At 55.1% G+C, this 71,311-nt stretch overlaps 1 protein-coding gene across 1 annotated transcript; it reads right to left on the bottom strand.

Moving 5' to 3' along the window:
• Positions 1 to 14,989: 14,989 nt before the first annotated feature.
• Positions 14,990 to 68,845, bottom strand: bgnb (biglycan b). The gene is made up of 8 exons (XM_068024190.1): positions 67,592 to 68,845; positions 27,994 to 28,305; positions 24,278 to 24,390; positions 23,041 to 23,254; positions 21,965 to 22,075; positions 20,822 to 20,915; positions 20,282 to 20,420; positions 14,990 to 16,729 (listed from the first exon to the last, which is right to left on the bottom strand). Exons 2-8 carry the CDS (start codon positions 28,250 to 28,252, stop codon positions 16,532 to 16,534), a joined length of 1,128 nt encoding a protein of 375 aa, XP_067880291.1. The 5' UTR covers positions 28,253 to 28,305; positions 67,592 to 68,845; the 3' UTR covers positions 14,990 to 16,531.
• Between the last annotated feature and the right edge of the window lie 2,466 nt (positions 68,846 to 71,311).

The raw sequence follows: 71,311 nt of genomic DNA, 5'->3' as shown, positions 1-71,311 counted from the left end.
TTTCGGGACTCTGCGCGCTTTTGGTCTCGGGCCGCATTTTGTGGCCCGGGTCCGACTTTTATACGCCGCCGCAGAGTGTCTAGTCAAAGTTAACGGGTCCTTGACGGCGCCCCTTCGCTTTGGGAGAGGAGTGCGTCAGGGATGCCCCATGTCCGGCTAATTGTATACCATCTGCGTGGAGCCCTTCCTGTGCCTGCTTCGCAGGAGGTTGACGGGATTGGCTCTGCGCGAGCCGGCCATGCGGGTCGTCCTCTCGGCTTACGCCGACGACGTGCTCCTCGCAATCACAGATCCCGTTGACTTGCGGAGGATGCGCGACTGCCAGCAGACCTTTTCTGCCGCATCCTCCGCGAGGATCAATTGGGAGAAATGTTCCGGACTCCTGGTTGGTCAGTGGCGGGTGGACTCCCTGCCGGAGAAGATGACACCTTTTCCATGGAGCACCACGCACCTCCTCTATCTGGGAGTCTACCTTAGTCCCGCTGAGGAAGCCTGGCCGGCAAACTGGCAGGAGTTGGAGGCGAAAGTCACCGCTCGGCTGGGGCGCTGGACAGGACTGCTCCGAGTGCTTTCCTACAGGGACCGAGCGTTGGTCATAAACCAACTGGTGGCCTCCATGCTGTGGTACCGGTTGGTCACTTTGGCCCCGCCCCCTGTATTTGCCACCAAGATCCAGAAGAAACTCGTCGATTTCTTCTGGGGCAAGAGGAAACACTGGGTCTCTGCCGCGGTCCTGAGTCTCCCGATCGAGGAGGGCGGTCAGTCGCTGGTGTGCGTCCGCACCCAGGCTGCGACTCTCCGCCTTCGGACCCTGCAGAGATACCTGTACATCGAGCGTCCTCCCAGATGGTGTGCGCTGGCGACGTATTTTTTCCGCCAGTGTCACTGCCTTCAAGACGACACGCAGCTCCCGGTGGAGTCCGTTAGCCGCGCCTCTCTGAGGGAGTTGCCTGTCTTTTACCGGGATCTATTCCGAGTCTGGAACATGGTCGCCTCCAGTCAGGGCGCTCCCCCGCTGTCGGAGGAGAGCGCCTCGGCTGTCCGGGCGGCCGACTCCGGGGACGGTCCGGCGGGCGGAGGAGTAGCCGTAACCCCCGGGACGCCCCTCACTGCGCGTGGCGAGGGGGCCCGGGAGTGCGGAGCGATCCCGGTGGAGCTGACCTCCGCTCGGCCGGAACTGCTCATCGGACCCAGGCCCCGAAACCCTCCTCGGGAGCCGGTCCCGCACAACCCGAGCCGCCTCTCGGATATGCCCTCCGTGCCATTCCAATCGGCGCGGAGGGGTTTCCTGTACGGGCTGCTCCTGCACACTCTCCACTTCCTCGCCCTCGTCTGCCGGCCGGACACGCCCTGGCGGTCCGCGTTGCCATCTGGCGGCGAGGGGAAACCCCGATGGAGGTCTCTCTACGCGGGAGTCTTCCCCCTTTCCATCGGGGACCTGGGGTGGAGGGTGCTGCACAGAGCAGTCCCGTGCAATTGGCTTTTAAGTAGGTTCTCGGACTCCCAGGCCACCTGTACTTTCTGCGGCCTGTACGAGTCCGTGTTCCACATTTATACGGAGTGTGCGAGGTTGCAGCTCCTCTTTGAGTATCTGAAGGGGCTGCTCCTCAAATTCTGGCTGCACTTCAGTCCCACGCTCCTGATGTTTGGCCACCCGGTGCGGAGGGGCTCGGGCCGGGAGGAGGATCTCCTCGTCGGTCTGCTCCTGGGCCTGGCCAAGGTGGCAATTCACAGGTCCAGGTTGCGGGCCGTCGGGGGGTCCGTCCTCCCTGATTGCCTGCCCCTCTTCCGCGGTTACGTTCGCGCCCGGGTGTCCCTGGAAAAGGAGCATGCGGTGTCCGCCGGTACGCTTGAGGCCTTCCGCGACCGGTGGGCACCGCAGGGACTGGAGTGCATCGTCGACGCCGAGAATGGCATTTTAATTTGAGTTTTTTGTTTATTTATCTGGTTTTAATCAAGTTATTTTAAAACTGTAAGTATGTAAATAAAGGGGGCCTGAGGAAAAAAGGCCCCCTCCACGTGAAAATATAAAAGGAGCCTGGGGTATAAAGGCCACCTTAAAAAAAAAACGGGGTTTAGATGCAGAGTAAAGCTCCCTCTACACTGTCCCCATCAAACACTCACAGGACAGGTACAGTACGGGGGTTAGATACAGAGTAAAGCTCCCTCTACACTGTCCCCATCAAACACTCACAGGACAGGTACAGTACGGGGGTTAGATACAGAGTAAAGCTCCCTCTACACTGTCCCCATCAAACACTCCCAGGACAGAGACAGCACGGGGGTTAGATACAGAGTAAAGCTCCCTCTACACTGTCCCCATCAAACACTCACAGGACAGGTACAGTACGGGGGTTAGATACAGAGTAAAGCTCCCTCTACACTGTCCCCATCAAACACTCCCCAGGACAGGTACAGTACGGGGGTTAGATACAGAGTAAAGCTCCCTCTACACTGTCCCCATCAAACACTCCCCAGGACAGCTACAGTACGGGGGTTAGATCCAGAGTAAAGCTCCCTCTACACTGTCCCCATCAAACACTCCCCAGGACAGCTACAGTACGGGGGTTAGATACAGAGTAAAGCTCCCTCTACACTGTCCCCATCAAACACTCCCCAGGACAGGTACAGTACGGGGGTTAGATACAGAGTAAAGCTCCCTCTGCACTGTCCCCATCAAACACTCCCCAGGACAGGTACAGTACGGGGGTTAGATACAGAGTAAAGCTCCCTCTACACTGTCCCCATCAAACACTCCCCAGGACAGCTACAGCACGGGGGTTAGATACAGAGTAAAGCTCCCTCTACACTGTCCCCATCAAACACTCCCAGGACAGAGACAGCACGGGGGTTAGATACAGAGTAAAGCTCCCTCTACACTGTCCCCATCAAACACTCACAGGACAGGTACAGTACGGGGGTTAGATACAGAGTAAAGCTCCCTCTACACTGTCCCCATCAAACACTCCCCAGGACAGGTACAGTACGGGGGTTAGATACAGAGTAAAGCTCCCTCTGCACTGTCCCCCATCAAACACTCCCAGGACAGGTACAGTACGGGGGTTAGATACAGAGTAAAGCTCCCTCTACACTGTCTCCATCAAACACTCCCCAGGACAGGTACAGTACGGGGGTTAGATACAGAGTAAAGCTCCCTCTGCACTGTCCCCATCAAACACTCCCCAGGTCAGGTACAGCACGGGGGTTAGATACAGAGTAAAGCTCCCTCTACACTGTCCCCATCAAACACTCCCCAGGTCAGGTACAGCACGGGGGTTAGATACAGAGTAAAGCTCCCTCTGCACTGTCCCCATCAAACACTCCCCAGGTCAGCTACAGTACGGGGGTTAGATACAGAGTAAAGCTCCCTCTGCACTGTCCCATCAAACACTCCTTTCTGGGTTGTGGCCAAGGTATCTGGAGATTGGGAGATAAGCAATGATGGGAGGAACATCTATTGTGTGAGAGATTGAGAGGATGCAATACTGCTGGGAGTGCTGGGATATTGGTGCTTCCATAAGTGTGGCCTTGTCAGTAATTCTGGGAAAGGTTGCTTGAGATTGCAGTTCTCCGGCGGAATCTTGTAATCACACAGGCGAGACTACCAGTGAACGTTTAGGTTTTACGTTGAGCTGCATCGAAGCTTTCACCTGGATTATTTGCATGCCAAAGGTCTGGAACTTACTCGAGAGAAGAGCAACTCTGTCTCCCCTGGCAACCAAGCATTAAATCAAGTCCATTAAACATTCTTTGGCATCAATTTGTCTCTCTCTGTCTGTCTCCGTTAACCTTGCTGGCAGGATTCCTCACAGAATTCATTTTCCACAGAATATTACAGCCCAAAGTCAGGCCACTCGGCTCATCTGCTCCGTGCTGGTGTTCCTGCTCCACACGAGCCTCCTCCCCCGCCACCACCCCCAACCCCCCCATCACCATATCCTTCTATTCCTTTCTGCCCGGTGATGTAATTATATTGCTGGTCCCAGCTTAGCAACGCGTCAGTTATAAAACCTTCCTTCTTTATTCAAAATCCCCCAAGGTCTCACCCTTCCCCTCCCCTATCTCTGTAACCTCCTCCAGCCCCTACATCCTCCCTATCTCTGTAACCTCCTCCAGCCCCTACACCCTCCCTATCTCTGTAACCTCCTCCAGCCCCTACAACCCTCCCTATCTCTGTAACCTCTTACAGCCCCCACACCCTCCCCTATCTCTGTAACCTCCTCCAGCCCCTACACCCTCCCTATCTCTGTAACCTCCTTCAGCCCCTACATCCTCCCTATCTCTGTAACCTCCTCCAGCCCCTACACCCTCCCTATCTCTGTAACCTCCTTCAGCCCCTACACCCTCCCTATCTCTGTAACCTCCTCCAGCCCTTACAACCTTCCCTATCTCTGTAACCTCCTCCAGCCCCTACAACCCTCCCTATCTCTGTAACCTCCTCCAGCCCCTACAACACTCGCTATCTATGTAACCTCCTCCAGCTCCGACAACCCTCCCTATCTCTGTAACCTCCTCCAGCCCCTACAATCCTCCCTATCTCTGTAACCTCCCCCAGCCCCGACAACCCTCCCTATCACTGTAACCTCCTCCAGTCCCTGCACCCCTCCCTATCTCTGTAACCTCCCCCAGCCACTACAACCCTCCCTATCTCTGTAACCTCCTCCAGCCCCGACAACCCTCCCTATCACTGTAACCTCCTCCAGTCCCTGCACCCCTCCCTATCTCTGTAACCTCCCCCAGCCACTACAACCCTCCCTATCTCTGTAACCTCCTCCAGCCCCGACAACCCTCCCTATCTCTGTAACCTCCTCCAGCCCCTACAACCCTCCCTATCTCTGTAACCTCCTCCAGCCCCTACACCCTCCCTATCTCTGTAACCTCCTCCAGCCCCTACACCCTCCCTATCTCTGTAACCTCCTTCAGCCCCTACATCCTCCCTATCTCTGTAACCTCCTCCAGCCCCTACACCCTCCCTATCTCTGTAACCTCCTCCAGCCCCTACACCCTCCCTATCTCTGTAACCTCCTCCAGTCCCTGCACCCCTCCCTATCTCTGTAACCTCCCCCAGCCACTACAACCCTCCCTATCTCTGTAACCTCCTCCAGCCCCGACAACCCTCCCTATCTCTGTAACCTCCTCCAGTCCCTGCACCCCTCCCTATCTCTGTAGCCTCCCCAGCCACTACAACCCTCCCTATCTCTGTAACCTCCTTCAGCCCCTACATCCTCCCTATCTCTGTAACCTCCTCCAGTCCCTACAACCCTCCCTATCTCTGTAACTCCTCCAGCCCCTACACCCTCCCATGGGCCCCTTGAGAAGGTGATGGTGAGCTGATATCGCGAATACAACTGAGTGTCCTGCTGTGCCATTTCAGACGGCGTTTAAACGTCAACCATATTGCTCTGGCTCTCAAGTCACCCAGGTGGTAGTCCTCAGAATGGCCGAGATATCACTGCATCAGTCTGAGTGTGTGTATGTGGTGATAGACCAGTGGAATCTGCACCTCCCACCACTGGTTGTTCCACTCTGGAATGTTGTGGCATTGAGATCCTCCTCCTGGGCTCTTCTCTTCTGTCCAGCAGCTCTGCTCTTAACTTTTCTCACGAGAAGGTGACAAAGGAAGAGTGTCGACCATGCTTTCAGTACTGACCCTCCGACAGTGCGGCGCTCCCTCGGCACTGACCCTCCGACAGTGCGGCACTCCCTCAGTACTGACCCTCCGAACGTGCGGCACTCCCTCACTACTGACCCTCCGAACGTGCGGCGCTCCCTCAGTACTGACCCTCCGACAGTGCAGCTCTCCCTCAGTACCGACCCTCCGAACGTACGGCGCTCTCTCACTACTGACCCTCCGACAGTGAGGCACTCCCTCAGTACTGACCCTCCGACAGTGCGGCGCTCCCTCAGTACTGACCCTCCGACAGTGCGGTGCTCCCTCAGTACTGACCCTCCGAGAGTGCGGCACTCCTTCAGTACTGACCCTCCGACAGTGCGGTGCTCCCTCTGTACTGACCCTCCGACAGTGCGGAGCTCCCTCAGTACTGACCCTCCGACAGTGCGGCACTCCCTCAGTACTGACCCTCCGACAGTGCAGCTCTCCCTCAGTACTGACCCTCCGAACGTACGGCGCTCTCTCACTACTGACCCTCCGACAGTGAGGCACTCCCTCAGTACTGACCCTCCGACAGTGCGGCGCTCCCTCAGTACTGACCCTCCGACAGTGCGGCACTCCCTCAGTACTGACCCTCCGACAGTGCGGCACTCCCTCAGTACTGACCCTCCGACAGTGCGGCGCTCCCTCAGTACTGATCCTCCAACAGCGCAGCGCTCCCTCAGTACTGACCCTCCGACAGCGCAGCGCTCCCTCAGTACTGACCCTCCGACAATGCGGCGCTCCCTCAGTACTGACCCTCCGACAGTGCGGCGCTCCCTCAGTACTGACCCTCCGACAGTGCGTCGCTCCCTCAGTACTGACCCCCCGACAGTGCGGCGCTCCCTCAGTACTGACCCTCCGACAGTGCGGTGCTCCCTCAGTACTGACCCTCTGACAGCGCGGCGCTCCCTCAGTACTGACCCTCTGACAGCGCGGCGCTCCCTCAGTACTGACCCTCCGACAGATGCAGCGCTCCCTCAGTACTGACCCTCCGACAGCGCGGCGCTCCCTCAGTACTGACCCTCTGACAGTGCGGCACTCCCTCAGTACTGACCCTCCGACAGTGCGGCGCTCCCTCAGTACTGACCCTCCGACAGTGCGGTGCACCCTCAGTACTGACCCTCCGACAGCGAGGCGCTCCCTCAGTACTGACCCTCCGACAGTGTGTCGCTCCCTCAGTACTGACCCTCCGAAAGTGCGGCGCTCCCTCAGTACTGACCCTACGACAGTGCGTCGCTCCCTCAGTACTGACCCTCCGACAGTGCGGCACTCCCTCAGTACTGACCCTCCGACAGTGAGGCGCTCCCTCAGTACTGACCCTCCGACAGTGAGGCGCTCCCTCAGTACTGACCCTCTGACAGTGCGGCGCTCCCTCAGTACTGACCTTCCGACAGTGCGGCGCTCCCTCAGTACTGACCTTCCGACAGTGCGGCGCTCCCTCAGTACTGACCCTCTGACAGTGTGGCACTCACTCAGTACTGGCCTCAGGGGAATGTTGGGCCTTGATTACGGGGCTCAAACCCATGACGTTCTGACTTCAAGGTGGGCGCAAAAGCCAATTGAACCTTGATGATAAAAACTGTCACCACTGTTCGAGATAACTGGCACTGCCTTTTAATTACACTTATTACACTGATCGAGAAACATAGATATACCACAGTTTGTTGCTAGTTTAGTCAGCACAGCCCAGCAATAATGCACAGAAAAATGTGTCAGAAATTACTCTTGTGCACACTGATCAGCATTTATTACATTGGCTGTGTAAGACAGGAGAATTATTATATCTATAAAGTAACATAAAAGCTTTTTCATTGAATTTAAAAAAAAAACACAAAGCACATGAATTAGACATAGAAAAACCAAACAATATTTTACTTTGAAAAGCAATTCAAACAGAATTAACCCTTTAGACCACACTTTGCTTTTGCCATATTTACTGAATTTTGAGGCTGTGTGTGTGTGAATCTGTTGTGAATGTCCAAATTCCATCATGTTAGCAGGCAGGTTGTCCAGCATTCCTCCCCCCTGTTACCTCCTCTTCGATTTCCCCACCTTCCCGCCCTCCTCAACCCCCCCCAACTCACCCCACTGTCCCGAAAGAGAGGTGTTTCAGACATTTAATAGAAGACAGGGAAACTTGTATCTCTCTCCAGCTCCATTCAACGCCTCAGCACATCCCTAAGTGCCTCACGGACAACGCAGGAGTTTTTAAAAAAAAAAGTGTGGTCACTATTGTAATGCAGGAAACGCAGCAGCCAATTTGTGCACAGCAAGATCCCACAAACAGCAATGTGATAAACGACCCAGATCATCTGTTTTTAGTGATGTTGGTTGAGGGATAAGTACAGGGCCCAGGACACTGGGGAGAACTCCTCCCCCGCCCTCACCCTGCTCTTCTTCCAATAGTGGCTGTGGGATCTTTTACATCCACCTTCAAGGGCAGACAGGGGCCTCAGGTTTAACGTCTCATCCTGAAAGACGGCCCCTCTGACAGTGCGGCGCTCCCTCAGTACTGACCCTCCGACAGTGTGGCGCTCCCTCAGTACTGACCCTCTGACAGTGCGGCGCTCCCTCAGTACTGACCCTCTGACAGTGCAGCGCTCCCTCAGTACTGACCCTCCGACAGTGCGGCGCTCCCTCAGTACTGACCCTCCGACAGTACGGCACTCCCTCAGTACTGACCCTCCGACAGTGCGGCGCTCCCTCAGTACTGACCCTCCGACAGTGCGGCGCTCCCTCAGTACTGACCCTCTGACAGCGCGGCGCTCCCTCAGTACTGACCCTCCGACAGTGCGGCGCTCCCTCAGTATCGATCCTCCGACAGTGCGGCGCTCCCTCAGTACCAACCCTCCGCCAGTGCGGCGCTCCCTCAGTACTGACCCTCCGACAGTGCGGCGCTCCCTCAGTACTGACCCTCCGACAGTGCGGCGTTCACTCAGTACTGACCCTACAACAGTGCGGCGCTCCCTCAGTACCGACCCTCCAACAGTGCAGCGCTCCCTCAGTACTGACACTGGAAGAGTGTTGGGCCTGGATTATGGGGCTTGAGTCTCTGGAATGGGATCTAATTTTTCAGGACGTTCTGCTTCTGAGGCAAGAGTGAGACCACCTGAGACATAGGTGAGACTGAGAGCAGGTAGCAGGAACTTGAATGTACCTATTAGTGTCTAGATTAAGGCAGGTTGCATTAGACAGGATTACATAGGTCAGTTAGAGTAACTGCAGGGGCTCAGTTGAGACACTACAGACTCAAATGGTGTGGGGGGTGAGGGGGAGAGTGAGATTAGACTGGATGGGATATTAAAGGGTGCGGGGCGTGACGGGGAGAGTGTGATTAGACTGGGTGGGATATTAAAGGGTGCGGGGAGTGAGGGGGAGAGTGGGATTAGACTGGGTGGGATATTAAAGGGTGCGGGGTGTGAGGGGGAGAGTGGGATTAGACAGGGTGGGATATTAAAGGGTGCGGGGTGTGAGGGGGAGAGTGGGATTAGACTGGGTGGGATATTAAAGGGTTTGGGGAGTGAGGGGGAGAGTGGGATTAGACTGGGTGGGATATTAAAGGGTGCGGGGAGTGACGGGGAGAGTGGGATTAGACTGGGTGGGATATTAAAGGGTGCGGGGAGTGAGGGGGAGAGTGGGATTAGACTGGGTGGGATATTAAAGGGTGTGGGGAGTGAGGGGGAGAGTGGGATTAGACTGGGTGTGATATTAAAGGGTGCGGGGAGTGAGGGGGAGAGTGGGATTAGACTGGGTGGGATATTAAAGGGTGTGGGGAGTGAGGGGGAGAGTGGGATTAGACTGGGTGGGATATTAAAGGGTGCGGGGTGTGAGGAGGAGAGTGGGATTAGACAGGGTGGGATATTAAAGGGTGCGGGGTGTGAGGGGGAGAGTGGGATTAGACTGGGTGGGATATTAAAGGGTGCGGGGAGTGACGGGGAGAGTGGGATTAGACTGGGTGGGATATTAAAGGGTGCGGGGAGTGAGGGGGAGAGTGGGATTAGACTGGGTGGGATATTAAAGGGTGTGGGGAGTGAGGGGGAGAGTGGGATTAGACTGGGTGGGATATTAAAGGGTGCGGGGAGTGACGGGGAGAGTGGGATTAGACTGGGTGGGATATTAAAGGGTGCGGGGAGTGAGGGGGAGAGTGGGATTAGACTGGGTGGGATATTAAAGGGTGTGGGGAGTGAGGGGGAGAGTGGGATTAGACTGGGTGTGATATTAAAGGGTGCGGGGAGTGAGGGGGAGAGTGGGATTAGACTGGGTGGGATATTAAAGGGTGCGGGGTGTGAGGAGGAGAGTGGGATTAGACAGGGTAGGATATTAAAGGGTGCGGGGAGTGAGGGGGAGAGTGGGATTAGACAGGGTAGGATATTAAAGGGTGCGGGGAGTGAGGGGGGAGAGTGGGATTAGACTGGGTGGGATATTAAAGGGTGCGGGGAGTGAGGGGGAGAGTGGGATTAGACAGGGTGGGATATTAAAGGGTGCGGGGAGTGAGGGGGAGAGTGGGATTAGACTGGGTGGGATATTAAAGGGTGCGGGGAGTGACGGGGAGAGTGGGATTAGACTGGGTGGGATATTAAAGGGTGTGGGGAGTGAGGGGAGAGTGGGATTAGACTGGGTGGGATATTAAAGGGTGCGGGGAGTGACGGGGAGAGTGGGATTAGACTGGGTGGGATTTTAAAGAGTGAGGGGGAGAGTGGGATTAGACTGGGTGGGATATTAAAGCGTACGGGGAGTGACGGGGAGAGTGGGATTAGACTGGGTGGGATATTAAAGGGTGCGGGGAGTGAGGGGGAGAGTGGGATTAGACTGGGTGGGATATTAAAGGGTATGGGGAGTGAGGGGGGAGAGTGGGATTAGACAGGGTGGGATATTAAAGGGTATGGGGAGTGAGGGGGGAGAGTGGGATTAGACTGGGTGGGATATTAAAGGGTGTGGGGAGTGAGGGGGAGAGTGGGATTAGACTGGGTGGGATATTAAAGGGTATGGGGAGTGAGGGGGGAGAGTGGGATTAGACTGGGTGGGATATTAAAGGGTGCGGGGAGTGAGGGGGGAGAGTGGGATTAGACTGGGTGGGATATTAAAGCGTACGGGGAGTGACGGGGAGAGTGGGATTAGACAGGGTGGGATATTAAAGCGTACGGGGAGTGACGGGGAGAGTAGGATTAGACAGGGTGGGATATTAAAAGGCGTGGGGAGTGAGGGGGAGAGTGGGATTAGACTGGGTGGGATATTAAAGGGTGTGGGGAGTGAGGGGGAGAGTGGGATTAGACAGGGTAGGATATTAAAGCGTGCGGGGAGTGACGGGGAGAGTGGGATTAGACTGGGTGGGATATTAAAGGGTGTGGGGAGTGAGGGGGAGAGTGGGATTAGACTGGGTGGGATATTAAAGCGTACGGGGAGTGACGGGGAGAGTGGGATTAGACAGGGTGGGATATTAAAAGGCGTGGGGAGTGAGGGGGAGAGTGGGATTAGACTGGGTGGGATATTAAAGGGTGTGGAGAGTGAGGAGGAGAGTGGGATTAGACAGGGTAGGATATTAAAGGGTGCGGGGAGTGAGGGGGAGAGTGGGATTAGACTGGGTGGGATATTAAAGGGTGTGGGGAGTGAGGGGGAGAGTGGGATTAGACTGGGTGGGATATTAAAGCGTACGGGGAGTGACGGGGAGAGTGGGATTAGACAGGGTGGGATATTAAAAGGCGTGGGGAGTGAGGGGGAGAGTGGGATTAGACTGGGTGGGATATTAAAGGGTGTGGAGAGTGAGGAGGAGAGTGGGATTAGACTGGGTGGGATATTAAAGGGTGCGGGGAGTGAGGGGGAGAGTGGGATTAGACTGGGTGGGATATTAAAGGGTGTGGGGAGTGAGGGGGAGAGTGGGATTAGACTGGGTGGGATATTAAAGGGTGTGGGGAGTGAGGGGGAGAGTGGGATTAGACTGGGTGGGATATTAAAGGGTATGGGGAGTGAGGGGGGAGAGTGGGATTAGACTGGGTGGGATATTAAAGGGTGCGGGGAGTGAGGGGGGAGAGTGGGATTAGACTGGGTGGGATATTAAAGGGTGCGGGGTGTGAGGGGGAGAGTGGGATTAGACAGGGTAGGATATTAAAGGGTGCGGGGAGTGAGGGGGAGAGTGGGATTAGACAGGGTAGGATATTAAAGGGTGCGGGGAGTGAGGGGGAGAGTGGGATTAGACAGGGTAGGATATTAAAGGGTGCGGGGAGTGAGGGGGGAGAGTGGGATTAGACTGGGTGGGATATTAAAGGGTGCGGGGAGTGAGGGGGAGAGTGGGATTAGACTGGGTGGGATATTAAAGGGTGCGGGGAGTGAGGGGGAGAGTGGGATTAGACAGGGTGGGATATTAAAGGGTGCGGGGAGTGAGGGGGAGAGTGGGATTAGACAGGGTAGGATATTAAAGGGTGCGGGGAGTGAGGGGGAGAGTGGGATTAGACAGGGTAGGATATTAAAGGGTGCGGGGAGTGAGGGGGAGAGTGGGATTAGACAGGGTAGGATATTAAAGGGTGCGGGGAGTGAGGGGGGAGAGTGGGATTAGACTGGGTGGGATATTAAAGGGTGCGGGGAGTGAGGGGGAGAGTGGGATTAGACTGGGTGGGATATTAAAGGGTGCGGGGAGTGAGGGGGAGAGTGGGATTAGACAGGGTGGGATATTAAAGGGTGCGGGGAGTGAGGGGGAGAGTGGGATTAGACTGGGTGGGATATTAAAGGGTGCGGGGAGTGACGGGGAGAGTGGGATTAGACTGGGTGGGATATTAAAGGGTGCGGGGAGTGAGGGGGAGAGTGGGATTAGACTGGGTGGGATATTAAAGGGTGCGGGGAGTGAGGGGGAGAGTGGGATTAGACTGGGTGGGATATTAAAGGGTATGGGGAGTGAGGGGGGAGAGTGGGATTAGACTGGGTGGGATATTAAAGGGTGCGGGGAGTGAGGGGGGAGAGTGGGATTAGACTGGGTGGGATATTAAAGCGTACGGGGAGTGACGGGGAGAGTGGGATTAGACAGGGTGGGATATTAAAAGGCGTGGGGAGTGAGGGGGAGAGTGGGATTAGACTGGGTGGGATATTAAAGGGTATGGGGAGTGAGGGGGAGAGTGGGATTAGACTGGGTGGGATATTAAAGGGTGTGGGGAGTGAGGGGGAGAGTGGGATTAGACAGGGTAGGATATTAAAGCGTGCGGGGAGTGACGGGGAGAGTGGGATTAGACTGGGTGGGATATTAAAGGGTGTGGGGAGTGAGGGGGAGAGTGGGATTAGACAGGGTAGGATATTAAAGGGTGCGGGGAGTGAGGGGGAGAGTGGGATTAGACTGGGTGGGATATTAAAGGGTGTGGAGAGTGAGGGGGAGAGTGGGATTAGACTGGGTGGGATATTAAAGGGTATGGGGAGTGAGGGGGAGAGTGGGATTAGACTGGGTGGGATATTAAAGGGTATGGGGAGTGAGGGGGAGAGTGGGATTAGACTGGGTGGGATATTAAAGGGTGCGGGGAGTGAGGGGGAGAGTGGGATTAGACTGGGTGGGATATTAAAGGGTATGGGGAGTGAGGGGGGAGAGTGGGATTAGACAGGGTAGGATATTAAAGCGTGCGGGGAGTGACGGGGAGAGTGGGATTAGACAGGGTGGGATATTAAAAGGCGTGGGGAGTGAGGGGGAGAGTGGGATTAGACTGGGTGGGATATTAAAGGGTATGGGGAGTGAGGGGGAGAGTGGGATTAGACTGGGTGGGATATTAAAGGGTGTGGGGAGTGAGGGGGAGAGTGGGATTAGACAGGGTGGGATATTAAAAGGCGTGGGGAGTGAGGGGGAGAGTGGGATTAGACTGGGTGGGATATTAAAGGGTATGGGGAGTGAGGGGGAGAGTGGGATTAGACTGGGTGGGATATTAAAGGGTGTGGGGAGTGAGGGGGAGAGTGGGATTAGACAGGGTAGGATATTAAAGCGTGCGGGGAGTGACGGGGAGAGTGGGATTAGACTGGGTGGGATATTAAAGGGTGTGGGGAGTGAGGGGGAGAGTGGGATTAGACAGGGTAGGATATTAAAGGGTGCGGGGAGTGAGGGGGAGAGTGGGATTAGACAGGGTGGGATATTAAAAGGCGTGGGGAGTGAGGGGGAGAGTGGGATTAGACTGGGTGGGATATTAAAGGGTGTGGGGAGTGAGGGGGAGAGTGGGATTAGACAGGGTAGGATATTAAAGGGTGCGGGGAGTGACGGGGAGAGTGGGATTAGACTGGGTGGGATATTAAAGGGTGTGGGGAGTGAGGGGGAGAGTGGGATTAGACAGGGTAGGATATTAAAGGGTGCGGGGAGTGACGGGGAGAGTGGGATTAGACTGGGTGGGATATTAAAGGGTGCGGGGAGTGACGGGGAGAGTGGGATTAGACTGAGTGGGATATTAAAAGGCGTGGGGAGTGAGGGGGAGAGTGGGATTAGACTGGGTGGGATATTAAAGGGTGTGGGGAGTGAGGGGGAGAGTGGGATTAGACTGGGTGGGATATTAAAGGGTGTGGGGAGTGAGGGGGAGAGTGGGATTAGACAGGGTAGGATATTAAAGGGTGCGGGGAGTGACGGGGAGAGTGGGATTAGACAGGGTAGGATATTAAAGGGTGCGGGGAGTGAGGGGGAGAGTGGGATTAGACTGAGTGGGATATTAAAGGGTGTGGGGAGTGAGGGGGAGAGTGGGATTAGACTGGGTGGGATATTAAAGGGTGTGGGGAGTGAGGGGGAGAGTGGGATTAGACAGGGTAGGATATTAAAGGGTGCGGGGAGTGAGGGGGAGAGTGGGATTAGACTGAGTGGGATATTAAAGGGTGCGGGGAGTGAGGGGGAGAGTGGGATTAGACTGGGTGGGATATTAAAGGGTGTGGGGAGTGAGGGGGAGAGTGGGATTAGACTGGGTGGGATATTAAAGGGTGCGGGGAGTGAGGGGGAGAGTGGGATTAGACTGGGTGGGATATTAAAGGGTGTGGGGAGTGAGGGGGAGAGTGGGATTAGACAGGGTAGGATATTAAAGGGTGCGGGGAGTGAGGGGGAGAGTGGGATTAGACTGAGTGGGATATTAAAGGGTGCGGGGAGTGAGGGGGAGAGTGGGATTAGACTGGGTGGGATATTAAAGGGTGTGGGGAGTGAGGGGGAGAGTGGGATTAGACTGGGTGGGATATTAAAAGGAGCGGGGAGTGAGGGGGAGAGTGGGATTAGACTGGGTGGGATATTAAAGGGTGCGGGGAGTGAGGGGGAGAGTGGGATTAGACAGGGTAGGATATTAAAGGGTGTGGGGAGTGAGGGGGAGAGTGGGATTAGACTGGGTGGGATGTTAAAGGGTGTGGGGAGTGAGGGGGAGAGTGGGATTAGACTGGGTGGGATATTAAAGGGTGCGGGGAGTGAGGGGGGAGAGTGGGATTAGACTGGGTGGGATATTAAAGGGTGCGGGGAGTGAGGGGGGAGAGTGGGATTAGACTGGGTGGGATATTAAAGGGTGCGGGGAGTGAGGGGGAGAGTGGGATTAGACTGGGTGGGATATTAAAGGGTGCGGGGAGTGAGGGGGGAGAGTGGGATTAGACTGGGTGGGATATTAAAGGGTGCGGGGAGTGAGGGGGAGAGTGGGATTAGACTGGGTGGGATATTAAAGGGTGCCGGGAGTGAGGGGGGAGAGTGGGATTAGACTGGGTGGGATATTAAAAGGAGCGGGGAGTGAGGGGGAGAGTGGGATTAGACTGGGTGGGATATTAAAAGGTGTGGGGAGTGAGGGGGAGAGTGGGATTAGACTGAGCTCCTGTGGAGAATAATACCAGCACATAATTGATAGGTGGAACAGCCTGTTGGTGTGCTGTGAAATATTCTCTGATCAAACCTGACCGTTCGCAGCCGGGAAGTTTTATGTAAAGGATAAGAGGAGGGAAATGAATGATGTTTGGGAAGAGTCTTTTTGCACTGTCGGAAAGGATCAGAAATCTAAATTTGGAAGGGAGAGTCAAATTAGATTGAAGGGAGACCCTAAACCTAGTTCGAACAGCACTTGATGTGGGCGTCACTGACCAGGCCAGCATTTATTGCCCATCCCTAATTGTCCCTTGAGAAGGTGGTGGTGAGCTGCCTTCTTGAACCGCAGCAGTCCGTGTGGGGGTAGGTACACCCACAGTGCTGTTAGGAAGGGAGTTCCAGGATTTTGACCCAGTGACAGTGAAGGAACGGTGATATAGTTCCAAGTCAGGATGGTGTGTGACTTGGAGGGGAACTTGCAGGTGGTGATGTTCCCATGTATCTGCTGCCCTTGTCCTTCTAGTTGGTAGAGGTCGCGGGTTTGGAAGGTGCTGTCTAAGGAGCCTTGGTGAGTTGCTGCAGTGCATCTTGTAGATGGTACACACTGCTGTCACTGTGTGTCGGTGGTGGAGGGAGTGAATGTTTGTAGATGGGGTGCCGATCAAGCGGGCTACTTTGTCCTGGATTCTGGTTTAAAGGCTTGAGAAGTGCATCATATTGAGACAGGAGGAGTAGAGAGGAAAGGACAGAGAGAGAGAAAGTGAGTCTTTCAAAAAAAAAAATCAAGGTTCTGTTTTTAACTGATCTGGACCTCAGATATGACTGTATTCCCATTCCCTCCACTCCCCTTGTGTCTTTGATCCTTCCTTGTGACCGTGAGGGAGGGGTGGGTTTAGGGGTAAAGAGAGAAAAAGTGTGGGGGATGGAGGGAAAAGGAGGGAGAGAGTGGATGGGGAAAAGGGGAGAGAGGGAGGATGGAGGGAAAGGGGTGCGAGGGAGGGAGAAGGAGAGGAGGTGTGCGCGAAATGTTAAAAAAAAAAAATCTCTTTTTTACAACTTTTGCTTTACAAATCGACTTTCTTTTTTAGGGACGGAAGGAATTCCCGCCCGGTCTACTTCCGATAGTTGCCGAACTGAATGGCCATGCGGTCAGTGACACAGCGGAATGCAGCGGGTTGCACATCCCAGTAGTTGACGGGATTGTTGAAGAGGCTGATGCCATGGTAGAAAGCCTTCTTGAAGCCGAACCCAGGTGGGCAAAAGTCATTGACGGCTACCTGCGAGATGTTGTTGGAATGAAGGTAGACGACCTGGAAGCAGAAAGGAGCAGAATGGTTAAGGGGCGTGCGATGTTTCTTCAAAAGAATCGTCGGACGAGGCCATTTGGCCCCTCTGGAGCCTGTTCCACCACTTCAGTTAGATCGCAACTGATGTGTCTCTCAACCCCATTTCCCCACCTTGCTTCCATTCCCCCAAACACGCAACAGAAATCTATCCCCCTCAGTCTTCAAAACTTCTATTGACCACCCCCCCCCCCCACCTCGACAGCTTTCTGGGGGGAGAGAGTTCCAGATTTCCCCTCCCCTTTGTGTGAAGAGGTGCTTCCTCACATCACCCCCTGAACGGCCTGGCTCGGATTTTAAGGTTCTGCCCCCCTTGTTCTGGACTCTCCCCCCACCAGAGAAAATAGTTTCTCTCTATCGACCCGATCGAATCCTTTAATCATCTTAAACCCCTCGATTTAGATCACCCCCTTAATCTTCGACACTCGAGGGAATACAAACCCAGTCTGTGTAACCTGTCCTCGTAGGTTAACCCTTTTAGCCCCGGGATATTTCTGCTGGATTAGCACTGAACCCCCTCTGAGGGTGATTTACCCTCCCTGAGGGGCGGGGCCCAGAACCGACCACAGCAACCCATGATGGGAGTCTGAACCAGGTTCCTCTCCTCCAATCCCGTCTCTCCCGGGTCCCTCTCCTCCCGGGTCCCCTCTTTCCCGGGTCCCTCTCATCCCGGGTCCCTCTCCTTCTGGTCCTCCTCCAATCCCCTCTCCTCCAATACCCTCTCCTCCAATCCCCTCTCCTCCGGGTCCCTCTCATCCCGGGTCCCTCTCCTGCTAGTCGCTCTCCTCCAATCACCTCTCCTCCGGCTCCCTCTCCTCCCGTGTCCCTCTCCTCCCGGGACCCTCTCCTCCCGGGACCCTCTCCTCCCGGGACCATCTCCTCCCGTGTCCCTCTCCTCCCGGGACCCTCTCCTCCCGGGACCCTCTCCTCCCGGGACCCTCTCTTCCCGGGTTCCTCTCCTCCAATCCCTCTCCCAGGGTCTGTCTCCCCAGGCCCCTCTCCGCCAGGCCCCTCTCCCCCGGGTCCCTCTCCTCCCGGGACCCTCACCTCCCGGGTCCCTCCTCTCCCGGGTCCCTCTCGTTCCGGGACCCTCTCCTCCAATCCCCTCTCCTCCCGGGTCCCTCTCCTCCAATCCCCTCTCCTCCCGTGTCCCGCTCCTCCAATCCCCTCTCCTCCCGGGTCCCTCTCCTCCGGGGCCCTCTCCTCCAATCCCCTCTCATCCCGGGTCCCTCTCATCCCGGGTCCCTCTCCTTCTGGTCTTTCTCCAATCCCCTCTCCTCCAATCCTCTCATCCCGGGTCCCTCTCATCCCGGGTCCCTCTCCTCCAATCCCCTCTCCCCCTGGTCCCTCTCCTCCAATCCCCTCTCCTCCCGGGTCCCTCTCCTCCCGGGTCCCTCTCCTCCAATCCCCTCTCCCCCTGGTCCCTCTCCTCCAATCCCCTCTCCTCCCAGGTCCCTCTCCTCCCGGGTCCCTCTCCTCCCGGATCCCTCTCTTCCCCGGCGCCCTCTCTTCCCCGGCGCCCTCTCCTCCCGGGTCCCAGTCCTCCCGGGTCCCTCTCCTCCGGTTCCTCTCCTCCGGGTCCCTCTCCTCCAATCCCGTCTCCCCCGGGTCCCTCTCCTCCAATCCCCTCTTTCCCAGGTCCCTCTCATCCCGGGTCCCTCTCATCGCGGATCCCTCTCCTTCTGGTCCTTCTCCAATTCCCTCTCCTCCAATCCTCTCATCCCGGTTCCCTCTCATCCCGGGTCCCTCTCATCCCGGGTCCTTCTCATCCCGGGTCCCTCTCCTCCCCGGGTCCCTCTCCTCCCCGGGTCCCTCTCCTCCCGGGTCCCTCTCCTCCAATCCCCTCTCCTCCCTGGGTCCCTCTCCTCCCGGGTCCCTCTCCTCCAATCCCCTCACCTCCCAGGTCCCTCTCCCCGGGTCCTTCTCCAGTCGGGTCCCTCTCCTCTCGGGTCCCTCTCCTCCTAGTCCCTCTCCTCCCGGTCCCTGTCCTCCGGGTCAATCTCCTCCAGGTCATTCTCCTCCAATCCCCTCTTTTCCACGTCTCTCTCCCCCTCTCCTCCTGGTCCCTCTGCCCCGGGCCCCTCTCCTCCAGGTCTGACATTGCGGCACTCCCTCGGTAGTGACCCTCCGACAGCACGGCGCTCCCTCAGTACTGACCCTCCGACAGTGCGACACTCCCTCAGTACTGACCCTCCGACAGTGCGGCGCTCCTCAGTACTGACCCTCCGACAGTGCGACACTCCCTCAGTACTGACCCTCCCACAGTGCAGCATTCCCTCAGTACTGACCCTCCGACAGTGCGGTGCTCCCACAGTACTGACCCTCCGACAGTGCGGTGCTCTCTCAATACTGACCCTCCGACAGTGCGGCGCTCCCTCGGTACTGACGCTCCGACAGCGCGGTGCTCCCTCAGTACTGACGCTCCGACAGTGCGGCGCTCCCTCAGTCCTGACCCCCCGACAGTGCGGCGCTCCCTCAGTACTGACCCTCCGACAGTGCAGCACTCCCTCAGTACTGACCCTCCAACAGTGCGGTGCTCCCTCGGTACTGACCCTCCGAAGCCTGGCGCTCCCTCAGTACTGACCCTCTGACAGCACGGCACTCCCTCAGTACTGACCCTCCGACATTGCGGCGCTCCCTCAGTACTGACCCTCCGACAGCGCGGCACTCCCTCAATACTGACCCACCGACAGTGCGGCGTTCCCTCAGTACTGACCCTCCGACAGTGCGGCGCTCCCTCAGTACTGACCCTCCGACAGTGCAGCACTCCCTCAGTACTGACCCTCCGACAGTGCGGTGCTCCCTCAGTACTGACCCTCCGACAGTGCGGCGCTCCCTCAGTCCTGACCCTCCGACAGCGCGGCGCTCCCTCAGTCCTGACCCTCCGACAGTGCAGCGCTCCCTCAGTACTGACCCTCCGACAGTGCGGCGCTCCCTCAGTACTGACCCTCCAACAGTGCGGCGCTCCCTCAGCACTGACCCTCCGACAGTGTGGTGCTCCCTCGGCACTGACCCTCCGACAGTGCGGCGCTCCCTCCGTACTGACCCTCCGACAGTGCGGCGCTCCCTCAGTACTGACGCTCCGACAGTGCGGCGCTCCCTCAGTACTGACCCTCCAACAGTGCGGCGCTCCCTCAGTACTGACCCTCCGACAGCGCGGCGCTCCCTCAATACTGACCCTCCGACAGTGCGGCGCTCCCTCAGTACTGACCCTCCGACAGTGCGGCTCTCCCTCAGTACTGACCCTCCGACAGTGCGGCGCTCCCTCAGTACTGACCCTCCGACAGTAATGACCCTCCCTCAGTAGTGACGTCAGGGGAGTGTCAGGCCTGGATTATGAGTCCTGCGTCTCTGGAATGAGGGTCTCGGACCCCTGACCTTCTGACTGAGACACCACTGACAGCTGGGTTGTTAGTCCAGGCCCTGCCCGCTGCACAGCCACACTGCACGGCTGTAGCTGTACTGGATGGAGGATCTAACACATCAACAACAAAATGGCGGTTTGGAATGTTCCCTCACCTGAAGATATTTCATGTCGGTGAGGCCAGTGGGGACATGGGTCAGGTTGTTGTGGTCGAGATGAAGCTCTCTCAGGTTCGGGAGGAATGCCAAGCTCCCATTTTCGATGTCCCGGATCTGGTTGAATCCGAGTCCCAATCTGCAACGACAAGCACAGTCAAAGTGTAGGTCGACAAGCCAACCAGGGAAGGGTGACCTCCAAGAGCCTCCCTCCGTCATTCCAGGACTTGTTAATCCAAAGAATTGTCGCCTTTTTCCCAGCCATGAACTTTGACCATGATTTTCCTGTTCAAAATACTTTAGTTCCTCCGGTCCCATTTTCCTGTTAAAAATTCCCATTGTAATTTCCAATGTCAACTGTCACACTGTAGTTGCAGGCAGTGACCACTAGGTGGGGCAATTTATAAACTTCTTCTCTGAACTGTGTTTCCGTGGGCTGAGCAAAGGGCGACCGCGGGGGCTACTCATTATTTGTTAACAAAACACCACCACCCACCCCCCCACTCCCCCCGCCCCCGCAAAAACGTGCGACAATCGCACCTGTAGACGTTGTTGTAACGAATCAAGTCTTCAAGTTCGATGGCTTGAATCTTGTTGTGATCCAGGTGAAGCTCATGAAGCGTCTTGGGCAAATCTAAACAGAAATGAATTCAAATAAGCAAAGTGACTTTGGGGAGAATGGGCAGCTCCAGAATGGGCTGGGTGACTGAGGTTCACCACCTCCTATCCTGTCAGACAGAGGGGATGACAATTACGGCGTTCCTGATCCGTCACGGCGATCGATCACTGTCAATTGGTTGACGACAGACCCAGACTTGTGCTGACAAAACCACTCCCCCGCCCCCCCCCTGCGAGTGCGGCAAAGCTTTCAGAAGAGAGATCCAAAACAGCTGTAAGGGTAATACTCCCTCTATACTGTCCCCATCAAACACTCCCAGGACAGGTACAGTACGGGGGTTCGATACAGAGTAAAGCTCCCTCTACACTGTCCCCATCAAACACTCCCCAGGACAGTTACAGTACGGGGGTTAGATACAGAGTAAAGCTCCCTCTACACTGTCCCCATCAAACACTCCCCAGGACAGGTACAGTACGGGGGTTAGATACAGAGTAAAGCTCCCTCTACACTGTCCCCATCAAACACTCCCAGGACAGGTACAGCACGGGGGTTAGATACAGAGTAAAGCTCCCTCTACACTGTCCCCATCAAACACTCCCAGGACAGGTACAGTACGGGGGTTAGATACAGAGTAAAGCTCCCTCTACACTGTCCACATCATACACTCCCAGGACAGGTACAGTACGGGGTTAGATACAGAGTAAAGCTCCCTCTACACTGTCCACATCAAACACTCCCAGGACAGGTACAGTACGGGGGTTAGATACAGAGTAAAGCTCCCTCTACACTGTCCCCATCAAACACTCCGCAGGACAGGTACAGTACGGGGGTTAGATACAGAGTAAAGCTCCCTCAGGACTGACCCCCTGACAGCGCGGCGCTCCCTCAGTACTGTTGATGGGGGAGTGTCGAGTCAGGTTTGTGGGGGCTTGAACCCTCGACCTCTGACCCACTGAGGTGGGCGAAGCCGGTGCTGTGTTTGGCCTCTGTCCCTGGGAATGGATAGTGAATTCATGTGCTGAGTCAAAGGACCTGGAGGACCGTGTGAGGTCACAACCTCTCACCTTTGGGAACGCCTGACAGCTTCGCCTCCGAGATGCGAATGTAGTTGAGTTTAAGTCCGTCAAACGCGCCCGGCTCAAAGCCCCCGTTTTCCAGCGGATTACCGCCCATTTCTGAAATAAAATTCGTACAGTCCAGATCAGAGATCTCAGCAGTTAGAACAGAGATGGGGGCAGGCCGAAGGTGCAAAGACACAGCCTGGTTTATAATGCCATTAACAGTGAGAGTGTCGAACACGGGGGGGGGGGGTCACAGTCTCATGATAAGGGATCGGCCATTTCGGACTGAGATCAATGGTACAGTCAAGGTGAGATGGAAGATCAGCCGTGATCTTTTTGAATGACGGAGCAGACTCGAGGGGCTGAATGGCCTCCTCTTGCTCCTGTATCATACATCCAGCACTCCCAGTGTAAACCATAGACACCAGTGTGGTTTCAATGCTGTGGATATTGAGCATCTGGGAAGCAGCAGAGAGAAGGGAGGGGAGGAGGCCAAGGGGCTAATGACCCCAGCAAGAAGAGAAAGGATTTTGATAGGATGGTGATGTAGAGAGTTTCATGCGAGAGTCTGTGGGGAAGTGATAAGACTAGAAGCTGTTGGAAAATTGCACAAAACAATCCAAAAGGCTAACGGGACGTTGTCCTTTATCTCGAGGAGTGGGGGGGGGGGGGGGGGGGGGGGGCGGGGGGGAGTGATATTACTGCTGTACAGAGCTCTGCTCAGACCCCATCGGGGGTAAGTGAGTTCACTTCTGGTCCCCGCGCCTCAGGAAGGATATCTCGGCCTGGGAGGAGATTCGGCGCAGATACACCAGAACGATCCTGGGGCTAAAAGGGTTAAACGATGAGGATACGTTACACAGACTGGGCGGCACTCCCTCAATACCGATCCCGGGGTGAGTGTTAGCCTGGATGATGGGGCTCGAGTCTCTGGAGTGGGGGCTCGAACCCCACGACCCTGTGACTCAGAGGCGAGAGCGGGACCCAGTTAGCCATGGCTGGAATTCTATTATGGCAACATTCAGGAGATAAGGGGCCATGTGGGTTGGGAGAGGGGATTGAGTCAAAGTCCCACTCACCGATGCAGTTCATGTGCTTCATTCCTCGGAATGCCTCCTTGGGCACCTTTTTGATGCGGTTTTCATGGATCCTGAGCTCAACGAGAGATCGCGGCAGGTTCTTGGGAATCTCCACCAGAGCATTCTTGGACAGGTACAGCTTCTGGAGGGTAACCATGGGCTGGAAGGCTTTTGGATGAACCTTGCTGATCTTGTTATTAACCAAGTAGAGGGCCTGAAAGCAAGGAACACGGGTGTCAGGGCTGAGGGGAAGTGGGGACGGCAGCAAGGGTGAGGGTCTTGTGTATCTATGTGAGTGTGTGTCTGTGCGTCCTTTGGCCTCCTTGTCTCGAGAGACGATGGGTAAGCGCCCGGAGGTGGTCAGTGGTTTGTGAAGCAGCGCCTGGAGTGGCTATAAAGGCCAATTCTGGAGTGACAGGCTCTTCCACGGGCGCTGCAGATAAAACTGGTTGTCGGGGCTGTTACACAGTTGGCTCTCCCCTTGCGCTTCTGTCCTTTTTCCTGCCTACTGCTAAGTCTCTTCGACTCGCCACTCTTTAACCCCGCCTTTGTGGCTGTCTGCCAGTCTGTGCGTATTCCTGCAGCATGAAACACATTCCCTGTAGTTTCTCCCCATTCCACCAGGTGGTGGCCAAGCTCCACGTTGGAGAGGAGGAGCTGGCTGAGCCCAGTCTGCGGTTTTCCCCTCCAGGCGTTCGCTCCGGAGCCTCTGCCGCGGAATGAAATGGAACTCGTGGATCCCCAAAGGCTCCCCATTGATCCATTTCTCTGTCTAACGCATCCTGATGTGTTTCGTTTACCGGACGTCGCACGGAGATAATCAAAACAGCAGCGCGTGGTGGGGGGTGGGGGGGGGGGTGGTGCGACTAATTGGATCGCTCCTTCTCAGGGAGCTGGCAGGGGCACGAGGGGCCGAATGGCCTCCCTCTGCTGCAACCGTTCTATGACCCTGTGAGGGTGTCCCAAAAGCGCTGCGCCGCCAATGAAGGACCCTTTGAAATGTGGTCACTGCTGTGATGTAGGAATCGCGGCAGCCGAGTTGGGCACAGCAAGATCCCACAACCACCACTGCGGTAAATGGCAAATGGGCAGATAAATTTTTTTTTTTTTTTTTACTGATATTGGTTCGGGGATAATGCCTGGCCCCAGGGCAGCGGGGAGAACTCCAACCCGCCCCTCTCCATCCCCACGATACCTCATTGCCAAGCTGCAGTTAAAGAAGAACACGGATTCTCACATAGAGCTTGTTCAGTCCTTTAAAATCTTTCTCTTTAATCTCCGTGATCTTGTTGTTTTGGAGATCCAGCAGAGTCGTGTCACTCGGGATATTTCCTGGCACTTCCTTCAGTCCTAGACAGGGAGCAAAGGAAAGGTCAAAGGGCCCTGGAAGCAAAGGTCCCGTTCAGAATTTGTTCCTCACCACCCTCCTCCTTTGTTCAGCCCGGCGGGTATCCGACTGGGAACTCTGAGATTGTTATCTCAATCAGACGACTCGCCAACGCTGTGATTCCCTCACACCGTAGTCAAATAGCCCAGACACACTGTCTTGGCCACTGGTGGAGGAAGTGGATGGGCCGTCCCCACCAAACACTCCCAGGACAGGTACAGTACGGGGGTTAGATACAGAGTAAAGCTCCCTCTACACTGTCCCCCATCATACACTCCCAGGACAGGTACAGTACGGGGGTTAGATACAGAGTAAAGCTCCCTCTACACTGTCCCCCATCATACACTCCCAGGACAGGTACAGTACGGGGGTTAGATACAGAGTAAAGCTCCCTCTGCACTGTCCCCATCAAACACTCCCAGGACAGGTACAGTACAGGGGGTTAGATACAGAGTAAAGCTCCCTCTACACTGTCCCCATCAAACACTCCCAGGACAGGTACAGTACGGGGGTTAGATACAGAGTAAAGCTCCCTCTACACTGTCCCCATCAAACACTCCCAGGACAGGTACAGTACGGGGGTTAGATACAGAGTAAAGCTCCCTCTACACTGTCCCATCAAACACTCCCAGGACCGGTACAGCACGGGGTTAGATACAGAGTAAAGCTCCCTCTACACTGTCCCATCAAACACTCCCAGGACAGGTACAGTACGGGGGTTAGATACAGAGTAAAGCTCCCTCTACACTGTCCCATCAAACACTCCCAGGACCGGTACAGCACGGGGTTAGATACAGAGTAAAGCTCCCTCTACACTGTCCCCATCAAACACTCCCAGGACAGGTACAGTACGGGGGTTAGATACAGAGTAAAGCTCCCTCTACACTGTCCCATCAAACACTCCTAGGACAGGTACAGTACGGGGGTTAGATACAGAGTAAAGCTCCCTCTACACTGTCCCCCATCAAACACTCCCAGGACAGGTACAGTACGGGGGGGTTAGATACAGAGTAAAGCTCCTTCTAAAAAAAAAGAAAAGGAAAGAGTAAAAAAAAGGGAAAAAAACGGGGTTAGAGAAAAAAAAAAGAAATAAGAAAGAAAAAGATAGGTTCGATATGAATCAAGCATTCCCAGCTGGAGGGACTGAGACACTGGATGATGGAAATAGGCGGATAGAGACACTATACCGTGTGGAAAGAGGGATCTCCTCCGCACCCTTTCCAATGTCTTCACATCCTTCCTAAAGTGCGGTGCCCAGAATTGGACACAATCCTCCAGTTGAGACTGAACTTGTGTTTTATGAAGATTCACCATCACCTCCCTGCTTTTGTACTCTATCCATTATTTATAAAGCCCAGGACCTATGTGTTATATTTGCAGCCCTTACAACGTGCACCTTCAAAGATTGGTGTACAAACACCCCCAGGTCCCTCTGCTCCTGCATTTCCCCCCTCCCCCACTTTAAAATTGCTCCTTTTAGTTTATTTTGCCTCTCCTCATTCTTCCTACCAAAATGTATCATTTCACATTTCTCTGTGTTAAACTGCGTCTGCCCCTTGTCTGCCCATTTCACCAGTCTGTCTACATCCTCCTGAAGTCTGTCACTGTCCTCCCCACTCTTAACTACATTTCTAAGTTTTGTATCATCTGCAAATATTGAACTTATGCCCTGTGTACTAACGTCCAGGGTCATTAATATATATCAAATAGAGGAGGGGTCTTAATACTGACCCCTGGAAGAAACCCCACTGTAAACTCCCCTCCAGTCTGATAAACAACTGTTCACTGCTACTCTCCAGTTCCTGTTGGAACCACGGTCCCTTTAATGCAATGGCTTCAACTTTACTAACAAGTTCATTGTGTGATACTTTGTCAAACATCTTTTGGAAGTTGATAAACACAGCACTAAACGCACTGGGCAACAGGGGCCTCGGGTTTAATGCCTCACCTGCATTAACTCTGACAGTGTGGCACTCCCTCAGTACTGACCCTCCGACAGTGCGGCACTCCCTCAGTACTGACCCTCCGACAGTGCGGCACTCCCTCAGTACTGACCCTCCGACAGCGCTGCGCTCCCTCGGTACTGACCCTCTGACAGTGCGGCGCTCCCTCAGTACTGACCCTCCGACAGTGCGGCACTCCCTCAGTACTGACCCTCCGACAGTGCGGCGCTCCCTCTGTACTGACCCTCCGACAGCGCTGCGCTCCCTCAGTACTGACCCTCCGACAGTGCGGCACTCCCTCAGTACTGACCCTCCGACAGTGCGGCGCTCCCTCAGTACTGACCCTCCGACAGTGCGGCACTCCCTCAGTACTGACCCTCCGACAGTGCTGCGCTCCCTCGGTACTGACCCTCCGACAGCGCGGCGCTCCCTCAGTACTGACCCTCCAACAGTGTGGCACTCCCTCAGTACTGACCCTCCGACAGTGCGGCGCTCCCTCAGTACTGACCCTCCGACAGTGCGGCGCTCCCTCTGTACTGACCCTCCGACAGTGCGGAGCTCCCTCAGTACTGACCCTCCGACAGTGCGGAGCTCCCTCAGTACTGACCCTCTGACAGTGCAGCACTCCCTCAGTACTGACCCTCCGACAGTGCGGTGCTCCCTCTGTACTGACCCTCCGACAGTGTGGCACTCCCTCAGTACTGACCCTCCGACAGTGCAGCACTCCCTCAGTACTGACCCTCCGACAGTGCGGTGCTCCCTCAGTACTGACCCTCCGACAGTGCGGCGCTCCCTCTGTACTGACCCTCCGACAGTGCGGAGCTCCCTCAGTACTGACCCTCTGACAGTGCAGCACTCCCTCAGTACTGACCCTCTGACAGTGCGGTGCTCCCTCTGTACTGACCCTTCGACAGTGCGGAGCTCCCTCAGTACTGACCCTCCGACAGTGCGGCGCTCCCTCTGTACTGACCCTCCGACAGTGCGGAGCTCCCTCAGTACTGACCCTCCGACAGTGCGGCGCTCCTTCAGTACTGACCCTCTGACAGTGCGGCACTCCCTCAATACTGACCCTCCAACAGTGCGGCGCTCCCTCAGTGCTGAACCTCCGACAGCGCTGCGCTCCCTCAGTATTGACCCTCCGACAGTGCGGCGCTCCCTCAATACTGACCCTCGGACAGTACGGCGCTCCCTCAATGCTGACCCTCCGACAGTACGGCGCTCCCTTGGTACTGACTCTCCGACAGTGCGGCGCTCCCTCAATACTGACCCTCGGACAGTACGGCGCTCCCTCAGTACTGACCCTCCGACAGTGCAGCGCTCCCTCAGTATTGACCCTCCGACAGTGCGGCGCTCCCTCAATACTGACCCTCGGACAGTACGGCGCTCCCTCAATACTGACCCTCGGACAGTACGGCGCTCCCTCAGTACTGACACTCCCACAGAGCTGAGCTCCCTCAGTGCTGACCCTCCGACAGCACGACCCTGCGCGGGGCTCCCTCAGTACTGGCACCAGGGGGAGTGTTGGCTCAGGATTATGACACTCGACCCCATGACGGCCTGATTCCTGGCGGGTGGGCGGAGAGGGAGACTGAGTGAGACCACGTTGGGAAGAGAGGAACCTACCGAGGTCCGAGCATTGGATCACCCGGACGTGGCACTGGCAACCGAAGGGGCAGACTGGGTATCCATAGGGCACGGTGGGCCGAGGCACGGTCAAATCGGTCTTCATGGTTGGCGGTGTGCCTGTTGGTTCATCGGCTGAGCCCTCGTCGTTCTGCATCCCCGTGAGGTCATCAATGAAGTCGAGGAAGTCGTGCTGCTGGAAGGGTGATGCCAAACACCAGGCCAGGAGGCAGGGCAGGAGCACAATGGCCTTCTTCATGGTAGCTGGCAGAGGTAGGGGAGGGCGCTATCCCCCGTCAATTCAGCTCAAACCTGGGGGAGCAAACAGAGAGAACATCAACCAGCAATCCGGGGGTCCACGCACAACCTCCAGCCACACAGCTTTGAGGAACTGCCTGCCTGGCACTCTCCCCTACTCCATCCAATATCCCCCATATAACAGCCTGGGACCAACTGGATAACACTTTGGAAGAGACAGCACACCCTCGAGGGGCTGAATGGCCTCCTCCTGTTCCTGTGACACAGGATCGAGGGGCTGAATGGCTTCCGATATTCCTGTGGATGACCCAGAACTGTGCTGCAGGGCTCATCCCCTGCTGAGAGTGGTCACTGTTGTCCACATGAGAGACTGCGTGCGATCCTGATTCGCTGAGCTCACTAGCGACACCTAAAAGCAAAGAGCAGAACTGCAGCAAATTCGGCTGCTCTGTCAATCTGAGAGTCGATGCCAGGACATTGGACAACGAAGTCTGAATAGGCTCCCGATTGACTCCTTTTTATTCCCAGATCAGACAGCAGGCGGGAGAATCTGGATGGACTCCTAGTTAAATCCGATATTGTCCAGTCATACCACACAGAATGAGGCCATTCGGCCCATTGTGTGTGTGTTATCACTCTCCTCAGTGTTATGAAGAAGGGCAGCACTGCAGGAGTTACTCATACTTGTTCTGACATCTGGTTTTACTTAACAGCATTTGATAAGGAACAAGACAGTCAATAAATAATCACACTGTGCCAGTAGCTGCATAAAACTATTCAGCAAAATCTGTCTCTTGTCCGAACTGAGGCCTAAAATAATTCCCTGTCAACACACAAACAGCTTCCATGTGTACATATCCTCACCACGTCATCCTGATTGGAACAGGAACCAGGGACAGTGTGACAGGACCCCCTCCGACAGTGCGGCTCTCCCTCAGTACTGACCCTCCGACAGTGCGGCTCTCCCTCAGTACTGACCCTCCGACAGTGCAGCGCTCCCTCAGTACTGACCCTCCGACAGTGCAGCGCTCCCTCAGTACTGACCCTCCCACAGTGCGGCTCTCCCTCAGTACTGACCCTCCGACAGTGCGGCGCTCCCTCAGTACTGACCCTCCGACAGTGCGGCACTCCCTCAGTACTGACTCTCCGACAGTGCGGCTCTCCCTCAGTCCTGACCCTCCGACAGTGCGGCGCTCCTTCAGTACTGACCCTCCGACAGGGCGGCGCTCCCTCAGTACTGACCCTCCGACAGTGCGGCTCTCCCTCAGTACTGACCCTCCGACAGTGCGGCTCTCCCTCAGTACTGACCCTCCGACAGTGCGGCGCTCCCTCAGTACTGACCCTCCGACAGTGCGGCGCTCCCTCAGTACTGACCCTCCGACAGTGCGGCGCTCCCTCAGTACTGACCCTCTGACAGTGCGGCGCTCCCTCAGTACTGACCCTCCGACAGTGCGGCGCTCCCTCAGTACTGACCCTCTGACAGTCCCCATCCAACTCCTTCCCATTCACACCCACAGAATAGAATTCATTTCCATCTCTGTAACATCGTCAGTCTCAGCCCATGTCTGCGCTGCTGTAAACCTTATCCATGCCTTCGTCACCTCCAGTGTTAGCAATCTTCACACTTTCCTCACTGGCATCTAACTTTCACCCACCAAAATCTTCATCTCATCCAAAACTCTGCTGCTTCCGGTCTGAACTCTCACCAAGTCCCATTCACTCCCCACTCCCACAAACCTCTGTGCTCGCTGCCACTAGTTCCCGGACTGGCAAAACATCGATTTCAAAATTCTCATCCTCAAGTTCAAATCCATCCATGACCCTCGCCCCTCCCCATCTCCGTAACCTCCTCCAGCCCCGACACCCTTCCCCATCTCTGTAACCTCCTCCAGCCCCTACACCCCTCCCCATCTCCGTAACCTCCTCCAGCCCCTACACACTTCCCCATCTCCGTAACCTCCTCCAGCCCCTACACACTTCCCCATCTCCGTAACCTCCTCCAGCCCCTACAACCCTCCCCATCGCCGTAACCTCCTCCAGCCCCTACACCCCTCCCCATCTCCGTAACCTCCTCCAGCCCCTACAACCCTCCCCATCGCCGTAACCTCCTCCAGCCCCTACACCCCTCCCCATCTCCGTAACCTCCTCCAGCCCCTACAACCCTCCCCATCTCTGTAACCTCCTCCAGCCCCTACAACCCTCCCCATCTCTGTAACCTCCTCCAGTCCCTACACACTTCCCCATCTCCGTAACCTCCTCCAGCCCCTACACACTTCCCCATCTCCGTAACCTCCTCCAGCCCCTACACCCTTCCCCATCTCCGTAACCTCCTCCAGCCCCTACACCCTTCCCCATCTCCGTAACCTCCTCCAGCCCCTACAACCCTCCCTATCTCTGTAACCTCCTCCAGCCCCTACAAACCTCCCTATCTCTGTAACCTCCTCCAGCATCTACAACTCTCCCCATCTCTGTAACCTCCTCCAGCCCCGACACCCCTCCCAATCTCCGTAACCTCCTCCAGCCCCTACAACCCTCCCCATCTCCGTAACCTCCTCCAGCCCCTACAACCCTCCCCATCTCCGTAACCTCCTCCAGCCCCTACACACTTCCCCATCTCCGTAACCTCCTCCAGCCCCTACACACTTCCCCATCTCCGTAACCTCCTCCAGCCCCCTACAACCCTCCCTATCTCTGTAACCTCCTCCAGCATCTACAACCCTCCTCATCTCCGTAACCTCCTCCAGCCCCTACAACCCTCCCTATCTCTGTAACCTCCTCCAGCCCCTACAACCCACCCCATCTCCGTAACCTCCTCCAGCCCCTACAACCCTCCCTATCACTGTAACCTCCTCCAGCCCCTGCAACCCTCCCTATCTCTGTAACCTCCTCCAGCCCCTACAACCCACCCCATCTCCGTAACCTCCTCCAGCCCCTACAACCCTCCCTATCACTGTAACCTCCTCCAGCCCCTGCAACCCTCCCTATCTCTGTAACCTCCTCCAGCCCCTACACCCCTCCCCATCTCTGTAACCTCCTCCAGCCCCTACACCCCTCCCTATCTCTGTAACCTCCTCCAGCCTCTTGACCATCCCCCGATTCCCATCGCTCCACCATTGACGGCCGTGCCTTCAGCTGCCTGGGGCCCAAAGCTCTGGAAATCGCTCCCTAAACATCTCCAACTCTCTCTCTCTCCTTCTTAAAACCGACCTCTTTGACCGAGCTTTTGATCGCCCGTCCCTAATATCTCCTGCTGTGACTCGGGGTTAAATTCCGGCTGATTTACGCTACTGTGAAACACCGCGGGGATGTTATTGTGTTCAAGGTGCTATATAAATGCATGCTGCTGTTACTGCAATATTCTCCAGCCCATCTCCAGTCTTCTTGGATCACTGCCGTGAAAGGTCAATCAGTTTGACCTCACAGACTGACACATTCGGACATGATGGCACAACCCATTGGGTCTAAAGTCACCTGGAGGCAGCGGTTAGATTGGCAGGTGGGCGTGCAGACCATTCGCCTGTTCGCCCACCCCCCCAGTCCCTTCTCGGGTCTTGTGCCTGCTGGGAGCGTGCAGCGACGGTATATTCAACTGCAGGGGGCTTCGCGGATCACCCGGATCCGATTGCCCACGCGTTGAGAGCGACCCTTCCCCAGCCTGACTGGTTACTGGCCAGCGATCAGTGGCAAAGACCGCCTGGCCTCGCCATCATCCCAGTTCCCTGACATTCCGTCACCAATTACAATGCCCTAAATGTCTTGACAAACAATCCCGGATTAGCGAACGTAACAAGTCATTTCTCGCAGGGCACTGTCCCTTTAAGAGCTGAGGTAAGCGAGGAGGTTCCAAACAGTGCTCGTTGGAACCATCCAGAACATAATACTTGGGAGTACAACACAGCCCCCACCCGTCATGCCTGTGTCCCATTGACAACCTCCCAAGTAATTAATTCTCCACAGATCCTTGGCTCCCTCAAACCACAGAGACAGGGAAGGAGCCACGTGTTTTGGTTTTTACCAGACAGGCTTTGAGTGCTGACAAGACGGTGGAAAAAAACTGAGCTCATTTATTCCACTGGAATGGGGTAATGAAACTATTGCAAAAGTAACGGGATGTAATGTTCCAACTTACTGCCGAGTCACTTGTTACTCGACACTGTCCCCAATCAAACACTCCCCAGGAGAGGTACAGCACGGGGGTTAGATACAGAGGAAAGCTCCCTCTACACTGTCCCCAATCAAACACTCCCCAGGAGAGGTACAGCACGGGGGTTAGATACAGAGGAAAGCTCCCTCTACACTGTCCCATCAAACACTCCCAGGACAGTTACAGTACGGGGTTAGATACAGAGTAAAGCTTCCTCTACACTGTCCCCATCAAACACTCCCCAGGACAGGTACAGTATGGGGTTAGATACAGAGTAAAGCTCCCTCTACACTGTCCCCATCAAACACTCCCAGGACAGTTACAGTACGGGGTTAGATACAGAGTAAAGCTTCCTCTACACTGTCCCCATCAAACACTCCCCAGGACAGGTACAGTATGGGGTTAGATACAGAGTAAAGCTTCCTCTACACTGTCCCCATCAAACACTCCCCAGGACAGGTACAGTATGGGGTTAGATACAGAGTAAAGCTTCCTCTACACTGTCCCCATCAAACACTCCCCAGGACAGGTACAGTATGGGGTTAGATACAGAGTAAAGCTTCCTCTACACTGTCCCCATCAAACACTCCCCAGGACAGGTACAGTATGGGGTTAGATACAGAGTAAAGCTCCCTCTACACAGCCCCCATCAAACACTCCCAGGACAGTTACAGCACGGGGGTTAGATACAGAGTAAAGCTCCCTCTACACTGTCCCCATCAAATACTCCCAGGACAGGTACAGTACAGGGGTTAGATACAGAGTAAAGCTCCCTCTACACTGTCCCCATCAAACACTCCCAGGACAGGTACAGTACGGGGGTTAGATACAGAGTAAAGCTCCCTCTACACTGTCCCCATCAAACACTCCCAGGACAGGTACAGTACGGGGGTTAGATACAGAGTAAAGCTCCCTCTACACTGTCCCCATCAAACACTCTCAGGACAGGTACAGTACGGGGGTTAGATACAGAGTAAAGCTCCCTCTACACTGTCCCATCAAACACTCCCCAGGACAGGTACAGTACGGGGGTTAGATACAGAGTAAAGCTCCCTCTACACTGTCCCCATCAAACACTCTCAGGACAGGTACAGTACGGGGGTTAGATACAGAGTAAAGCTCCCTCTACACTGTCCCATCAAACACTCCCCAGGACAGGTACAGTACGGGATTGGCTGTTGCTTGATTGGAGCTGCTGAGTGGATAATGAGGTTCAGCTAACTGTGGCTGTGTCCTGGAAGCTGTGTGACTGCTGCAAGAGGAAGACTGAGACTGAGACTGAAAGGAAGGTTTTTCCATCTATCCCTGTCTACAAAAGAGGAAAACAGGAGGCCAAAAGAACTGACAGCTCTTGTGAGTTTGGCTTTTTGAAGGCATTTCATCGTTTGTTGTGGGCAGGGGGAAAGAAGAGACCTGAAGTCAGGTAACAGGTAATGCAGAGGTTTTAGAAAGAGAGGAACTTAGAACAATCATCACTAGGGAAAAAGTACTGAGCAAACTATTGGGATTGAAGGCAGACAAGTCCCCAGGTCCTGATGGTCTACATCCTAGGGTCTTAAAGGAAGTGGCAGCGGACATAGGGGATCCATTGGTTATAATATTCCAAAATTCCCTGGATACGGGAAAGGTTCCAGTGGATTGGGAAAAAAGCTAATATAATGCCCTTATTCAAAAAGGGAGGGAGGCAGAAAGTAGGAAACTATCGACCAGTTAGTTTAACATCTGTCATTGGGAAATTGTTAGAATCCATTATTAAGGAAGTAGTAACAGGACATTTAGAAAGTCAGAACACAATCCATCAGAGCCAGCATGGTGTTATGAAGGGTAAATCATGTTTGACTAATTTACTAGAGCTCTTCAAAGCTGTAACAAGCAAAGAGGATAATGGGGATCCTGTAGATGTAGTATATCTGGACTTCCAGAAGGCATTTGATAAGGTGCCACACAAAAGGTTAATACACAAGGTAAGTTCACATGGGGTGAGGGGCAATTTATTAGCTTGGATAGAGGATTGGCTAACCAACAGAAAACAGAGAGTCGGGATAAATGGGTCTTTTTCTGGTTGGCAAGATGTAACTAGTGGGGTGCCACAGGGTTCGGTCCTCAGGCCCCAACTATTTACAATCTATATAAATGCCTTGGATGCAGGGATAGAAGGTACTATAGCCAAATTTGCAGATGACACTAAAATAGGTGGGACAGTAAGATGCAATAAAGAAATGAGAAATTTACAATTGGATCTGGATAGATTAGGTGAATGGGCCAAAATTTGGCAGATGGAGTTTAATGTGGATAAATGTGAGGATATCCATTTTGGTCGGAAGAATAGAAAGGTAAATTATTATCTAAATGGAGAGAAACTTCAGAGTGCTTCGGTGCAGAGGGATCTGGGTGTCCTTGTGCATGATTCGCTGAAAACTAGTATGCAGGTAAAGCAGGTAATAAGGAAGGCATTTTGGCATTTATTGCTAAAGGAATAGAGTATAAAAGTAGGGAAGTGTTGCTGCAACTGTACAAGGCATTAGTGAGACCGCACCTGGAGTATTGCGTACAGTTTTGGTCCCCTTAGTTGAGGAGGGATGTAGTTGCATTGGAGGCAGTTCAGAGGAGGTTCACTAGATTGATTCCAGAGACGAGGGGTTTGTCTTATGGAGAGAGAGCGAGAGTTTAGAAGAATGAGAGGAGATCCAATTGAGATATACAAGATGTTTAAGGGGATTGACAAAGTAGACGTAGAGGGGATGTCTCCTCTTGTGGGGCAATCTAGAACGAGAGGTCATAGTTTTAGGATAAGGGTTAGCAGATTTAAAACAGAGATGAGGAGAAATTACTTCTCTCAAAGGGTCGTGAGTTTGTGGAATTCACTACCCCAGAGTGCGGTGGATGCCGGGACATTGGGTAAATTTAACGAGGAGATAGACAGATTTTTAATTAGTAATGGGTTGAAGGGTTATGGAGAATGGGCAGGAAAGTGGAGTTGAGGCCGAGATGAGATCAGCCATGATCATATTGAATGGCGGAGCAGGCTCGAGGGGCTGAATGGCCTACTCCTGCTCCTAGTTCTTATGTATGTTCTTAAGACCTTGGGTGGGATTGTTTCGTTTGAACAGGGAGCTCCTGTGTTTAACAGCATTGAATGGGAGCTCCCTCCCCACCCCAACAACCTCGCCTGGGATAGTTGGAGCTGCCCAGGTGAAGAGACTTTCTCCTTTCCCTCAAGACCAGAAGTAAAGTGTGCTTGGGCAGCTTACAGCCATCTCAGGTGAAGACATCGCACCCTACACCCCCATCACCAACTGGAAGAGCAGTGAAAGGAGTGCCTGGTAAATAAGATCTGCAAAGAGACCGATTCCTCCTGGCCTTCCTCTCCTTCAGCCTCTCTCCCCTGTGATAACCCCCCAGTATTTGTGGGACAATTTGTTATTTTATTTTTTTCCTTTCTCTCAAACTCTATTTTCTTCAATAGTGGGTGTGACTCTTCTACCCTATGGCTTCACAGTCCTCTCCGGTGGCGGGGCCTTCCTATGCAGCAGCTGCTCCTGTATCCCCATCACCTTTTAAAATCTTGACGTCAAAGCATGGGGTGAAGAGTTACACCCAGCCAGCCGTGACTATTGAGGCTTGCGTTAAGGCGATGGCCCAGGTTGTCGGCCCCTCGGCCATTGTCGCAGCCTCAAAGATGTATGGGAAGGCAGTGTTTTTCCCCCAAGACCGAGCGGGCGGTGTCCCTGGCCCTGAGCAGGGGGCTCACCGTGGGCTGGACTTTCCTGCCAGTGGACCCTCCGGGGGTCACTGCACAACGTGAAATTCTATCAAACGTCCCGCCCTTTCTTCCCGATGAGCTCCTCCTCCTCCCCCACCAGCACCATCTGGGGGATGTGAGGTCGGGGATCACCCCAGTCCCGCCTCGGTCTTCGGGAGCACAGCCTCCGACATGTCTACTCCTTCCACCGCCAGCTATTGATGCAGCTGGCGCGGGAGGAGGTCTTGGAGGGCCACTTCAGTGTAGCGTTCCAGGGACGGCCTACCGCGTCTTTTGGACCTCGGACGGGGCGCGTTGCCACGTCTGCAAGGGGATGGGGTATGTTCGAGAGAACTGCCCCAACCTCCTGGCCGACAACTCCACCTCGGCGGCCCAGGGTGGTTCCACAGCACCTCCTCCCACTCCCCCCTCACATCCAACAGACACCGCTCAGTTGGTTCCGGAGGCTGTGGTTTTCACGGCCTCCAGTGGGGAGGGGAGTGCCTGTCCAGAGGAAGGAAGACGTGGAGGAAAAATAAACACCGAGAGGCTCGTCACCTGGACAGCGAGGTACAACCCGAACCTGGGCTCAACCCGAGGCCCGATCCAGGGGACCCCAATACCCAGGGCTGGGCTCAGGCCCAGGATAACTAAAAATAAAAGGAGGGTGTGGAGGCGGAGACCTCTGATGACATGGAGGTCTCTGAGCCTCTGCGCCCAACTGAGAAAAAGAGGAGAAGGCACCCCTCCACAGAAATAACACAGGGCCCTGAGGTGCAGGGCCCATCTATCTGATGGAGGGGAGCTGTCTCCTGTTTCGGGTCCCCAGGTTCCCCCTACCACCACCAGCACCATCAAGGCTGTAAAGCCTGGGCAGGAGCTCTCTACTCCTCAGGATGGAGGGAGAGACCCCTGTACATGTGGCCCCTCCTGAGGGAGCAAGTGGAGTCCTGCTTGTGATGGGGGAACCTGGGGACGCTCCTGGTGAAGCCTCCCATTCTGCCACTGGGTCGGGTGCCCTGAGTGGAGGGGAGGGCGAGGCTCCAAAGGGTCAAACCCTCCCAGCCAAAATCCACTCCCGACTGTGTTGTACCCGACCCAGTTATAACTGAGAATGCTGCCCCATCTGCTGGGCCTGTGGGTGCTGGCGGAGCGGGAGATGGCCTCCTCTCTCCGCCTCCGGTCTTGGCTCCGGCTGGATTTCCGGAGTCGGGAACTTCTGTCTCCCCTGGACCACTCATTGACCTGGGGATGGAGGTGGACGGGGGTCCTGAACCGCTGGCGCCCACAGGCTCCAGTTTCACAGTAGAACCCAGAGAGGACTCCTCCGCCATTGATCCTGGGGGTGGGATCGTGACGGAGGCGGAACCAGCTGGCGCGGCCGGGACGTCCGCCCCATAGTGTGTGGTGGATGTGTCGGCCGCTGGCGGTGACGACCCGAAGGAGGATGGGGATTCGGTGCGGGGCACGGAGGATGATCTTGATTCCATCGCCAGTGAGGTGGTGGAGTCCCTCGTGCCTCCCACCGAATCTCCTCTCATCCCCACGGCGGAACTCCGGGATTTCCTCGCGGTTTGCAGGGGATGCCGCAATAAAGTTCAGCTGGCCCTCGACCGTTGGTCGAATCTGGCGCTGATCATCCAGTCCGTCCGTGCCGCCCTTAAGATAGCGGGCAAGCGCGCGGGCGTGAAACTGGTAGAGAGGCGCCGTTTTAATGTGTTCCTCAATGGGTTGCTGGGGGAGTGGAGGGCCAGGTGCACTTCCACTCCCTCCTCACAGTGAGGTGTTGGTGACGGGTTTTAAGTACCTTTGACATGAAGATAACCATAGCCAGCCTCAACATCAACGGCAGCAGAGGGGCTCACCGCAGATTTCACAATCTCTCAGTCCTTAGGGAAGGGAGATACGCGGTGAGCTTTCTGCAGGAAACCCACACCGTTCCGGGAGACGAAGCCACCTGGCTCCTGGAGTGGCAGGGTGGGGTCCACATGAGTCACCTCACCCCTATTTCTAGTGGGGTGGCTATCTTGTTGGCCCCGACTTTTCAGCCGGAGATCTTGGGGGTCAAGGAGCTAGTGCCGGGCCGCTTGCTCCACCTCGCCGTTCGCCTGGGTAGCGTGCCGCTCCACTTTGTGGACGTGTACGCGCCCAGGCCCGGCGCGTTGCAAGCACGCTTCTTTGAAGAAGTGTCCGCTCTCTTGAGCTTCATCGATAGCGGCGAGTGCATCATCCTCGGGGGGGATTTTAACTGCACCCTCGAGGTGGGGGATCGCTCCGGTCCCCAGCGCGGCCAAGCATCGGTGGAGAAGTTGAGGGGACTGATCAGCTCCCTTAACTTGGTGGACGTCTGGCGGAATCTCCATCCCGACTCCAGCGCCTTCACGTGGAGGTCTGGAGGAGGGGGGGTCACGAATCGACCGCCTCTACATTTCGCAGGTGTACGCCTTCCGCATCTCGGCGGCATCCATGCGGCTGGTGCCGTGCTCGGCCCACTGCCTGGTGAGGGTGGAGTTCACTCCGCTCCGCACGCGGGCGGGGTCCGCGTACTGGCACTTTAACAACCGGCTGCTGGAGGACGTGCGATTTCGGGACTCGTTCTGTCGATTCTGGGCCGACTGGAGAAGGAAGCAGGGGGGCTTCCCCTCCTTGAGGCTATGGTGGGATGTGGGCAAGACTCACATCCGCGTCTTCTGTCAGGAGTACGCGAAGGGGTCGACCAAGAGGCGGGAAGCCGAGATCGGGCGTCTTGAGAGGGAGGTGCTCGACTTGGAGTCCCGCCTCGGTCATGCCGTCGTGGACCCGGCCCTGTGGCAGGCGTACAAAGAGAAGAAGGGCGCGCTGAGGGACCTGCAGCTCATAGGGTCCCGAGGCGCGTACGTGAGGTCGCGGATCCAGATGCTGGAAGATTTGGACCGCGCCTCACCCTTCTTCTACTCGCTGGAAAAATGGCGGGGTGTCTGGAAGCAGCTCGTCGAGCTGCTGGCCGACGACGGATCTTCCATCACGGATCCGGAGGGAATGGGCCTCCTGGTCCGTACTTATTACAGTGCGTTGTTCTCTGCGGATCCGTCCAGCGAGGATGCGCGCAGAGTTTTGTGGGAGGACCTGCCGCAGGTCAGCCCGGAGGGCGCCGAAGGATTGGAGGCTCCGCTCACGTTGGCGGAGCTGACTGGCGCCCTCCACCAGCTCTCGAGGGGCAAATCCCCAGGGCTGGATGGGTTGACCGTGGAGTTCCTCAGGGCGTTCTGGGACGTCCTGGGGGACGATTACGCGCGGGTCCTGGGGGAAAGCCTGGCGACCGGGGAGATGCCCCTCTTGTGGCGCAGGGCGGTCATTGTCCTGCTGCCGAAGAGGGGCGATCTTCGCCTGCTTAAAAACTGGCGTCCGGTCTCCCTCCTCAGCACGGATTATAAGATCTTTGCCCGGGCTATGTCTACCCGCCTGGGCTCCGTGCTGGCCCACATGATCCACCCCGACCAGTCCTACACGGTCCCGGGCCGGTCCATCCAGGACAACATCCACCTGGTCCGGGACCTGATCCAACTTTCCCAGAGGAGTGGTCAGTCGGTCGCCTTTCTCTCCCTCGATCAGGAGAAGGCGTTCGACAGGGTGGATCACGATTACCTTTTCGGGAATCTGCGCGCTTTCGGACTCGGGTCGCATTTCGTGGCCCGGGTTCCGACTTTTATACGCCGCCGCAGAGTGTCTAGTCAAAGTTAACGGGTCCTTGACGGCGCCCCTTCGATTTGGGAGAGGAGTGCGTCAGGGGTGCCCCATGTCCGGCCAATTGTATACTATCTGCGTGGAGCCCTTCCTGTGCCTGCTTCGCAGGAGGTTGACGGGATTGGCTCTGCGCGAGCCGGCCATGCGGGTCGTCCTCTCGGTTTACGCCGACGACGTGCTCCTCGCAATCACAGATCCCGTTGACTTGCGGAGGATGCGCGACTGTCAGCAGACCTTTTCTGCCGCATCCTCCGCGAGGATCAATTGGGAGAAATGTTCCGGACTCCTGGTTGGTCAGTGGCGGGTGGACTCCCTGCCGGAGGAGATGACACCTTTTGCGTGGAGCACCACGCACCTCCTCTATCTGGGAGTCCACCTTAGCCCCGCTGAGGAAGCCTGGCCGGCAAACTGGCAGGAGTTGGAGGCAAAAGTCACCGTTCGGCTGGGGTGCTGGACAGGACTGCTCCGAGTGCTTTCCTACAGGGGCCGAGCGTTGGTCATAAACCAACTGGTGGCCTCCATGTTGTGGTACCGGTTGGTCACTTTGGCCCCGCCCCCTGCATTTGCCACCAAGATCCAGAAGATCTGGGGCAAGAGGAAACACTGGGTCTCTGCCGCGGTCCTGAGTCTCCCGATCGAGGAGGGCGGTCAGTCGCTGGTGTGCGTCCGCACCCAGGCTGCGACTCTCCGCCTTCGGACCCTGCAGAGATACCTGTACGTCGAGAGTCCTCCCAGATGGTGTGCGCTGGCGACGTATTTTTTCCGCCAGTGTCACTGCCTTCAAGACGACACGCAGCTCCCGGTGGAGTCCGTTAGCCGCGCCTCTCTGAGGGAGTTGCCTGTCTTTTACCGGGATCTTTTCCGAGTCTGGAACATGGTCGCCTCCAGTCAGGGCGCTCCCCCGCCGGCGGAGGAGAGCGCCTCGGCTGTCCGGGCGGCCGACTCCGGGGACGGTCCGGCGGGCGGAGGAGTAGCCGAAACCCCCGGGACGCCCCTCACTGCGGGTGGCGAGGGGGCTCGGGAGTGCGGAGCGATCCCGGCCGAGCTGACCCCCCGCTCGGCCGGAACTGCTCATCGGACCCAGGCCCCGAAACCCTCCTCGGGAGCCGGTCCCGCACAACCCGAGCCGCCTCTCGGAAATGCCCTCCGTGCCATTCCAATCGGTGCGGAGGGGTTTCCTGTACGGGCTGCTCCTGCACACTCTCCACTTCCTCGCCCTCGTCAGCCGGCCGGACACGCCCTGGCGGTCCGCGTTGCCAACTGGCTGCGAGGGGAAACCCCGATGGAGGTCTCTCTACGCGGGAGTCTTCCCCCTTTACATCGGGGACCTGGGGTGGAGGGTGCTGCACAGAGCAGTCCCGTGCAATAGGCTTTTAAGTATGTTCACGGACTCCCAGGCCGCCTGTACTTTCTGCGGCCTGGACGAGTCCGTGTTCCACATTTATATGGAGTGTGCGAGGTTGCAGCCCCTATTTGAGTATCTGAAGGGGCTGCTCCTCAAATTCTGGCTGCACTTCAGTCCCACGCTCCTGATCTTTGGGCACCCGGTGCGGAGGGGCTCGGGCCGGGAGGAGGATCTCCTCGTCGGTCTGCTCCTGGGCCTGGCCAAGGTGGCAATTCACAGGTCCAGGTTGCGGGCCGTCGGGGGTCCGTCCTCCCCGATTGCCTGCCCCTCTTCCGCGGTTACGTTCGCGCCCGGGTGTCCCTGGAAAAGGAGCATGCGGTGTCCGCCGGTACGCTTGAGGCCTTCCGCGACCGGTGGGCACCGCAGGGACTGGAGTGCATTGTCGACGCCGAGAATGGCATTTTAATTTGAGTTTTTGTTTATTTATCTGGTTTTAATAAAGTTATTTTAAAAATATAAGTGTGTATATAAAGGGGGCCTGAGCAATAAATGCCCCCTCGACATGAAAAAAAAAAACAGGGGTTAGATCCAGAGTAAAGCTCCCTCTACACTGTCCCCATCAAACACTCCCAGGACAGGTACAGCACGGGGGTTAGATACAGAGTAAAGCTCCCTCTACACTGTCCCCATCAAACACTCCCAGGACAGGTACAGTACGGGGGTTAGATACAGAGTAAAGCTCCCTCTACACTGTCCCCATCAAACACTCCCAGGACAGGTACAGCACGGGGGTTAGATACAGAGTAAAGCTCCCTCTACACTGTCCCCATCAAATACTCCCAGGACAGGTACAGCACGGGGGTTAGATACAGAGTAAAGCTCCCTCTACACTGTCCCCATCAAACACTCCCAGGACAGGTACAGTACAGGGGTTAGATACAGAGTAAAGCTCCCTCTACACTGTCCCCATCAAACACTGCCAGGACAGGTACAGCACGGGGGTTAGATACAGAGTAAAGCTCCCTCTACACTGTCCCCATCAAACACTCCCAGGACAGGGACAGTACGGGGGTTAGATACAGAGTAAAGCTCCCTCTACACTGTCCCCATCAAACACTCCCAGGACAGGGACAGTACGGGGGTTAGATACAGAGTAAAGCTCCCTCTACACTGTCCCCATCAAACACTCCCAGGACAGGGACAGTACGGGGGTTAGATACAGAGTAAAGCTCCCTCTACACTGTCCCCATCAAACACTCCCAGGACAGGTACAGTACGGGGGTTAGATACAGAGTAAAGCTCCCTCTACACTGTCTCCATCAAACACTCCCAGGACAGCTGCAGTATTGATAAGAGGACGACCAAGCTCTCCTGTACTTTTTGTCTATTCTGTCACAGGGTGGGCTGGCCCTCATGCTTTTGAGTTCAAACAGAGGCTCTTTTTATTCAGCTGTTGGGATGCGGAGACTAACTCGGTCTCCTGAGGCTTCCTCTGAGGCATCTTCAAATCAAATGTGCCCGCCCACCCCCCCCAAACCATCCCTCAGCCTTGTCAGCACGACAACAGAGGCACGAATTAGACTCCAGATGCATCACGAGCTCTGCAGCCCCGTGTCCTAACTCGCACCAAGTCCGGTTTGGCCATCACTCCACCCCTGTGCTAACTTACCCACACTGGCCCCTGGACCAGCAATGCCTCCATCTTAAAATTCTGTATCCTTCAGTTCAAATCCCTCCTAGCTACCCTCCCTACCTCTGTAACCTCCTCCAGTCAAGACAACCCTTCCTACCTCTGGAACCTCCTCCAGTCCCGACAACCATCCCTATCTCTGTAACCTCCTCCAGTCCCGACAACCCTCCCTACCTCTGTAACCTCCTCAAGTCCCGACAACCCTCTCTATCTCTGTAACCTCCTCCAGTCCCAACAACACTCCCTATATCTGTAACCTCCTCCAGTCCCAACAACACTCCCCATCTCTGTAACCTCCTCCAGTCCCGACAACCATCCTTACCTCTGTAACCTCCTCCAACCCCGACAACACTCCCTACCTCTGTAACCTCCTCCAACCCCGACAACACTCCCTATATCTGTAACCTCCTCCAGTCCCGACAACCATCCCTACCTCTGTAACCTCCTCCAGTCCCGACAACCATCCCTACCTCTGTAACCTCCTCCAACCCCGACAACACTCCCTATATCTGTAACCTCCTCCAGTCCCGACAACCATCCCTAACTCTGTAACCTCCTCCAGTCCCGACAACCATCCCTACCTCTGGAACCTCCTCCAGTCCCGACAACCATCCCTAACTCTGTAACCTCCTCCAGTCCCGACAACCATCCCTACCTCTGTAACCTCCTCCAACCCCGACAACACTCCCTATATCTGTAACCTCCTCCAGTCCTGACAACACTCCCTATCTCTCTAACCTCCTCCAGTCCTGACAACACTCCCTATCTCTGTAACCTCCTCCAGTCCTGACAACACTCCCTATCTCTCTAACCTCCTCCAGTCCCGACAACCATCCCTACCTCTGTAACCTCCTCCAACCCCGACAACACTCCCTATCTCTGTAACCTCCTCCAGTCCCAACTACACTCCCTATCTCTGTAACCTCCTCCAGTCCCGACAACCCTCCCTATCTCTGTAACCTCCTCCAGTCCTGACAACACTCCCTATCTCATTAACCTCCTCCAGTCCCGACAACCATCCCTAACTCTGTAACCTCCTCAAGCCCCTACAACACTCTCTATATCTGTAACCTCCTCCAGTCCCAACAACACTCCCTATCTCTGTAACCTCCTCCAGCCCCTACAACCCTCCCTATCTCTGTAACCTCCTCCAACCACGACAACCCTCCCTATCTCTGTAACCTCCTCCAGTCCCAACAACACTCCCTATATCTGTAACCTACTCCAGTCCCGACAACACTCCCTATCTCTGTAACCTCCTCCAGCCCCTACAACCCTCCCTATCTCTGTAACCTACTCCAGTCCCGACAACCCTCCCTATCTCTGTAACTTCCTCCAGCCCCGACAACCCTCCCTATCTCTGTAACCTCCTCCAGCCCCGACAACACTCCCTATCTCTGTAGCCTCCTCCAGCCCCGACAACCCTCCCTATCTCTGTAACCTCCTCCAGTCCCGACAACCCTCCCTATCTCTGTAACCTCCTCCAGTACCGACAACCCTCCCTATCTCTGTAACCTCCTCCAGTACCGACAACCCTCCCTATCTCTGTAACCTCCTCCAGTAACGACAACCCTCCCTATCTCTGTAACCTCCTCCAGTACCGACAACCCTCCCTATCTCTGTAACCTCCTCCAGTACCGACAACCCTCCCTATCTCTGTAACCTCCTCCAGTAACGACAACACTCCCTATCTCTGTAACCTCCTCCAGCCCCTACAACACTCCCTATCTCTGTAACCTCCTCCAGCCCCGACAACCCTCCCTATCTCTGTAACCTCCTCCAGTCCCGACAACCCTCCCTATCTCTGTAACCTCCTCCAGTACCGACAACCCTCCCTACCTCTGTAACCTCCTCCAGTACCGACAACCCTCCCTATCTCTGTAACTTCCTCCAGTAACGACAACCCTCCCTATCTCTGTAACCTCCTCCAGTACCGACAACCCTCCCTATCTCTGTAACCTCCTCCAGTAACGACAACACTCCCTATCTCTGTAACCTCCTCCAGCCCCTACAACACTCCCTATCTCTGTAACCTGCTCCAGCCCCTACAACACTCGCTATCTCTGTAACCTCCTCCAGCCCCGACAACCCTCCCTATCTCTGTAACCTCCTCCAGTACCGACAACCCTCCCTATCTCTGTAACCTCCTCCAGTAACGACAACACTCCCTATCTCTGTAACCTCCTCCAGCCGCTACAACACTCCCTATCTCTGTAACCTCCTCCAGCCCGGACAACACTCCCTATCTCTGTAACCTCCTTCACTCCCGACAACACTCCCTACCTCTGTAACCTTCTCCAGCCCCGACAACACTCCCTATCTCTGTAACCTCCTCCAGTCCCGACAACCATCCCTATCTCTGTAATCTCCTCCAGCCCCGACAACCCTCCCTATCTCTGTAACCTCCTGCAGCCCCTGCAACCCTCCCTATCTCTGTAACCTCCTCCAGTCCCGAAAACCCTCCCTATCTCTGAAACCTCCTCAAGTCGCTACAACCCACCCGATCTCTGTAACCTCTTCAAGGTCCAACAACCCTCCCTATCTCTGGAACCTCCTCCAGCCCCGACAACCCTCCCTATCTCTGTAACATCCTCCAGACCCTACAACCCTCCCTATCTCTGTAACCACCACCAGTCCTTAAAACCCTCCCTGTCCCTGCAACCTCCTCCAGTCCCTGCAACCCTCCCTATCTCTGTAAACTCCTCCAGCCCCTACAACCCTCCCTATGTCTGTATAGTCCTCCAGCCCCTACAACCCTCCCTATCTCTGTCAACTCCTCCAGCCCCTACAACCCTCTCTATCTCTGTAAGCTCCTCCAATCTCTGCAACCCTCCCTATCTCAGTAACAACCTCCAGTCCCTCCAACACTCCCTATCCCGGTAACCTCCTCCAGCCCCTGCAACACTCCCTATCTCTGTAACCTCCTCCAGTACCGACAACCCTCCCTATCTCTGTAACCTCCTCCAGTACCGACAACCCTCCCTATCTCTGTAACCTCCTCCAGTACCGACAACCCTCCCTATCTCTGTAACCTCCTCCAGTACCGACAACCCTCCCTATCTCTGTAACCTCCTCCAGTAACGACAACACTCCCTATCTCTGTAACCTCCTCCAGCCCCTACAACACTCCCTATCTCTGTAACCTCCTCCAGCCCCGACAACCCTCCCTATCTCTGTAACCTCCTCCAGTCCCGACAACCCTCCCTATCTCTGTAACCTCCTCCAGTACCGACAACCCTCCCTATCTCTGTAACCTCCTCCAGTACCGACAACCCTCCCTATCTCTGTAACTTCCTCCAGTAACGACAACCCTCCCTATCTCTGTAACCTCCTCCAGTACCGACAACCCTCCCTATCTCTGTAACCTCCTCCAGTAACGACAACACTCCCTATCTCTGCAACCTCCTCCAGCCCCTACAACACTCCCTATCTCTGTAACCTGCTCCAGCCCCTACAACACTCGCTATCTCTGTAACCTCCTCCAGTAACGACAACACTCCCTATCTCTGTAACCTCCTCCAGCCGCTACAACACTCCCTATCTCTGTAACCTCCTCCAGCCCGGACAACACTCCCTATATCTGTAACCTCCTCCAGTCCCGACAACCATCCCTACCTCTGGAACCTCCTCCAGTCCCGACAACCATCCCTAACTCTGTAACCTCCTCCAGTCCCGACAACCATCCCTACCTCTGTAACCTCCTCCAACCCCGACAACACTCCCTATATCTGTAACCTCCTCCAGTCCCGACAACCATCCCTAACTCTGTAACCTCCTCCAGTCCCGACAACCATCCCTACCTCTGTAACCTCCTCCAACCCCGACAACACTCCCTATCTCTGTAACCTCCTCCAGTCCCAACAACACTCCCTATATCTGTAACCTCCTCCAGTCCCAACAACACTCCCTATCTCTGTAACCTCCTCCAGTCCTGACAACACTCCCTATCTCTCTAACCTCCTCCAGTCCCGACAACCATCCCTACCTCTGTAACCTCCTCCAACCCCGACAACACTCCCTATCTCTGTAACCTCCTCCAGTCCCAACTACACTCCCTATCTCTGTAACCTCCTCCAGTCCCGACAACCCTCCCTATCTCTGTAACCTCCTCCAGTCCTGACAACACTCCCTATCTCATTAACCTCCTCCAGTCCCGACAACCATCCCTAACTCTGTCACCTCCTCAAGCCCCTACAACACTCCCTATATCTGTAACCTCCTCCAGTCCCAACAACACTCCCTATCTCTGTAACCTCCTCCAGCCCCTACAACCCTCCCTATCTCTGTAACCTCCTCCAACCACGACAACCCTCCCTATCTCTGTAACCTCCTCCAGTCCCAACAACACTCCCTATATCTGTAACCTACTCCAGTCCCGACAACACTCCCTATCTCTGTAACCTCCTCCAGCCCCTACAACCCTCCCTATCTCTGTAACCTACTCCAGTCCCGACAACCCTCCCTATCTCTGTAACTTCCTCCAGCCCCGACAACCCTCCCTATCTCTGTAACCTCCTCCAGCCCCGACAACACTCCCTATCTCTGTAGCCTCCTCCAGCCCCGACAACCCTCCCTATCTCTGTAACCTCCTCCAGTCCCGACAACCCTCCCTATCTCTGTAACCTCCTCCAGTACCGACAACCCTCCCTATCTCTGTAACCTCCTCCAGTACCGACAACCCTCCCTATCTCTGTAACCTCCTCCAGTAACGACAACCCTCCCTATCTCTGTAACCTCCTCCAGTACCGACAACCCTCCCTATCTCTGTAACCTCCTCCAGTACCGACAACCCTCCCTATCTCTGTAACCTCCTCCAGTAACGACAACACTCCCTATCTCTGTAACCTCCTCCAGCCCCTACAACCCTCCCTATCTCTGTAACCTCCTCCAGTCCCGACAACCCTCCCTATCTCTGTAACCTCCTCCAGTACCGACAACCCTCCCTATCTCTGTAACCTCCTCCAGTACCGACAACCCTCCCTATCTCTGTAACTTCCTCCAGTAACGACAACCCTCCCTATCTCTGTAACCTCCTCCAGTACCGACAACCCTCCCTATCTCTGTAACCTCCTCCAGTAACGACAACACTCCCTATCTCTGTAACCTCCTCCAGCCCCTACAACACTCCCTATCTCTGTAACCTGCTCCAGCCCCTACAACACTCGCTATCTCTGTAACCTCCTCCAGCCCCGACAACCCTCCCTATCTCTGTAACCTCCTCCAGTACCGACAACCCTCCCTATCTCTGTAACCTCCTCCAGTAACGACAACACTCCCTATCTCTGTAACCTCCTCCAGCCGCTACAACACTCCCTATCTCTGTAACCTCCTCCAGCCCGGACAACACTCCCTATCTCTGTAACCTCCTTCACTCCCGACAACACTCCCTACCTCTGTAACCTTCTCCAGCCCCGACAACACTCCCTATCTCTGTAACCTCCTCCAGTCCCGACAACCATCCCTATCTCTGTAATCTCCTCCAGCCCCGACAACCCTCCCTATCTCTGTAACCTCCTGCAGCCCCTGCAACCCTCCCTATCTCTGTAACCTCCTCCAGTCCCGAAAACCCTCCCTATCTCTGAAACCTCCTCAAGTCGCTACAACCCACCCGATCTCTGTAACCTCTTCAAGGTCCAACAACCCTCCCTATCTCTGGAACCTCCTCCAGCCCCGACAACCCTCCCTATCTCTGTAACATCCTCCAGACCCTACAACCCTCCCTATCTCTGTAACCACCACCAGTCCTTAAAACCCTCCCTGTCCCTGCAACCTCCTCCAGTCCCTGCAACCCTCCCTATCTCTGTAAACTCCTCCAGCCCCTACAACCCTCCCTATGTCTGTATAGTCCTCCAGCCCCTACAACCCTCCCTATCTCTGTCAACTCCTCCAGCCCCTACAACCCTCTCTATCTCTGTAAGCTCCTCCAATCTCTGCAACCCTCCCTATCTCAGTAACAACCTCCAGTCCCTCCAACACTCCCTATCCCGGTAACCTCCTCCAGCCCCTGCAACACTCCCTATCTCTGTAACCTCCTCCAGTACCGACAACCCTCCCTATCTCTGTAACCTCCTCCAGTACCGACAACCCTCCCTATCTCTGTAACCTCCTCCAGTACCGACAACCCTCCCTATCTCTGTAACCTCCTCCAGTACCGACAACCCTCCCTATCTCTGTAACCTCCTCCAGTAACGACAACACTCCCTATCTCTGTAACCTCCTCCAGCCCCTACAACACTCCCTATCTCTGTAACCTCCTCCAGCCCCGACAACCCTCCCTATCTCTGTAACCTCCTCCAGTCCCGACAACCCTCCCTATCTCTGTAACCTCCTCCAGTACCGACAACCCTCCCTATCTCTGTAACTTCCTCCAGTAACGACAACCCTCCCTATCTCTGTAACCTCCTCCAGTACCGACAACCCTCCCTATCTCTGTAACCTCCTCCAGTAACGACAACACTCCCTATCTCTGTAACCTCCTCCAGCCCCTACAACACTCCCTATCTCTGTAACCTGCTCCAGCCCCTACAACACTCGCTATCTCTGTAACCTCCTCCAGCCCCGACAACCCTCCCTATCTCTGTAACCTCCTCCAGTACCGACAACCCTCCCTATCTCTGTAACCTCCTCCAGTAACGACAACACTCCCTATCTCTGTAACCTCCTCCAGTCCCTGCAACCCTCCCTATCTCTGTAAACTCCTCCAGCCCCTACAACCCTCCCTATGTCTGTATAGTCCTCCAGCCCCTACAACCCTCCCTATCTCTGTCAACTCCTCCAGCCCCTACAACCCTCTCTATCTCTGTAAGCTCCTCCAATCTCTGCAACCCTCCCTATCTCAGTAACAACCTCCAGTCCCTCCAACACTCCCTATCCCGGTAACCTCCTCCAGCCCCTGCAACACTCCCTATCTCTGTAACCTCCTCCAGTACCGACAACCCTCCCTATCTCTGTAACCTCCTCCAGTACCGACAACCCTCCCTATCTCTGTAACCTCCTCCAGTACCGACAACCCTCCCTATCTCTGTAACCTCCTCCAGTACCGACAACCCTCCCTATCTCTGTAACCTCCTCCAGTAACGACAACACTCCCTATCTCTGTAACCTCCTCCAGCCCCTACAACACTCCCTATCTCTGTAACCTCCTCCAGCCCCGACAACCCTCCCTATCTCTGTAACCTCCTCCAGTCCCGACAACCCTCCCTATCTCTGTAACCTCCTCCAGTACCGACAACCCTCCCTATCTCTGTAACCTCCTCCAGTACCGACAACCCTCCCTATCTCTGTAACTTCCTCCAGTACCGACAACCCTCCCTATCTCTGTAACCTCCTCCAGTAACGACAACACTCCCTATCTCTGTAACCTCCTCCAGCCCCTACAACACTCCCTATCTCTGTAACCTCCTCCAGCCCCTACAACACTCCCTATCTCTGTAACCTGCTCCAGCCCCTACAACACTCGCTATCTCTGTAACCTCCTCCAGCCCCGACAACCCTCCCTATCTCTGTAACCTCCTCCAGTACCGACAACCCTCCCTATCTCTGTAACCTCCTCCAGTAACGACAACACTCCCTATCTCTGTAACCTCCTCCAGCCGCTACAACACTCCCTATCTCTGTAACCTCCTCCAGCCCGGACAACACTCCCTATCTCTGTAACCTCCTTCACTCCCGACAACACTCCCTACCTCTGTAACCTTCTCCAGCCCCGACAACACTCCCTATCTCTGTAACCTCCTCCAGTCCCGACAACCATCCCTATCTCTGTAATCTCCTCCAGCCCCGACAACCCTCCCTATCTCTGTAACCTCCTGCAGCCCCTGCAACCCTCCCTATCTCTGTAACCTCCTCCAGTCCCGAAAACCCTCCCTATCTCTGAAACCTCCTCAAGTCGCTACAACCCACCCGATCTCTGTAACCTCTTCAAGGTCCAACAACCCTCTCTATCTCTGGAACCTCCTCCAGCCCCGACAACCCTCCCTATCTCTGTAACATCCTCCAGACCCTACAACCCTCCCTATCTCTGTAACCACCACCAGTCCTTAAAACCCTCCCTGTCCCTGCAACCTCCTCCAGTCCCTGCAACCCTCCCTATCTCTGTAAACTCCTCCAGCCCCTACAACCCTCCCTATGTCTGTATAGTAGTCCAGCCCCTACGACCCTCCCTATCTCTGTCAACTCCTCCAGCCCCTACAACCCTCTCTATCTCTGTAAGCTCCTCCAATCTCTGCAACCCTCCCTATCTCAGTAACAACCTCCAGTCCCTCCAACACTCCCTATCCCGGTAACCTCCTCCAGCCCCTGCAACACTCCCTATCTCTGTAACCTCCTCCAGTCCCGAAAACCCTCCCTATCTCTGTAACCTCCTCCAGTCCCTATAACCCTCCCTATCTCTGTAAACTCCTGCAGCCCCTACAACCCTCCCTATCTCTGCAACCTCCTCCAGCCCCTACAAACTTCCCGATCTCTAACTTCCTCCAGACACTACAATCCTCCCTATTTCTGGAACCTCCTAGAGCCCCTACAACCCTCCCTATTCTGTAACCTCCTCCAGTCCCAACAACCATCCCTATCTCTGTAACCTCCTCCAGTCCCGACAACCATCCCTATCTCTGCAACCTCCTCCAGTCCCGACAACCCTCCCTATCTCTGTAAACGCCTCCAGTCCCGACAACCCTCACTATCTCTGTAACCTCCTCCAGTCCCGACATCCCTCCCTATCTCTGTAACCTCCTCCAGTCCCGACAACCCTCCCTATTTCTGGAACCTCCTCCAGCCCCTGCAACCCTCACTATCTATGAAACCTCCTCCAGTCGCTACAACCCACTCGATTTCTGTGACCTCCTCAAGCTCCAACAACCCTCCCTATCTCTGTAACCTCCCACAGCCCAGACAACACTCCCTATCTCTGTAACCTCCTCCAGTCCCGAAAACCCTCCCTATCTCTGAAACCTCCTCAAGTCGCTACAACCCTCCCTATCTCTGTAACCTCCTCCAGCCCCTACAACCCTCCCTAACTCTGTAACCTCCTCCCGTCCCGACAACCATCCCTACCTCTGTAACGGACTCCAGTCCCGAAAACCCTCCCTATATCTGTAACATCCTCCAGCCCCTACAACCCTCCCTATCTCTGTAACCTCCTCCCGTCCCGACAACCATCCCTATCTCTGTAAACTCCTCCAGTCCCAACAACACTCCCTATCTCTGTAACCTCCTCCAGCCCCTACAGTACTCCCTATCTCTGTAACCTCCTCCAGCCCCGACAACCCTCCCTATCTCTGTAACCTCCTTCAGTCACGACAACACTCCCTACCTCTGTAACCTCCTTCAGTCCTGACAACACACCCTACCTCTGTAAACTTCTCCAGCCCCGACAACACCCCCTATCTCTGTAACCTCCGACAGTCCCGACAACCCGCCCTATCTCTGTAACCTCCTCCAGTCTAGAAAACCCTCCCTATCTCTGAAACCTCCTCAAGTCGCTACAACCCACCCGATCTCTGTAACCTCCTCAAGCTCCAACAACCCTCCCTAACTCTGGAACCTCCTCCAGTCCCGACAACCATCCCCACCTCTGTAACGTACTCCAGTCCCGAAAACCCTCCCTATATCTGTAACGTCCTCCAGCCCCTACAACCCTCCCTATCTCTGTAACCTCCTCCCGTCCCGACAACCATCCCTATCTCTGTAAACTCCTCCAGTCCCAACAACACTCCCTACCTCTGTAAACCTCTCCAGTCCCGACAACCATCCCTATCTCTGTAATCTCCTGCATCCCCTACAACACACCCTACCTCTGTAAACTTCTCCAGCCCCGACAACACCCCCTATCTCTGTAACCTCCTACAGTCCCGACAACCCGCCCTATCTCTGTAACCTCCTCCAGTCTAGAAAACCCTCCCTATCTCTGAAACCTACTCAAGTCGCTACAACCCACCCGATCTCTGTAACCTCCTCAAGCTCCAACAAACCTCCCTTTCTCTGGAACCTCCTCCAGTCCCGACAACACACGCAATCTCTGTAACCTCCTCCAGCCCCTAAAACCCTCCCTATCTCTGGAACATCCTCAAACCCCTACAACCCTCCCTATCTCTGTAACCTCCTCCAGCCCCTGTAACCCTCCCTATCTCTGTAACCTCCTCACGTCGCTACAAACCTCCCTATCTCTGTAACCTCCTCCAATCCCTGCAACCCTCCCTATCTCTGTAACAACCTCCAGTCCCTACAACACTCCCTTTCCCTGTAACCTCCTCCAGTCCCTACAACCCTCCCAATCTCTGTAACTTCCTCCAGCCCCAACAACCTTCCCTATCTCTGTAAACTCCTCCAGCCCCGACAACCCTCCCTATTTCTGGAACCTCCTCCAGCCCCTGCAACCCTCACTATCTCTGAAACCTCCTCCAGTCGCTGCAACACACTCGATCTCTGTAACCTCCTCAAGCTCCAACAACCCTCCCTATCTCTGTAACCTCCTCCAGTCCCTACAACACTCCCTATATCTGTAACCTCCTCCAGCCCCGACAAACCTGCCTATCTCTGTAACCACCACCAGTCCTTACACACCTCCCTGTCCCTGCAACCTCCTCCAGTCCCTGCAACCCTCCCTATCTCTGTAACCTCCTCAAGCCCCTACAAACCGCCCCACCTCTGAAAACTCCTCCAGTCCCTACAAGCCTCCCTATCTCTGTAACCTCCTCCAGCCCCTACAAACCGCCCTATCTCTGTAAACTCCTCCAGCCCCGACAACCCTCCCTATCTCTGTAACCTCCACCAATCTCTGCAACCCTCCCTATCTCTGTAACCACCTCCAGTCCCTACAACACTCCCTATCCCTGTAACCTCCTCCAGCCCCAACAACCCTCCCAATCTCTGTAACTTCCTCCAGCCACAACAACATTCCCTATCTCTGTAAACTCCTCCAGCCCCTACAACCCTCCCTATCTCTGTAAACCCCTCCAGCCCGTACAACCCTCTCGATCTCTGTAACCTCCTCCACACTCAACAACCCTCCCTATTTCTGGAACCTCCTCCAGCCCCTACAACCCTCACTATCTCTGAAACCTCCTCCAGCTCTCTACAACCCATCAGATCTCTGTAACCTCCTCCAGCTCCAACAACCCTCCCTATCTCTGGAACCTCCTCCAGTCCTGACAACACAGGCTATCTCTGTAACCTCCTCCAGCCCCTACAACCCTCCCTATCCCTGTAACCTTCAACAGCCCCGACAATCCTCCCTATCTCTGTAACCTCCTCCAGCCACTACAATCCTCCCTATCTCTGTAAGCTCCTCCAGCCCCTACAACCCTCCCTATCTCTGGAACTACCTCCAGTCCCGACAACCCTCCCTATCTCTGTAACCTCCTCCAATCCCTACAACCCTCCCTATCTCTTAACCTAATCCAATCCCTACAACACTCGCTATCTATGTAAACTCCTCCAGCTCCAACAACCCTCCCTATCTCTGGAATCTCCTCCAGACCCGACAACCATCCCTACCTCTGTAACGTACTCCAGTCCCGAAAACCCTCCCTATATCTGTAACGTCCTCCAGCCCCTACAACCCTCCCTATCTCTGTAACCTCCTCCAGTCCCGACAACCATCCCTATCTCTGTAAACTTCTCCAGCCCCTACAGTACTCCCTATCTCTGTAACCTCCTCCAGCCCCGACAACACTCCCTATCTCTGTAACCTCCTCCAGCCCCGACAACACCCCCTATCTCTGTAATCTCCTCCAGTCCCGACAACCATCCCTATCTCTGTAATCTCCTGCATCCCCTACAACACTCCCCATCTCTGTAACCTCCTCCAGCCCCTACAACCCTCCCTATCTCTGTAACCTCCTACAGTCCCGACAACCCGCCCTATCTCTGTAACCTCCTCCAGTCTAGAAAACCCTCCCTATCTCTGAAACCTACTCAAGTCGCTACAACCCACCCGATCTCTGTAACCTCCTCAAGCTCCAACAAACCTCCCTATCTCCGGAACCTCCTCCAGTCCATACAACACACGCAATCTCTGTAACCTCCTACAGCCCCGACAACCCTCCCTATCTCTGTAACCTCCTCCAGCCCCTAAAACCCTCCCTATCTCTGGAACATCCTCAAACCCCTACAACCCTCCCTATCTCTGTAACCTCCTCCAGCCCCTGTAACCCTCCCTATCTCTGTAACCTCCTCACGTCGCTACAAACCTCCCTATCTCTGTAACCTCCTCCAATTCCTGCAACCCTCCCTATCTCTGTAACAACCTCCAGTCCCTACAACACTCCCTTTCCCTGTAACCTCCTCCAGTCCCTACAACCCTCCCAATCTCTGTAACTTCCTCCAGCCCCAACAACCTTCCCTATCTCTGTAAACTCCTCCAGCCCCTACAACCCTCCCTATTTCTGGAACCTCCTCCAGCCCCTGCAACCCTCACTATCTCTGAAACCTCCTCCAGTCGCTACAACACACTCGATCTCTGTAACCTCCTCAAGCTCCAACAACCCTCCCTATCTCTGTAACCTCCTCCAGTCCCTACAACACTCTCGATATCTGTAACCTCCTCCAGCCCCTACAAACCTGCCTATATCTGTAACCACCACCAGTCCTTACAAACCTCCCTGTCCCTGCAACCTCCTCCAGTCCCTGCAACCCTCCCTATCTCTGTAACCTCCTCCAGCCCCTACAAACCGCCCCACCTCTGAAAACTCCTCCAGTCCCTACAAGCCTCCCTATCTCTGTAACCTCCTCCAGCCCCGACAACCCTCCCTATCTCTGTAACCTCCACCAATCTCTGCAACCCTCCCGATCTCTGTAACCACCTCCAGTCCCTACAACACTCCCTATCCCTGTAACCTCCTCCAGCCCCAACAACCCTCCCAATCTCTGTAACCTCCTCCAGCCCCAACAACCCTCCCAATCTCTGTAACTTCCTCCAGCCACAACAACATTCCCTATCTCTGTAAACTCCTCCAGCCCCTACAACCCTCCCTATCTCTGTAAACCCCTCCAGCCCGTACAACCCTCCCGATCTCTGTAACCTCCTCCACACTCTACAACCCTCCCTATTTCTGGAACCTCCTCCAGCCCCTACAACCCTCACTATCTCTGAAATCTCCTCCAGCTCTCTACAACCCATCAGATCTCTGTAACCTCCTCCAGCTCCAACAACCCTCCCTATCTCTGTAACCTCCTCCAGCCCCTACAACCCTCCCTATCCCTGTAACCTTCAACAGCCCCGACAATCCTCCCTATCTCTGTAACCTCCTCCAGCCCCTACAATCCTCCCTATCTCTGTAAGCTCCTCCAGCCACTACAACCCTCCCTATTGCTGTAACCTCCTCCAACCCCTACAACCCTCCCTATCTCTTAACCTAATCCAGTCCCTACAACACTCGCTATCTATGTAAACTCCTCCAGCTCCAACAACCCTCCCTATCTCTGGAATCTCCTCCAGACCCGACAAACCTCCCATTCTCTGTAACCTCCACCAGCTCCTGCAACTCTCCCTATCTCTGTTACGTCCTCCAGCCCATACAACCCTCACTATCTCTGAAACCTCCTCAAGTCCCTACAAAACACCCGATCTCTGTAACCTCCTCCAGCCTCTACAACCCTCCCTTTCACTGTAACCTCCTTCAGACCCTACAAACCTCCCTATCTCTGCAACGTCCTCCAGCCCCTACAACCCTCCCTATCTCTGTAAAGTCCTCCAGACCCTACAAACCTCCCTATCTCTGAAAACTCCTCTTGCCCAAACAACCCTCCCTATCTCTGTAACCTCCTCCAGCTCTCTGCAACCCTCCCTTTCTCTGTCATCACCTCCAGTCACTACAACCCTCCCTATCACTGCAACCTCCTTCAGACCCTACAACCTTCCCTATCTCTGTAACCTCCTCCAGTCCCCACAACACTCGCTATCTCTGTAACCTCCTCCAGCCCCTACAACCCTCACTATCTCTGAAACCTCCTCCAGTCCCTACAACCCTCCCTATCTCTGTAACCTCCTCCAGTCCTGACAACACTCGCTATCTCTGTAACCTCCTCCAGTCCCTACAACCCTCCCTCTCTCTGTAACCTCCTCCAGTCCCTACAACCCTCCCGATCACAGTAAGACCCTCCAGCCCCTACAACCCTCCCTATTTCTGTAAACTCCTCCAGCCCCGAAAACCCTCCCTATCTCTGTAAACTCCTCCAGCCCCTATGACCCTCCCTATCTCTGTAAACTCCTCCAGCTCCTACAACCCTCCCGATCTCTGGAAACTCCTCCAGACACTACAACAGTCCCTATTGCTGGAACCTCCTCCAACCCCTACAACCCTCCCTATCTCTGAAAACTCCTCCAGTCACTACCACCCTCCCTATCTCTGTAACCTCCTCCAGCCCCTACAACACTCGCTATCTATGTAACCTCCTCCAGCCCCGATAACCCTCCCGATCTCTGTAACCTCCACCAGCCCCAACAACCCGCCCTTTTTTTGTAACCTCCTCCAGTCCCTACAACCCTCCCTATCTCTGAAAGCTCCTCCAGCTCTCGACAACGCACCCGATCTCTGTAACCTCCTCCAGCTACAACAACCCTCCCTATCTCTGTAAACTCCTCCAGCCCCTAGAACCCTCCCTATCTCTCTAAACTCCTTAAGCCCCGACAACTTCCCTATGTCTGTAACCTACTCCAGCCTCTACAAACCTCGATATCTCTGTAACCTCCTCCAGCTCTCTGCAACCCTCCCTATCTCTGTAACCATCTCCAGTCCCTTCAACCCTCCCTATCTCTGTAACCTCCTCCAGCCCGTTAAAACCCACCCGATCTCTGTAACCTGCTCCCGCCCCTGCAACCCTCCCTATCTCTGTAAACACCTCCAGCCCCTACAACCCTCCCTATCTCTGTAAACACCTCCAGCCCCTACAACCCTCCCTATCTCTGTAATCTCCTCCAGTCCCTACAACCCTCCCCATCTCTGTAAACACCTCCAGCCCCTACAACCCTCCCTATCTCTGTAAACACCTCCAGCCCCTACAACCCTCCCTATCTCTGTAATCTCCTCCAGCCACTACAACCCTCCCTATCTCTGTAAACACCTCCAGCCCCTACAACCCTCCCTATCTCTGTAACCTCCTCCAGCCACTACAACCCTCCCTATCTCTTAACCTAATCCAGTCCCTACAACACTCGCTATCTATGTAACCTCCTCCAGCCCCTACAACCCTCACTATCTCTGAAACCTCCTCCAGTCCCTACAACCCTCCCTATCTCTGTAACCTCCTCCAGTCCTGACAACACTCGCTATCTCTGTAACCTCCTCCAGCTGTCTGCAACCCTCCCTTTCTCTGTAACCACCTCCAGTCCCTACAACCCTCCCTTTTTGTGTTACCACCTCCAGCCCCTGCAACCCTCATATCTCTGAAACCTCCTCCAGCCCCTACAACCCTCACTATCACTGTAACCTCCTCCAGCCCCGACAACCCACCCTATCCCTATAACCTCCTACAGCCCCGACAACCCTCCCTATCTCTGTGACCTCCTCCAGTCCCTACAACCCTCCCAATCTCTGTAAACACCTCCAGCCCCTACAACCCTCCCTATCTCTGTAATCTCCTCCAGCCCCTACAACCCTCCCTATCTCTGTAAACTCCTCCAGCTACGACAGCTCTCCCTCTCCCTGCAACCTCCTCCAGCCCCTACAACCCTCCCTATCTCTGTAACCTCCTTCAGACCCTACAACCCTCCCTATCTCTGTAACCTCCTCCAGTGCCGACAACCCTCCCTATCTCTGTAACCTCCTCCAGCCCCGACAACCCACCCTATCCCTATAACCTCCTACAGCCCCGACAACCCTCCCTATCTCTGTGACCTCCTCCAGTCCCTACAACCCTCCCTATCTCTGTAACCTCCTCCAGTCCCTAGAACCCTCCCTATCACTGTAAGCTCCTCCAGCCCCTACAACCCTCCCTATCTCTGTAACCTCCTCCAGTCCCTAGAACCCTCCCTATTTCTGTAAACTCCTCCAGCCCCGACAACCATCCCTGTCTCTGTAAACTACTCCAGCCTCCATAACCATCCCTATCTCTGTAAACTTCTCCAGCCCCTGCAACCCTCCCGATCTCTGTAAACTCCTCCAGCCCCTGCAACCCTCCCTATCTCTGTAACCTCCTCCAGCCCCAACAACCTTCACGATCTCTGTAAACAACTCCAGCCCATACAACCCTCCCTATCTCTGTAAACAACTCCAGCCCCTACAACCCTCCCTATCTCTGTAATCTCCTCCAGCCCCTACAACCCTCCCTATCTCTGTAAATTCCTCCAGCCACGACAACTCTCCCTCTCCCTGCAACCTCCTCCAGTCCCTACAACCCTCCCTATCTCTGTAAACACCTCCAGCCCCTTCAGCCCTCCCTATCTCTGTAAACTCCTCCAGCCCGTACAACCCTCCCTATCTCTGTAAACTCCTCCAGCCCCTAGAACCCTCCCCATCTCTGTAAACTCCACGAGCCCCGACAACCCTCCCTATCTCTGTAAAATCCTGCAGCCCCGACAAACCTCCCTATCTCTGTAAACTCCTCCAGCCCCTACAACCCTCCCTATCTCTGTAAACACATCCAGCCCCTCCAACCCTCCCTAACTCTGTAACCTCCTCCAGCCCCTACAACCCTCCCTTTTTGTGGAACCACCTCCAGCCGCCAGAACCCTCACTATCTCTGAAACCTCCTCCAGTCCCTACAAAACACCCGATCTCTGTAACCTCCTCCAGCCCCTACAACCCTCCGTATCTCTATAACCTCCTCCAGCCCCTACAACCCTCCCTATCTCTGTAACTTCCTCCAGTCCCGACAACCCTCCCTATCTCTGTAACCTCCTCCAGCCCCTACAACCCTCCCTATCTCTGTAACTTCCTCCAGTCCCGACAACCCTCCCTATCTCTGTAACCTCCTCCAGCCCCTACAACCCTCCCTATCTCTGTAACCTCCTGCAGCCCCGACAACCCTCTCTATCTCTGTAACCTCCTCCAGTCCCTACAACCCTCCCTATCTCTGTAACCTCCTCCAGCCCCTGCAACCCTCCCTATCTCTGTAACCACCTCCAGCCCCTACAACCCTCCCTATTTATGTAACCTCCTCCAGCCCCTGCAACTCTCCCTATCTCTGTAACCTCCTCCAGCCCCTACAACCTTCACGATCTCTGTAAACCCCTCCAGACACTACAACCCTCCCTATTTCTGGAAACTTCTCCAGCTCCTACAACCCTTCCTATCTCTATAACCTCCTCCAGCCCCTACAACCCTTCCTATCTCTGTAACCTCCTCCAGCTGTCTGCAACCCTCCCTTTCTCTGTAACCACCTCCAGTCCCTACAACCCTCCCTTTTTGTGTTTCCACCTCCAGCCCCTACAACCCTCCCTATCTCTGTAACCTCCTCCAGTGCCGACAACACTCACTATCTCTGTAACCTCCTCCAGTCCCTACAACCCTCCCTATCACTGTAAGCTCCTCCAGCCCCTACAACCCTCCCTATCTCTGTAACCTCCTCCAGCCCCTACAACCCTCCCTATCTCTGGAACCTCCTCCAGACCCGACAATCCTCCCATTCTCTGTAACCTCCTCCAGTCCCTACAACACTCGCTATCTCTGTAACCTCCTCCAGCCCCGACAACCCTCCCTATCTCTGTAACCTCCTCCAGCCCCGACAACCCTCCCTATCTCTGGAACCTTCACCAGCCCCTACAACCCTCCCTATCACTGTAAGCTCCTCCAGCCCCTACAACCCTCCCTATCTCTGTAACCTCCTCCAGCCCCTACAACCCTCCCTATCTCTGGAACCTCCTCCAGACCCGACAATCCTCCCATTCTCTGTAACCTCCTCCAGTCCCTACAACACTCGCTATCTCTGTAACGTCCTCCAGCCCCTACAAACCTCCCTATCTCTGAAAAGACCTCTAGCCCCAACAACTCTCCCTATCTCTGTAACCTCCTCCAGCTGTCTGCAACCCTCCCTTTCTCTGTAACCACCTCCAGTCCCTACAACCCTCCCTTTTTGTGTACCACCTCCAGCCCCTACAACCCTCACTATCTCTGAAACCTCCTCCAGTCCCTACAAAACACCCGATCTCTGTAACCTCCTCCAGCACCGACAACCCTCCCTGTCTCTGTAACCTCCTCCAGTGCCGACAACTCTCCCTATCACTGTAACCTCCTCCAGTCCCTACAACCCTCCCTATCACTGTAAGCTCCTCCAGCCCCTACAACTCTCCCTATTTCTGTAAACTCCTCCAGCCCCGACAACCATCCCTATCTCTGTAAACTCCTCCAGCCCCTGCAACCCTCCCTATCTCTGTAACCTCCTCCATCCCCAACAACCTTCCCTATCTCTGTAACCTCCTCCAGCCCCTACAACCCACCCTATCTCTGTAAACTCCTCCAGCCCCTGCAACCCTCCCTATCTCTGTAAACTCCTCCAGCCCCTGCAACCTTCCCTATCTCTGTAACCTCCTCCATCCCCAACAACCTTCACGATCTCTGCAACCACCTCCAGTCCCTATAACCCACCCTATCTCTGTAATCTCCTCCAGCCCCTACAACCCTCCCTATCTCTGTAAACTCCTCCAGCCACGACAACTCTCCCTCTCCCTGCAACCTCCTCCAGTCCCTACAACCCTCCCTATCTCTGTAAACTCCTCCAGCCCCTTCAACCCTCCCTATCTCTGTAAACTCCTCTAGCCCCTACAACCCTCCCTATCTCTGTAAACACATCCAGCCCCTCCAACCCTCCCTAACTCTGTAAACACATCCAGCCCCTACAACCCTCCCTAACTCTGTAACCTCCTCCAGCCCCTACAACCCTCCCTATCTCTGTAAACACATCCAGCCCCTCCAACCCTCCCTAACTCTGTAACCTCCTCCAGCTGTCTGCAACCCTCCCTTTCTCTGTAACCATCTCCAGTCCCTACAACCCTCCCTTTTTGTGGAACCACCTCCAGCCGCCAGAACCCTCACTATCTCTGAAACCTCCTCCAGTCCCTACAAAACACCCGATCTCTGTAACCTCCTCCAGCCCCTACAACCCTCCCTATCTCTGTAACTTCCTCCAGTCCCGAAAACCCTCCCTATCCCTATAACCTCCTACAGCCCCGACAACCCTCTCGATCTCTCTAATCTCCTCCAGTCCCTACAACCCTCCCTATCTCTGTAACCTCCTCCAGTCCCTACAACACTCCCCATCACTGTAAGTTCCTCCAGCCCCACCAACCCTCCCTATTTCTGTAACCTCCTCCAGCCCCTGCAACCCTCCCTATCTCTGTAACCTCCTCCAGCCCCTACAACCTTCACGATCTCTGTAAACCCCTCCAGACACTACAACCCTCCCTATTTCTGGAACCTCCTCCAGCCCCTGCAACCCTCCCCATCACTGTAAGCTCCTCCAGCCCCTACAACCCTCCCTATCTCTGTAACCTCCTCCAGCCCCTACAACCTTCACGATCTCTGTAAACCCCTCCAGACACTACAACCCTCCCTATTTCTGGAACCTCCTCCAGCCCCTACAACCCTCCCTATCTCTGAAACCTCCTCCAGCTCTCGACAACGCACCCGAACTCTGAAACCTCCTCCAGTCCCTGCAACCCTCCCTATCACTTTAAGCTCCTTCCGCCCCTACAACCCTCCCTATCTCTGTTAACTACTCCAGCCTCTGTAACCATCCTGATCTCTGTAAACTCCTCCAGCCACTACAACCCTCCCTATCTCTGTAAACTCCTCCAGCCCCTTCAACCCTCCCTATCTCTGTAACCTCCTCCAGCCACTACAACCTTCCCGATCTCTGTAACCTCCTCCAGTCCCTACAACCCTCAATATCTCTGTAACTTCCTCCAGCCCCTACAACCCTCCCTATTTCTCTAAACTCCTCCAGCCACTAGAACCCTCCCTCTCTCTGTAAACTCATACAGCCCCTGCAACCCTCCCTATCTCTGTAACCTCCTCCAGCCACTACAACCCTCCCTATTTCTCTAAACTCCTCCAGCCACTGGAACCCTCCCTATCTCTGTAACCTCCTCCAGCCACTACAACCCTCCCTATCTCTGTAACCTCCTCCAGTCCCTACAACCCTCCCTATCTCTGTAACCTCCTCCAGCCACTACAACCCTCCCTATCTCTGTAACCTCCTCCAGTCCCTACAACCCTCCCTATCTCTGTAACCTCCTCCAGCCCCTGCAGCCCTCCCTATCTCTGTAACCTCCTCAAGCCACTACAACCCTCCCTATCTCTGTAACCTCCTCCAGCCACTACAACCCTCCCTATCTCTGTAACCTCCTCCAGTCCCTACAACCCTCCCTATTTCTGGAATCTCCTCCAGTCCCTACAAACCTCAATATCTCTGTAACCTCCTCCAGCCCCTGCAGCCCTCCCTATCTCTGTAACCTCCTCCAGCCCCTACAACCCTCCCTATTTCTCTAAACTCCTCCAGCCACTACAACCCTCCCTATCTCTGTAAACTAATACAGCCCCTGCAACCCTCAATATCTCTGTTACTTCCTCCAGCCCCTACAACGCTCCCCAATCTCTGTAACTTCTTCCAGCCCCTACAACCTTCCCTATTTCTCTAAACTCCTCCAGCCACTAGAACCCTCCCTCTCTCTGTGAACTCCTCCAGCCCCTGCAGCCCTCCCTATCTCTGTAACCTCCTCCAGCCCCTGCAACCCTCCCTATCTCTGTAACCTCCTCCAGCCCCAACAATGCTCCCTCTCTCTGTAAACTCATACAGCCCCTGCAACCCTCCCTAACTCTGTAAACTCCTCCAGCCCCTGCAGCCCTCCCCAACTCTGTAACCTCCTCCAGCCACTGCAACCCTCCCGATCTCTGTAACCTCCTCCAGTCCCTACAACCCTCCCTATTTCTGGAATCTCCTCCAGCCCCTACAAACCTCAATATCTCTGTAACCTCCTCCAGTCCCGACAGCCCACCCTATCTCTGAAACCTCCTCCAGCTCTTGACAATCCTCCCGATCTCTGTAACCTCCTCCAGCTGCAACAACCCTCCCTATCTCTGTAACCTCCGCCCAACCCTACAACCCTCCCTATCTCTGCAACCTCCTCCAGTCCCTAAAACCCTCCCTATCTCTGTAACCACCTCCAGCCCCTACAACCCTCCCTATCTCTGTAACCTCCTCCAGCTCTCTGCAACCATCCCTATCTCTGTAACCACCTCCAGTCACTACAACCCTCCCTCTCCCTGTAACCTCCTCCAGTCCCGACAACCCTCCCTATCTCTGAAAACTCCTCCAGCCCCTACAACGCTCCCTATCTCTGTAAACTCCGCCAGCCCCGACAACCCTCCCTATCTCTGTAAACTCCTCCAGCCATTACAACCCTCCCTATCTCTGTAACCTCCTCCAATCTCTGCAACACTCCCTATCTCTGTAACCACCTCCAGTCCCTACAACCCTCCTTATCCCTGTATCCTCCTCGAGTCCCTACAACCCTCAATATCTCTGTAACTTCCTCCAGCACCTACAACCCTCCCTATCTCTGTAAACTCCTCCAGCCACTAGAACCTTCCCTATCTCTGTAACCTCCTCCAGCCCCTACAACGCTCCCTATCTCTGTAAACTCATCCAGCCCCTGCAACCCTCCCTATATCTGTAACCTCTTCCCGCCCCTACAACTCTCCCTATCTCTGTCACCTCCTCCAGCCCCTACAACCTTCCCGATCACTGTAACCTCCTCCAGTCCCTACAACCCTCCCTATTTCTGGAACCTCCTCCAGTCCCTGCAACCCTCCCTATTTCTGGAACCTCCTCCAGCCCCTACAACCCTCCCTCTCTCTGTAACCTCCTCCAGTCCCTACAACCCTCCCTATCTCTGTAACCTCCTCCAGTCCCTACAACCCTCCCTATTTCTGGAACCTCCTGCAGCCCCTACAACCCTCCCTATCTCTGCAATCTCCTCCAGCCCCTACAACCCTCCCTCTCTCTGTAACCTCCTCCAGCCCCTCCAACCCTCCCTATCTCTGTAACCTCCTCCAGCCCCTACAACCCTCCCTATCTCTGTAACCTCCTGCAGCCCCTACAACCCTCCCTATCTCTGCAATCTCCTCCAGCCCTTACAACCCTCCCTATCTCTGTAACCTCCTCCAGCCCCTGCAACCCTCCTTCTCTCTGTAACCGCCTCCAGCCCCTACAACCCTCCCTCTCTCTGTAACCTCCTCCAGCCCCTACAACCCTCCCTATCTCTGTAACCTCCTCCAGCCCCTACAACCCTCCCTATCTCTGTAACCTCCTCCAGCCCCTCCAACCCTCCCTATCTCTGTAACCTCCTCCAGCCCCTACAACCCTCCCTATCTCTGTAACCTCCTCCAGCCCCTACAACCCTCCCTATCTCTGTATCCTCCTCCAGCCCCTACAAGCCTCCCTATCTCTGTAACCTCCTCCAGCCCCGACAACCCTCCCTATCTCTGTAACCTCCTGCAGCCCCGACAGCCTTCCCGATCTCTGTAACCGCCTCCAGTCCCTACAACCCTCCCTATTTCTGGAACCACCTCCAGCCCCTACAACCTTCCCTCTCTCTGTAACCTCCTCCAGTCCCTGCAACCCTCCCGATCTCTGTAAACTCCTCCAGCCCCTGCAACCCTCCCTATCTCTGTAAACTCCTCCAGCCCCTACAACCCTCCCTATCTCTGTAATCTCCTCCAACCCCTACAACCGTCACTATCTGTGAAACCTCCTCCAGCTCTCTACAACCCTCCCGATCTCTGTAACCTCTTCCAGCTCCAACAACCCTCCCTATCTTCATAACCTCCTCCAGATCCTACAACCCTCCCTATCTCTGTAACCTCCTCCAGTCCCTTCAACCCTCCCTATCTCTGTAACCTCATCCTGCCCCTACAACCCTCCCTATCTCTGTACCCTCCTCCAGCCCCTACAACCCTCCCTATCTCTGTAACCTCCTCCAGCCCCTACAACCCTCCCCCTCTTTGTAAACTCCTCCAGCCACTACAACCCTCCCTATCTCTGTAACCTCCTGCAGCCCCTACAGCCCTCCCTTTCTCTGTATTGTCCTCCAGCCTCTACAACCCTCCCTATCTCTGTAAACTCCTCCTGCAGCCCCTACAACCCTCCCCATCTCTGTAACCTCCTCCAGCCCCTACGACCCTCCCTATCTCTGTAACCTCCTCCCGTCCCTACAACCCTCTGAGATCTCTGCCCTCCTCCAATTCCGGCCTCTTGACCATCCCCCGATTCCCATCGCTCCACCATTGGCGGCCGTGCCTTCAGCTGCCTGGGGCCCCAAGCTCTGGAATTAACTCCCTAAACCTCTCTGCCTCTCTCTCTCCTCCTTTAAGACCGAGCTTTTGGTCGCCTGTCCCTAATATGTGGCCCTGGTGTCAAATGTTTCAGATTTTCACCCCTGTGATTTGCCTTCAGACATTTTATGATGTTAAAGGCACTATTTAAATGTAGTTGTTGTCTGGTCCACTCTCTCTCTTGAGTTCCTTGTGTGCAGTGAGATGTCTGTGGGAGGTGCTGTCAGATTTTATAACATGCACTGAATCTCAGTATTGTGAACTGGAGGCTGAATTAGTCTCTGTTCTCAGTTCTTCGAAGGCTTTTCACTGCACTTTTTTTTGCCTCTGCATTTAGGGCAGCAAAGATTTTTTTTTTAGTTTGGTTTGGAGATACAGCACTTGAAACAGGCCCTTCGGCCCACCAAGTCTGTGCCGACCATCAACCACCCATTTATACTAATCCTACACTAATTCCATCTTCCTACCACATCCCCACCTGTCCTTATATTTCCCTACCACCTACCTATACTAGGGGCAATTGCTGATGGCCAATTAACCTATCAACCTGCAAGTCTTTGGCTGTGGGAGGAAACCGGAGAACCCGGAGGAAACCTACGCAGACACAGGGAGAACTTGCAAACTCCACACAGGCAGTACCCAGAATTGAACCCGGGTCGCTGGAGCTGTGAGGCTGTGGTGCTAACCACTGCACCACCATTGGGAGATGGAGACGTGGAGAGAGAGGGAGTGAGGGAATGGGAGAGGAGGAGGATTGGGAGAGAGAGGGAGAGAGACAAGGAGAGAAATGAGAGAGGGAGAGAGAAGGAGACGAGAGCGGAGGGGGGAAATGAGAGAGGAGAGAGATAGTGTTGCAGGAACGAGAAACAGAGAGTGCGGGAAAGTGAGAGGGCGATGAACAGAAGGGGAGAGGGGACAGGGAAAGAGAGAAGGGGAGAGATAGCTGGAAAGATGGAATGAGAGGGAGGGAGGAAAAGTATAGGAGAAAGGAAAGCTAGGGAGGAGAGTGAAAGCCAGAACAAGAGAGAGATAGAGAGAGAGAAAGAAAGTGATGAAGCAAAAACCAGATAAAGGGCAGAGACAGGGCAAGAGGTGAGGCAAGTGAGGTGGAAGGAAGGGAGATGGAGGGATGGAGGGGTGAGACAGAGGGAAAGGAGAGGGGGGATATGGAAAGACATACAATGGTAAAACCTCGCAGGGGGCAACAGGGGGATAGATTGGTGGGGAGGAGAAACCGGGAGGCAAAGAGGACGGACTGGGAAAGGAGTGAAGGAGAAAGGATGTGTTAAAGGAGTCACAGGGGCACTGAAAGGAGGTAGAGAGAGACCGACTGAGGAGGAAAAAGGGAGAGAGACAAAAACATGGAGAGGGAACTCAAATCAAACAGGAAACTGCAGTCAATAGAAGGAATGAAAAGATTCTGTCTTACCTTGAAGAGACAAGAAAATAATTCCCGTTAGAAAACTTTCCCAAATGTTTTTGTCCTTCTTTGAAGACAGGATTTTCCTTCTTTGAATTCTCTGGCTGCAGACGGGTTTCGAGGAGAGAGTAGAATAGACAGGGGGAGAGGTGTGGGGAACACACATACACACACACACATACACACACACACATACACACACAAGACTGGCTTGTTGTAAGACGCTCTCTCTGTTCCACTTTGTGTTTATATTATTTGTCACTCGGCAGCTGGTGAGCAGTGCAACTTCCTCCCAGACGCTGGAGTGAGCTTCAGTTCTTGGCTGTTCCCACTTGCCTCTCCCGAACTGCTCGGGGCCAAGGCAAAGCCAGTCATGTGGATCTCATCACCACCTGCACTCCTGCCAGTTCAATCTCAGCTCTCTCTCTCTCTCTCGCTGTTTCTCACTCCCCCTCTCTGTTTCTCGCTCCCCCTCTCTGTGTGTGTCTCTCTCGCCTTTCTCTCTCTCTCTGGCTCTCTTCCCCCCCTCTCTGTCTTGCTCTCTCCGTCTGACTCTCTCTCCTCCCCTCTCTCTTTGTCTTGCTCTCTCCCCTCTCTCTGTTTCTCTCTCCCCCTCTTGATCTCTCTCGTCTCTCTCTCCCTGTCTCTTTGTCTCTCTCTATCTCTCTGTTTCGCTCTATCTCTCCTCTCTCTGTCCCTCTCTGTCTATCTGATCTCTCTCTCTCTGTCTCTTTTTTTACCTCTGTCTCTCTCTCTCTGCCTATCTCTCTCTCGCTCTCTGTCTCTCTCTTTGTCTCTCTCTTTTTTTTAATCTCTGTCTCTCTCTCTCTGTCGATTTCTGTGTGTGTGTCTCTCTCTGTTTCTCTCTCTGTTTCTTTTTTTTATCTCTGTCTCTCTCTCTCTCTGTCTGTCTCTCTCTCGCTCTCTGTCTCTCTCTGTCACTCTCTCTCTTTCTGTTTCCTTTTTTTATCTCAGTCTCTCTCTCTCTCTGTCTGTCTCTCTCTCGCTCTCTGTCTCTCTCTTTGTCTCTCTCTCTCTCTCTCTGTTCCTTTTTTTTATCTCTGTCTCTCTCTCTCGCTCTCTGTCTCTCTCTTTGTCTCTCTCTCTCTCTGTTTCTTTTTTTTATCTCTGTCTCTCTCTATCTGTCGATTTCTCTGTGTGTGTGCCTCTCTCTGTTCTTCCTCTCTCTCTGTTCTTTCTCTCTCTAAATTTTGGTCTCCGACTCCAATCTGTCAGTTCAGCTGAAAACCATTTCCCCGCATTCCTCTCTTTCTTTTCCTCCTCTCTCTTTCTTTTCCCTTGTTTATCTTGTATCTAATTCCTGCCATAATCTCCATGGTGACCATACAGCCGTTAACCCTTTGCGGGGACGGGGGTGGAGGGGAGGGGAGGAGGGACGAGTGTGGAGGGTCTGCTCGGTGAGAGTAACGCATGCCTACAGTATGGGGCAAGGGCAGGACCGATGTTGGGTGGGGCAGAAGGGTTGGGGGGTGGGCCATGTAAAAGGATCATAGCGTAAGAAATAAGAGCAGGAGGAGGCCACTCGGCCCTTCGAGACTGCTCCGCCATTCAATGAGGTCATGGCGGATCAGACTGTGACCTTAACTCCACTGTCCTGCTGGTCCACCTGTCACCCTTGATGGAGGGCCCAAGTCAGGTGGCGGATGGAAGGATAAGGACCAGTCTTTGGGGGCCACCACCTTTCTGGAAGGTTGGCCTTGGCTGATAGTTCTCTGCCTTTGCACCCAAGGGTGGCAACTCCTGGAGGGGATGTAGGCAGGAGATATTGTACGAAGGCTTCCATCATGAATCGCCACCCCCATCTGTACATCCTGCGACGTGGTGTGCAACCCGGCTAGTCTCTACCTCCGGATGTCCTGGAGGTGACCGATCCCAACTCACGGACTCTTGTCAGTCTGGATGGGGACATTCGACAAGGTGGGGCATCCTGCGCCGCCCCCCCCACCGCTCATCCATCCCCCGTCTAGGCCAAAAAGGTGCTGAGGACAATCAAGGAACCTCCACCCACCCGCTGCTCAGGGCTGCAAGTTTGGTAACACGGGCGGTGGCTTGAGGCCAGAGTGGAGGTGAGACACTCGGTTCAGGGCTGGGCAGGATATAACACTGGGCGTCTGCCCTGGACTGGGACTCGGACGTGCAGTAAAGAATGCACCATCCTGCATTAATATAGAACCGTTCGCCACCTCAGGACAGTGTGATGCTCTCCCAGGACTGACCCTCCAACAGCGCGGCTCTCCCTCAGTACTGACCCTCTGACAGTGAGGCACTCCCTCAGTACTGACCCTCCGACAGTGCGGCACTCCCTCGGTACTGACCTTCCGACAGTGCGGCACTCCCTCGGTACTGACCCTCTGACAGTGAGGCACTCCCTCGGTACTGACCTTCCGACAGTGCGGCACTCCCTCGGTACTGACCTTCCAACAGTGCGGCACTCCCTCGGTACTGACCCTCTGACAGTGTGGCGCTCCCTCAGTACTGACCCTCTGACAGTGAGGCACTCCCTCAGTACTGACCTTCCGACAGTGCGGCACTCCCTCGGTACTGACCCTCCGACAGTGAGGTGCTCCCTCAGTACTGACCCTCCGACAGTGAGGCACTCCCTCGGTACTGACCCTCCGACAGTGAGGCACTCCCTCGGTACTGACCTTCCGACAGTGCGGCACTCCCTCGGTACTGACCCTCTGACAGTGTGGCGCTCCCTCAGTACTGACCCTCTGACAGTGAGGCACTCCCTCAGTACTGACCTTCCGACAGTGCGGCACTCCCTCGGTACTGACCCTCCGACAGTGAGGTGCTCCCTCAGTACTGACCCTCCGACAGTGAGGCACTCCCTCGGTACTGACCCTCCGACAGTGAGGCACTCCCTCGGTACTGACCATCTGACAGTGCGGCTCTCCCTCAGTACTGTCCCTCCGACAGTGCGGCTCTCCCTCAGTACTGTCCCTCTGACAGTGCGGCTCTCCCTCAATACTGTCCCTCTGACAGTGCGGCTCTCCCTCAGTACTGTCCCTCTGACAGTGCGGCTCTCCCTCAGTACTGTCCCTCTGACAGTGCGGCTCTCCCTCAGTACTGTCCCTCTGACAGTGCGGCTCTCCCTCAGTACTGTCCCTCTGACAGTCCGGCTCTCCCTCAGTACTGTCCCTCTGACAGTGAGGCACTCCCTCGGTACTGACCATCTGACAGTGCGGATCTCCCTCAGTACTGTCCCTCTGACAGTGCGGCTCTCCCTCAGTACTGACCCTCCGACAGTGAGGCACTCCCTCGGTACTGACCCTCCGACAGTGAGGCAATCCCTCGGTACTGACCCTCCGACAGTGCGGGTCTCCCTCGGTACTGACCCTCTGACAGTGCGGCGCTCCCTCAGTACTGACCCTCTGACAGTGAGGCACTCCCTCGGTACTGACCCTCTGACAGTGCGGCACTCCCTCAGTACTGTCCTTCTGACAGTGAGGCACTCCCTCAGTACTGACCCTCCGACAGTGCGGCGCTCCCTCAGTACTGACCCTCCGACAGTGCGGCGCTCCCTCAGTACTGACCCTCTGACAGTGCGGCACTCCCTCAGTACTGTCCTTCTGACAGTGAGGCACTCCCTCAGTACTGACCCTCCGACAGTGCGGCGCTCCCTCAGTACTGACCCTCCGACAGTGCGGCACTCCCTCGGTACTGACCCTCTGACAGTGCGGCTCTCCCTCAGTACTGACCCTCTGA

The sequence above is a fragment of the Heterodontus francisci genome, chromosome 49 (assembly GCF_036365525.1).
Source record: "Heterodontus francisci isolate sHetFra1 chromosome 49, sHetFra1.hap1, whole genome shotgun sequence".
Lineage (NCBI taxonomy): Eukaryota > Metazoa > Chordata > Chondrichthyes > Heterodontiformes > Heterodontidae > Heterodontus > Heterodontus francisci.
This window is presented reverse-complemented; position numbering and strand designations above follow the sequence as displayed.

What these genes read in the sequence shown, in the direction of transcription:
- bgnb (XM_068024190.1), bottom strand. Translation starts at nt 28,252, where the DNA reads ATGAAGAAGGCCATTGTGCTCCTGCCCTGCCTCCTGGCCTGGTGTTTG. An exon ending in CGTTACAACAACGTCTACAG is followed by an intron (nt 20,421 to 20,821) that starts GTGCGATTGTCG and finishes TTGTCGTTGCAG; the next exon opens with ATTGGGACTCGGATTCAACC. An exon ending in CCGACATGAAATATCTTCAG is followed by an intron (nt 16,730 to 20,281) that starts GTGAGGGAACAT and finishes TTCTGCTTCCAG; the next exon opens with GTCGTCTACCTTCATTCCAA.